Source organism: Urocitellus parryii, chromosome 3, assembly GCF_045843805.1.
Source record: "Urocitellus parryii isolate mUroPar1 chromosome 3, mUroPar1.hap1, whole genome shotgun sequence".
In the NCBI taxonomy this organism is placed as follows: Eukaryota; Metazoa; Chordata; class Mammalia; order Rodentia; family Sciuridae; genus Urocitellus; species Urocitellus parryii.
Genome location: NC_135533.1, coordinates 22,790,760 through 22,859,117, shown reverse-complemented (window position 1 = coordinate 22,859,117; position 68,358 = coordinate 22,790,760). Strand labels below are relative to the sequence as shown.

At 41.4% G+C, this 68,358-nt stretch overlaps 2 protein-coding genes across 3 annotated transcripts; both read left to right on the top strand.

The window, feature by feature from the left end:
* Positions 1 to 12,743: 12,743 nt before the first annotated feature.
* On the top strand, positions 12,744 to 32,148 carry Cpa2 (carboxypeptidase A2). Its single transcript, XM_026392802.2, has 11 exons — positions 12,744 to 12,808; positions 15,312 to 15,393; positions 16,066 to 16,200; positions 16,795 to 16,890; positions 18,406 to 18,507; positions 20,380 to 20,478; positions 21,806 to 21,916; positions 23,013 to 23,103; positions 24,673 to 24,872; positions 27,136 to 27,220; positions 31,961 to 32,148. Exons 1-11 carry the CDS (start codon positions 12,744 to 12,746, stop codon positions 32,146 to 32,148), a joined length of 1,254 nt encoding a protein of 417 aa, XP_026248587.2.
* Positions 32,149 to 34,728: 2,580 nt separating this feature from the next.
* Positions 34,729 to 55,241, top strand: Cpa4 (carboxypeptidase A4). 2 transcript variants are annotated; one of them, XM_026392809.2, is made up of 11 exons: positions 34,729 to 34,796; positions 39,547 to 39,628; positions 40,066 to 40,200; positions 41,629 to 41,727; positions 44,355 to 44,456; positions 45,733 to 45,834; positions 46,581 to 46,691; positions 47,762 to 47,852; positions 49,623 to 49,822; positions 50,836 to 50,920; positions 55,054 to 55,241. In XM_026392809.2, the coding sequence occupies exons 1-11, from the start codon at positions 34,729 to 34,731 to the stop codon at positions 55,239 to 55,241; spliced, it is 1,263 nt and encodes a 420-aa protein (XP_026248594.2). The 2 variants fall into 2 exon arrangements, with proteins under 2 accessions (XP_026248594.2, XP_026248595.2); XM_026392810.2 differs by lacking the exon at positions 41,629 to 41,727.
* Positions 55,242 to 68,358: the final 13,117 nt, after the last annotated feature.

Here is a 68,358-nt window from a genome sequence, read left to right as displayed (position 1 = left end):
TTCCTTTCTGTCATTCTAGGAGGCCCTCATTTTGTGCCATTTCCGCCCCTCTCTTACAGGTCTTAGAGTTCATTTCTTATTGCCCTAAGCCAGTCACGGTAGTACCAATTTCCCTTGTCCATGAGGAGCATGTAATTTCATTCCAGGAAAGAAAGTTTGCTGGTGGGGAAATTCTTTGAAAGGTTTCTTTAGTCTTAAAAAAGACATGCAGAGGGGTGCGTGTGAGGCACTGGGTTGGATTCCCAGAACCACATATAAATAAGCAAATAAAATAATGGTCCATCAACAAATATATATATATATTTGTTGATATATATATATATATATATTTGTTGATATATATATATATATATATATATATATATATATATATATATATATATCATGCACAGGGAAGAAACATTCTGTCTCTTTTTGCTAACTAAGTAACTCCATTTCTGCACACAATGGCTGCAACTGTGACAGCTAGCTTGTATCCTTGAGGGCATTGGTCTGAGTGTGACAGAGTGGTGCTATGAAAAAGACTAGGTCCTGTTCTGCTGAATAACAACTTCCGGAATAATTATATTTTTGAACTTCTTGTAGGCAAGATCAAGTCATTCTTCTGTTGTTGAAACATTATCTGTTGGTTTCCTTGTTACCTGCAGCTGGCGCAGGGTCTTGTGATCTTGTCCACTATGATTTCTAGAGCAGGGCTCTATAGCACCAAAGTTGTCAAGACATAAAGTGGGCATACAGTTATCTTTCTGTTTCCACAGAGGATTAGTCCCAGGATGCCTTTGGATACCAAAACCCATAGATGGATGCTCAAGGCCCTTGTATAAAATGGCATAGTCTACACACTCCACCCTTATACTTTAAATCATCTTTAGATTACTTGTAATAATTAGTATAATGTAAAAGCTACTAAATAGTTGTTATGCTGTGTTACTTAAGGAATAATGACAAGAAAAAAAGTCTGAACATGTTCACTACAGATACAGTCCCCCCCATCCCCCAGTACTTTCTGGGTTGGTTGAATCTGCAGATATGGCACCCACCAACAATTGGCTGACTGTACTCCTTTGATGGAGGCCTGGAGCTTTGACTGTGGTGGTGATGATGGTGAGTTATTCACAGCTGAGAAAGGTCTTTATAAATGTTTTGACATTTTTGTGTCGACTGTTTCATCCCTTTTTTTGTTCAGAGCCTCTTTATCCCCTCATCTTCGTGACTTGGGATCCTGCCTACTTCCACTCCACTTTACCTTGACCAGGCATTGACGGCAATAGAACTTTCTCCCAATCTCAGGCCCCTCCTGAGAATTTGGACATTGGACTAGGAAAGAGATTCGTTTCTCTTTGACTGACTGGACCTACAGTAGGTCTGGCAGAGGGGCACATTACCCTCCTCGTAGATTAGGAATCTGAGAAATCTGGTTGTAAGTAAAAGGAAACCATGAAATAGAAAAGGGCAGAGTTTTGGTGGTTTCCAAATTCCGGTTCCAGCTCCTCCCAAAGCCTGTTACCCACTCATAGATGCCATGACACTTCACTAGCATGTTCTAATAATAAATTCCCCTTTTTACTTATGCTAGCTCAATGGTTCTCTATTACTGGAAACCCAAAGAATTCTTAAAGCAGTGGTGTGCTGGTAACTGTTTAACAATCGGCTCTGATTGTTAACAGCTCTGATTTTGTAGCACTTGCTGATTTTCGTGATATAAATACTTCCACTACTGCTGATCTCAAGCTACCAAAGTGGCATCTCTGAATGTGGAGTTGGAAAGCGATGAGCCACTGGCTCTGGCGAGCTGATCTGAGCTGGCTGCAGCACACCACAGCCTGAAGAATACAACCCAAAACACACTTCTCGGTTATGTGGGAAGTTCAGGGACATACTGATGACTGCTGAGTTAGGAATTCTGGCATACAAATCTTTTAATTAGTTTCAAATGTGCAGTATCTTAGGGCTTGGGGAGTAGAGGATGTAGGATTAAGCTTTTAAATCATATTGAAAAAATGCTTTTTTGGTATAATAATGCTTTTGTGTGTATTGGGAATTGGAGGAGGTTAGAGGTTTGGGTTGAGGAAGGGAAAGAAGCTGAGAATGCCACTGGGGAGGGACAGAAGGTGACCACAGTGAATCAGGCTCCAGGCCAGGACAAAAAGAGGGTCACCTTCCAGGTAAGGAGGGGTGTTCTGGGGTATCTGGTATCCCAGGTGGCCACACCAAAAGAACTAAATAAAGGTCATTCAGCCATCTCATGTAAAATTGCCTAACCTGGCTTGCTTTGTTTCTTTCAGGAGAAAGAAGACCTTGATTGTACCATTAGAGATAAGAAGGTATAAAACACAAAACAGAGGTGGAGTAATATTTTTGTTGTGAACGAAGACAGATAATCAGTAAGCAAGAGTCAAGTGGCTGGCAGCAGATCCTTCCTGGTTTTGATGAGAGGAGGTTGGAGGGAATGGGGAAAGATGGTGCCAGAGCCCCTCCTGGTAGGGGTCCCACTGTCACGGATCCACTTCTCTGGTGGAAAGCCAGTCACCGTATCTTCAGATGAACTTCTCAAAGGTCGATGCCCCCTTCAAATTTAAGATCAACCTAAAAGTTAACCTGTAACTTTTTCTTCTCAGGTCGTTCCAAAATTACTTTATCTGAAAAGGGATACAGAACAATAGAAAAATAAGCAATTGGTTAATATCAGGTTACCTTTTTAAAAATTTTTTTATTTGTTCTACTTAGTTCTACATGACAGCAGAACACATTTCAATTCATTGTATACAAATGGAGAGCAACATTTTAATTCTCTGGTTGTGCATGGTGTAGAATGCACCATTAGTGCAATCACACATGGAACTAGGGTAATGATGTCCATTTCATTCTACCATCTTTCCTATCTTCATAACTTTTTCTGTGGCTCTCCCAAGAAAGCTGGCTTCCCACAATTCAGACTCCTGCTCTAGTACAGATCACATTTCAACGCGTCGAATGGCAATTCCTCCTTTCACATGTTTGGTGTTCAAATGGAGTTTTTGGACATTATACACTGACGCTGTGGAACTTTGAGAATTTGAATTTCTAAACTTGAGCTCATGAACAACTATTTCAAATGACTGCATTCTTTAGTTTCAACTGCACGAATATCTATGTGCATTGGGATTTGTACATCTATTTGAGTACTTAGTACTTGACATTTATACATGGAAAAATAAATGTGTTGATGTTAGTGATAAGAAGAATAGACTTATAAACTTGGTTCAGTTGAGACAAAGCTGGAAATCATTAGAGATGCTGGAAGGGTGCATTTTAGCAGCAGTCACATATTTGGACTTAAGCCTGTTGACACTATTCGTTTGTGGGAGGAAAAAGGACAAAATTCAAGAACATATTCTGAAAACTATATCTGAAAGATGATGTGCACTAATTTCTTATAAGAAAATTAATTCCAGGTGGAATAAAAGTGAGAGATAAAATAGGAAAAACATAAATATACTAGGAGAAAAAAAAAGCCCACTATTACAATGTTTCTTATCCTAACTCAAAATTAAGGAAGAGTTTTCCAAACACAATACAAATAAAATCCAGACGCCTTAGAGGAAAAGACTGATATTTAGACTGCATAAAAATATTTAAACTTCAGGAAAGAGAGAGAGAGAGAGAGAGAGAGAGAGAGAGAGAGAGAGAGAGAAAATTAGGGCAAGCCCTAATTTCTCTAACATATATTTTTTAAATATCTATTTTTTTTAAGTTGTAGTTGGACACAATACCTTTATTTCACTTATTTATTTTACATTGGTGCTGAGGATCAAACCCAGGGTCTCGCATGTGCGAGGCAAGCGCTCTACCGCAGAGCCCCAACCCCAGCCTGTCTCTAACATATTAATAGTTTTAAAAATAAGATAAAACAAAATAACAGTAGAAAAATGGTAGAATATATAAATAGAAAGTTTAGGGGCTGGAGATGTGGCTCAAGCGGTAGCACGCTCGCCTGGCATGCGTGCGGCCCGGGTTCGATCCTCAGCACCACATACAAACAAAGATGTTGTGTCTGCCAATAACTAAAACAAAAATAAATAAATATTTTTAAAAAAATAAATAAATAAATAAATAAATAGAAAGTTTAGAAGATAAATTCCAAATGACCAATAAATACATTATAAAGAGCTCAAATTCACCAAAAAAAGAAGTCCAGAAAAAACAATGAACTATTTTTCATATTTTAAATAGTTGTAGGTCCAATTTTATATGACAGCAGCATTAGGAAGATGTGGGAAGCAGGCTCTTTGAAAAGCAATGTCGATGGGAAAGAAAATTGCTATTATTTTTTTGGAAGGCAATCTGGAAAGATTAAAAATGTTCACACTCTGTGACCAGAAATTTCATTAAAAAGAATTTGTCCAACAAAAATATCCTGTCAGATGTACAAAAATATAGATACACACTTAAGGATATTCGCTACAGTATTTTCTGTGCTTAGGTTTCCAGTTTTCCAGAATTTGCTTTTCAAAATGATATTTTTATTGTGCTGTTTTCTGATTAGAAGCACCCAAGCATATTCTAAGATATTCAAATAACATTGTTATGTTAAAGTAGAAAGAAAATTCTACCACCCAAGATAATTACTACTAACAATTCCATGTGCATTATTTCCAGACCATTTTTGTGCATAAACACATGTAATAATCAGAACTCTTGCTTTCCAAATCTAGGAACCAAATACATTCAGATAAATATTTTCAGATATATTTTTCCTCATCCAAACCCTTGTTATTTGCTAGGCACTGAGCATGGGGGGAAAACCAAATACCTTTGCTACCTGAATTCACTACCCAAACTTTAACTCTTGCTTTCTCAACTTGGAAATAAATAGATAATTTTACAAATATGTTTCTTACAAAAGTTCAATTGTAACATGCTATTTTCTTTTTGTTTATAGAGATATTTTAGATATAATTCCCTATTAGTTCACACAGATCTATTTCTTTCTTTTTTTTTTTTTTTCAGTGACAGTGATTGATCCAGGGCCTCGAACATGCTAGACAAATGTTCTACTACTGAGTTATCACATCCCTGGTCCCTCATTTCTTATTAATGATTGCATAGTATTGCATCAAACAATTTGAGTGTCCTTATCCTTACATTTTGGATCCAAAGTATTTCAGATTTTGGATTTTCTTTTTCAGATTCTGGAATATTTGCATATACATAATAGGATATCTGAAACTAACAGGAAATTTATTTCTTTCGTATTCAACTTATGTACATGAACTGAAGATAATTTTTACCATATTTTAAATAATTTTGGGCAATGAAACAGTGTCATGGGGTGGAATTTTCCACTTGAGGCATCATGTTGGTGCTCAAAAAGTTTTGGAATTTAGAATATTTCAGATTTTTGATTTTTGGATAAGGGATGCTCAACCTATATAGCTATATCATAATTTATTAACTAGTTTCTTATAAACAATATTCATTGGTAAGCTATGTACACAATATTGACACGGAAAGATGTCCAAATAATATTTTAAAGTCAGAAAGTAAGTTGGATAGTATGTATGTCTGCCCAACATTTTATAAAACAAGAAAAAAAAAAAGAAAAAGAAAAGCAAAAGGTGAACTGGCTAACATATATTAAGAAAAAAAGCGCTAAAGAAAAGCACTCTATCAGCTGAGCTATGTCCCCAGCCCCCTGAATTACTTTTGTAGTATTTTAATCATTAATAAGCAGCATGAATTACTTTTGAAATTTGGATAAAGGTTGAACTTTTAAAAAAATTTTTCTTTTTGTAGCTCTTGAGAAGCTATCTCACCCTATTATAGCAGGTAACTATACTGGTCAATTTTTATGCATTAGACTTTTCTATGCATTTCCAGAAACTTATTATGTATGATGTTAAAAGACTGTTTATTTAGACATCATTTTTCCACCTCTGAACTAGGGCTGCCCAATAGAAATTTATTGCAAGACACACATGTAATTTAAAAATTTCTAGTAACTATATTAGAGAAGGTAAAAGTAATAATTAAGGTAAAAGGTGTTATTAATAATATATTTTGTTAACCCATTATGTCCCCCAAATTGTCATTTGTCCACGAAGTGGACACAAAAATTATTGAGTTATTTCACATCCTAATTTTCATACTAAGTACTTAAAATCCGGTGTGTATTTTACATGTACAGCATACTTCAATTTGAATGATAAATTTTTAACAGTTAAAATATTTGTTGCCCTCCCAAAACAATAAAGTGTGTCTAAAGGAAAGATATTTTACACTGTTTAAATTTTGAAACTTAAGTTAAAATTAGCTGCGATCAGATTTTTAAAAATTAGTTGCCTAAGGGACTGGGGTTGTGGCTCAGAGGTAGAGCTCTCACTCAGCACGTGTGAGGTGCTGGGTTGGATCCTCAGCACCACATGAAAATAAATAAATAAATAAAATGAAAGTATTGTGTACAACTACAACTAAAAATAAAAAATAAATTAGTTGCCTAATCAGACTAGTCACAGTTCAGGAGCTCAATAGCCACACATGCTGTAGTTGGTGTCTACAGCACTCACAGTGCAAATGTAGAACATGTACATTGAACAGTGCTGTTCTGGATGTTAAGCTGTAGGCAGAAAAAAAATCTGTGTTTGTCCTCTTTGGAGCCCTGGGACTCTTTCTGCCATACAGTAAGAATTCCATAAACGAGGAATCCATTCATGGATCCTGGAAAGGAGTCATCAAGAGTGATAAACTGATGATGAGAAGGGTGAAAAGACAGATCTTCACATCGGGGTAGCGGGTGGCCTTGTTTACTCCTCCTAGTGTAGAACAAATGGCTATTTGTATATAAAATGATCTGTGGAGGGAATCCATTTGTTCTTGCCAACTGACTTATTATAAAAAAGAATTTGTGAAATGGACTTCTTTCCCCATTTTATCTTTAATAATGTGGCAATAATTCAGAATATGAAAAAGTGTTCCCTTTAAAGAGGATGCCACCATGATAGCCTCATACAAGCATAATCAAAGAAAATGAGCAGACTGGATTCCAAAGGGCATGGATGGTAAGAAGGCTTCATGGCTCACAGGTTGACGCGTTTGGTTCCGGATTCTATGAAACGGAGCAGGAGACAGAAGACACATGAAATTTAAGGGACCCTGAGAGAATCTTGAAATGTTTCTTGATGGTGATTCGGTGAGTACTTGTTGTCTGGGAACAACAGAGCAGGATGGCCTGAGCTGGTCTGTGGCCCCAGAGAGTCAAATTTCTTCAGTGTATCTACCTGATTTTCTTGCTCATTGAAGTAATACTGGGGAAACATGACCACGCTTAAACCTGAGGTTCCATCTTCAACTCATTTGTCAATTTCCTTCTTGTAGTGGACTTTTCAGCTTAAGCAATGATAAAGGTCTTTAGAAGAAGGCAGGAGCCCAGTGTAAACTGGGACCTGATGGATTGACAGTGGTTGTCTGCTGGTGGCAGAAGGGGGCAGCAGAGAGCTGCCAGGGTGGTAAACTCTGGGAACCCCAAAGAATGGGTGGGTAGGAAAAAAGTCTTTGGGGGAACTCAAATTAGGAACTTGGGGGTCAAAAGGAAAGCCAGCTTAGAAAACACAATGTTAAGAGAGAAGCCTAATCAGCAATAAGATCAAGGTCTAGGAAAAGATGCTAGAGTCTGTGGTTCCCCCATATCAAATCAGTAGGGAATTTGGTCTTTTTTTTCTTTTTCTTTCTACTTAAATTATAAGAAAAATGAAGAAAATTAAAATTATTTTCACTACATAAAAGTTTTGGTAATTTGTATAGCTGAATAACTGTTAACTTTTTAGTGTATTTCTTTCTAATATAATCATCATTTTGAATACCTGTTTTGTAATGTAAGATTCTTTTAAAAAAATCTTAATATTCTGTGAACTTTTTTATGTGTCTTTATATTTTTATATACATCTTTCTTTCTTCTGGTACTGGGGATTGAATCCAAGGCCTCATACATGCTAAGCATGTGTTCTATTCTTGAGCTATGCCACCAACCCTGAAACATCTTTTTCTAAAAAAAAAAATATATATATATATATAAAATTTATTTATTTATTTATTTATTTATTTATTTATTTATTTATTTATTTATTTTTATGTGGTGCTGAGGATCAAACCCAGGGCCTTGCATGTGTTAGGCGAGTACTCTAATGCTGAGCCACAACCTAGGCCCTGTGACATCATTTTTAATGGTCATTTCATTTTCGGTTGGTATGGGTTTGCTCTATTTGATTTGTGCCAATTAGAAGACACTGGGGGTTTTCTAATTTTTCATCATTTAAATAAAAAAAAATCTAGATAAATCTTTATGTGTATCCATGATGATTTCCATAGAATAAATTCCTAAAAAGTAGAATGGTATCTGTAAGTTTTTGGATTTGAATAGCCAAATCTCATTCTTGGAAGGGCTGTAACTATGTATGATCTTCCCTCAGAGCTCATTTTCTTAACTTTCTTAACTTTCCCTGGGAGATTTTTTATCCTTACTTTAATTTTTTTTTTCTTTTTGGTATGGGGTATTGAACTCAGGGTTTTTGCACATGTTAGGTAAACACTCTACCACCAAATTACATCCCATATTTTTTTAAGAAACCAACTTACCACAGCAAAAAATTAAAAAAAAAAAAAGAAACAAACAAAACCAACAAACCCCAATAACTTTGTTGATCTGATTGGTTAAAAAAAAAAAGCATCTCATTTTCAAAAATGGGATTTGTTTGATTATTGTGGATGTTGACTGTTTTTCTTTCTTTTTTGTATGTGGTGCTGGGATGGAACCCAGGGCCTTATGCACTCCAGGCAAGCATTCTACCAATGAGAGACTCCATAGTCTTGAATTTACTTTTTTTTTTTTTTTTTTTAAAGTTTGTTTTATATCTGTGTGGGTATGTGGGTGGGTCCTGTCTATTTCTGCCATTATCCATTTTCTGCAAGGTATTTTCCTATAGAGTTAGTGAGTGCTCTTTACATGGGGATATTAACTCTTTATCCATGCTGCAATTATTTCCTCTGTACATTGTTTGCCTTTTCAATGATTTTTGCAGGTGGTTTCCCAGAAAGTTTCATCTTCTTAAATAAACTTTCTATTTGGGGATCATACTTGGAATAATTTTAGATTTACAGTAAAGTTGCCAAGATAGTGGAGTCCTGCTGTATACCCATGCACCTCACCTAGATTCTCCTGACATTAACAGCTTATGTAACCATGTTACATTTGTCAAAATTAAGAAATCCCATAAGGGTTTAAAGGTTCCTTGTTTTAAAGGTACTACATAAAGTCAAGCAACTCTGATCCAATCTTCATCTTCCTGTGATGGAAAATTTTGCTTTGGGTTTGGTTGATTAAAATTTGGAGCACACTTCATCTCAGAAACCACGATTTTGTGTATTTCCCAGTCAAAGCACCAAAGTCTATTTAATTCATAACGTTCTAAAAAAGGTCTCATTAATACTTTATTAATTGTGCTGTATAATTCATTCTACTATGAATAACCAAGTAGGCAAAGACATCCATAGTTTTGGTTTTGAAGAGCTTTGGTGTCTGGAAACTGTGCTGAAGGATTTAAATTTTGTAGTTGTGTTCCCCTCAGTCTCATACTGTATCCTTCTGGCCCTGCAGTTAGGCTCTTACCTTCTGGGGATAAAGGGCAAAAACGAAGAAGTGTGCCTAACATCATCCTCATAGGGAGTAACATGCCATTAGAGCACTTTTCCAAAGAGAGCTATCATCTTTCTCTTTCTAAATTACAGCTTCCCTAGAGATGGGTTGATAAAGAAGCATTTGGTCTAAAATGTTCTTTTCCTAGAGCCGAGTAGAATTACCTGGACTAATTGGGCACTGTAGAGTGTCAGCCGTCAGCCGTCAGAGCCAGGAACTGGGGTCTGAGAATGGAGCTCCTGGTGCCTGCTCTACCTCAGACCAGCCCTGGGGCTTTGTGAAAGCCTCTTGCCCTCTTGGGGCCTCATTTCCTCGTCTGCAAAGCAAGGGGCCTTCAGTGATCACTTTCCGGCTGGAGATTGTCTCAGTGATTTTCAAAAACATATTTTATTGGAAATGATGGATATGTGATATGTGATATTGATTGGGGTGATGGCTTCATCATGGGTGTATTACCTATGTCAAAACCTATCAAATTGCATATTTAAAATACATGCAGTTTGTTATATACCACGTATGGTTCAATACAGTTGTTTGAAAAACAGATTTTACCCCATGTCTAGAATGATGAGGAGGTAAAGAGGACAATGCCCTATTGTGATACGGATCCGTTTATGTTGTCAGAAACAACTGTGCTTTCTGGAGAGTTCCCTATAACCTCTTCCTAGGCTATGCTTGTTCCGCTGCCAACTTCTTCTATTTATTTCTTAAATTACTGTTTTCATCTATTCTAGGGAATATTCATTTTCCTCACTCATGCATTACCCCCAGTGCTCTCTCCCCTTTGGACTCAGGAGTGAAGTGGGAGGAGTAAGGCTTACAGGACTAGGTCTGTCCCCACTCTCTCTTCCAGAAAGAAAAGAGAGCTATCATGTCTCTGATACTTTTGAATTCATGTAGCAGGTTGAATTCATTGGGTTGCACGTGTCAGCAACACCAGTAGGAAAAATAATCATAACAAATTCTTATAGTGGAAACTCACACTGTGTAATAGGAAGATATTGGCTGGGGGGGGGGACAACTGAAGAGGGGGCTATCAGCCCCTCCTTTAGCACTCTCTGGAAAGTATCCTTTCCCTGACTTCTCCTATACTTAGCCAGGTACCAGTTACTCACCACGGGCTCAAAATTGTTTATTAAAAATCCTTTCTGAGCCCATCTTATCCAGCCCCATTGCTACCACTCATTCCAGACACATCATCTTAAATCTGGATTTCTCTAGGAGACTCCTTCTTGGCTCCCTGCTTAGAGAATCTCTGTACTGCCACTTGGACTGCAAGAGTCAACATTCTCAGTGCTACTCCCATCAATCACTTACCTCTCAGAGCCCTTCCAAGGCTCTCCATTTCTTCATTTCATCAGGTGCAAACTGCCCTGCTTGGATTGTGAGACCCTCCACCACTTGGCTCCACCCTCTTGTGTTTTACCCTCTCCAACATCCCCAGTTCCATCCAGTCTATCAAGTTTCTTCTTTAACCCAGTGAAGTGCTTGTGTTTTCCCAGTTCTCCTTCTAATTTGCTTTTCCTTATCACCAGACACCCAGCCCTTCTCACACTTACCTTGGAAAATCCTATCTGCTCTAAGACCCAGCTTGTTCTCCATCTCTTAAGATTTGGCTCGTTTTCCAAGTATTTTCATGTCAATTTATTGAGTTACTATTTATTTGATAGTTGCTGGGGGCATAAGAATGAATATGGCCTTTGCCTCTTGGCTTTTGTCTTCTCTTTGATTCTTTTTTTTTAATATGTTTTAGTTGTCAATGGACCTTTATTTTATATATTTAAATGCGGTGCTGAGATCGAACACAGTGCTTCACACATGGTAGACAAGAGCTCTACCACTGAGTCACCACCCCAGCTCCTTCTATTTGATTCTTAAGAGAAAGAAAACCCAAGTTAATTCAGTGATTTCTTCAATCAGAAACATGATATACAGTCCTTTCTCTTTTAGTAGGTACTTTGAGAATTCAAACACAGAGAAAAAGTTTGTGCAGCTGAAGAACTTGACACACAGAGGACAGACGAAAATTTCTTTGCAGCTGTTTGTTTTTGCAAAACTGAATAGAATGCGTGTCAACAACTCAAATGCAAGAAATGGTTGTTTCTAAAAGAAAATAGATGTATTTTCTTCTTATGCAGTGAGAAACAAAGTTGGATTATTGGAGATCTATATTTATGGACAAGAAAGGAAAGATCACTTTTGTTTAAAATAAACTTTTATTTAAAAAACAGTGTACGTGATACAGTCTAATCTTTAAGAAAAAAAAAAAACCTCTAAAACATCTAAATAAATTTGGAAAGATAGACACCAAATGGTTTTCTTTGGGTGGAAGAATTATGGGTGATTAAACAAAATGTTTCCTTTTAATCAAAACTTTCTATAACAGGCAATCTCATTGTCATAATCAGAAAGACATTTTCATTTTGGGAAAAAGCACAGAAATAGGGATATCAATTTGGTGCAAATGTAGATGGATCACTTTAGAGACAGGGCAAAATTGAATATTAAAAGGCATTCTGTTTTGCTTTAATATAGAGTGAGGACTGGAATGGGCCACATCTACAGGGACCTTCAGCAGATGTGGACGGAGTGATTGCAGTGTTTCAGGGTAAACGTTGTAAAAATAAACAAATGAGCAAACTAATGGAATGTGATAGACAGGATGCCTGAGTAATTACTATAAATGCTCTGCCCTTTTTTTTTTTCTTTTGTCAGAGACCCAGAAAGGACTTTAACCTCTAGGTCTATTAATCTGGCTTCTATCACTGGGCAGAGCAAATGGCACTTTATGTTCTAAATCATAAATGTATGATTTGCCCTTGATATGCTCTGGCCAATTTTGTTTTCTTTCCATCGAAGTTTGTTATCTCATGCCAGGAATGGAAAAATGTGCAGATTGGTGATATCACACTGGTGGGTGTCTACAACCTTGGAGATTTCACATGCAGGTGGGAATTTTACCATGTGGGAATTCACTTGGGTTCTCAGAGGGCCAACAGATCAGCCTCAGCTGTGCTCCCTATAAATAAAGTTCAGGAAGGACTCTGAATTCTGGACTCTGGGAAAAGGCTTGACCATGAGGTTGATCCTGTTATTTGGTGCCCTTTTTGGGCACATCTACTGTCAAGAAACATTTGTAGGGTAAGTTTTGTTTTCTGGTGCTTATTTGAATTATATTACCTGATTCATGGAGTCTCTCATTGGATGATTACAGAATAATGGGTGTCTATATGCAGTGTTTCCAGAGTTCTCTTAGATCAGGGTGGGAGGATAAGTGGGAAATATAGGAGAGGGTGATCAAAAATAGATGAAAGACATGAAAAGAAAAAAAAGTGAAAACTATCAAAGTCAAACAAAAATTATAGAGATGGATCTCCAATAAACGAAATTTCATTTGGGAATAAAGAATAGCATTGCAATCCAGAATGTGCATGCACAGCCCAGGGTGGTAGGTGTGTCTGGAGAACAAAGGAAAGGTCTAGGGATTTATCACGATGGAGAAACCTATGCAAGTGATTTTGAATGAAAGTTCATTGGTACTCTTGGTGCTTGTGTGAGCAGGGAAGTTCTGATTGGCAAGTTGGGGGAGTTAATATGTAAGGTTAGTCTTCTGGTCATAGTTGGCAGTTCTTTCATAACTGGCTAAGTAAAAGTAGGACAGGCCGTTTCATTGGATTGGTTCTGTGAGAGACATTTGGAGCACATGTCTGAGGCCTGTTTCCCTTTCTTTCCAGTGCCCCCAACTCTGTTTTATGAGGTCATTTTATGTGACAGGGATGACGCCATTTTGCATAATAATAGTTCACAAAACAGAACACAAATAACCCTATTTCTCTCTGTCCTTACTCCTTTTCCCTGCCAATGATCAGAAGGTGGAGATGACGGACAGCAGGAGAGATCAGACCATGTGGCCCATTTGTCTCGGAGTCACAATATGTGTCAAGACTACTCTCCTCCTTCCTTCCACCTCTCAGAGCTTCATTCTCTATGTCAGCTCTGGTCTTCTCTGATCTTCAGATTTAGAGTCTGGGGGGGTGGAACCTCAGGAAGTGGGAAGGCAAGGCCTGTTGATTTCAGACAGACTTCTCTCTTAGCTGTAGGACTCACCCTTGCTCTGAAGTGCTTTGGTTCCACAATTCAATGAAGGACTTTGGGCAGAATTTCTTTTTCTTTTTTTTTAATATCTTTATTTTGTTTTTATGTGGTGCTGAGAATCGAACCCAGTGCCTCATGCCTGCTAGGCGAGCGTGCTACCACTTGAGCCACATCCCCAGCCCGTGGGCAGAATTTTTGGACAGTGTTTCAGGGAACTAATGAAGCAGTCAAATAAATTTGATCCAAGAAAGTAGATGGTCAAATACATTTGGGAATCAGAGGGTTAAACAAAGTATAAAATTCCTAGGAACCGGTGACTAAATTAGTGTGTATTATAAATCTTTAAGAGGGAATCAAGGTTGCAGCATGGACCCCAATGTTTAAAAAAATCATCAATCTCCTCCCCACCCTTTTTTTTTTTTTTTTTCCCTGAGCAACTCAAAGGACTACTGTTCCTTAGAACACACACCAGGAAATGTTAGCCAAATGTATTACTTTTCCAAGCTCCTTCTCATATGAACGGAGGACTCCTGGGAGTCCATGCATTAACCCAAAGTAATGAGACTCAAATGGGAGAATTTTCAGACCATTTGTGGCAGATGGATACTTGGAGGCAGAAAAGCCTTAAAGAGCAAGCATTCTGTTGCTCATGTATTCCACTGGCATTCATTGGAAATTGTGTGGGGTTTGGTTTCAGAACTGGATTCTGGCCCCTTTCTGTGGCTCATTGTACCTGTCTGAATCTTCCCCACAGGATAGAAAGTCAGCCAGCCTGAAGAAAGAGTTAAAGGAGGAAAAGACTTTGTCCCCAGAGAAAACCTATAAGAATCCAGCTCCTTTACCCAAACTCTTCTCTAAGAAGATGCTTTCTTGTTTTGGGGTTTCTCTTTTCTGCCACAATGTCCCTGATATCCTTTATTTGCCATTATAAGTGCTAGGTAAGTGGGTAAACAGAGACACTGTGATTTGTCTGGGTTCCAGTTTTCCCTAGCAATTTCCGGGTTTGGACCACGTAAATCTGGTTTGGAGATGGAACCCTGATACTTTTTCCATTGCAAAAACTAAAACAAACAAACAAAAAACCCCACCCCAAACCCAGAAAACATTAGTTTTACACAGATGTGAATCTGATTCCTCTCTGAAGCACTAAATTAATTATCCCAGGTTTTGTTTTGTTTTTAAACTTTTTTTCTAAGAAAACAGGAACACACAAAGATTAAAAGCCAATGCTATAAAGCAGTAGGTGTTATTTGACAAATACTCATTATCTAAAGGAAAGATAACGTTAATAGCAAGCTTCGTGGTAGGAGCAGGTACCCCTTTTAATTATTATTTAGATAACGGTTCCTTGGAGGAAATAAAGCCATTCTATCACCTCCTTATTCTGGGGATGTGAGTCACTATCCTATTTATTAGTTTCTGGGTTGGTAGAGTGATTATCGACTGCTGCATTCATCTCTTACGTGAAGAGGCTGACAGGAGCTAAAAGCAACAGGAAGCAGTGTCTAGGTTTTGCTTTAAAGTTTATGTCTATGTTAATACTCTTTAGAGACCAAGTTCTGGAGATTATCCCACGCAATGAAGAACAAATTAAAAATCTGGTGCAACTGGAGGCTGAAGAACATCTCCAGGTATTTGTTCCAGTGAGGGCTTTTGCTTATCAATATTAATACTCTACAGTCAGATACAATGATTGACACCTATTTTTGGACTGTATTTTGACTCCTCTGACATAATGTGGGATGCCAACTCATGGAGCTGGGATTCCAAAAACCTGGGCACTAATACCAACTACATGGCACTAGATAAGTCCACCTACCTTTCCTGTGACTCATTTTGCCATTAAGAAAAATGGGGATAAACATACCATTCTTCTATCCCACAGGTATAAGAATGAAAAAATAAAATAAAATGTGATAGTAAAAACTTTGGAAAAGTCTATTAAACACTTTTAATGCATTAGTTCTCTTCTAAAATGATTTATAGTATCATGAAATGAATTGGATCACTTGAATGCCAGGTTGTTAAAAAAAAAAAAAAAACCTGCCATAGTTTTAAATAATCTTTTCCTTTGCCAGTTTTATTATCTAGCCATTCAGGGGAGGAGGGCAATATAACACATTTGCTGATGCTTGGATATCTAAAAACTCTTGTTGCCTTCACTCAGTGATTACACAATGATTTGGATTTTGTGGGCTCAAGATAAACTAGGCAAACACATTGAAATCTATCAATGTGAAACTATCCATTTCCCCCTAGAATAACCCACTCATTTATTTGGCTTGTCCTTTTATCCCTTCTAGCTTGATTTTTGGAAATCACCCACCACCCCAGGAGAGACAGCCCATGTTCGGGTTCCCTTTGTCAGTGTACCTGCAGTCAAAGTTTTCTTGGAGTCCCAGGGAATTACTTATTCCATCATGATCGAAGATGTTCAGGTAATTATGCTATAGACCAGATTTCTAGAGGCTTCCTGGTCATGAACTGAAGGCTCCCCTTCTTTTATCCTGGAGCCCTCTTGGCCAGGGAAGGCACCTGTGGGTATCATTAGGATTTTCCAGCCCTATGGGCTACCCCTGCAGGTTGGGTAGGGAGGCACTGTTTCTTTCCTTTTTGCGTCTGGCACAAGTGGAATATGGCAACAAAGAATTGAAGGGAAAGAGCCAAAGAGAGACTAAGCATAAACATGAAGGTGTTAATAAAATAGGGAAAATCAAGCTGCTATTCAATTAGCTTGTCATTAGAGGTTGACTCAGAAAGGTAGGATGAGCCTTAAGACTCTAACTGTATGTCCTCCACATACCCTCATCCTTTATGGGCAGGGTCAGGCTGACCACTGCCTCATTAATGTCCCATCCCTTCTCAGAGTGCTGCCAGAATAGGGAAAGGGATGAACCAGAGACGTCATGTTGTGTAGAGCACAGGAAGAGGAAAGCCTGGCACTGGGAACTGAGTGTCATCATTTCCTTTACAATTATAAACTGAAATGCACTGCTACTAACTAAATCATAGGTAGAACTGGTTTATCTTAGGTTCTGTTGGACCAAGAGAATGAAGAAATGCTGCTTAATCGGAGAAGAGAACGAAATGGTAACTTCAACTTTGGGGCCTACCACACCTTGGAAGAGGTAGGTGTTTCAAAATGTTTTCATCCAAGTAATGGGCCACTCTCTTCTCTGATGACAAGGCCACTAGTTCCCTGTAGTGATAAAATGACCTAGAAATTATTCTATTATTTTCCATCTTTTCCAAGTTTCCTTAGGATTGTATCAGTGTCAGTGGTTTAATGCAGGATCTGAATTCCACCTGCCCATACCAACAACCACATAGTTATTTTGGAAGTGTTCAGAGTGTTTTAAGTGAGCTCATGAATAGCTCTTTCATGATCTTCCCCACCTAGACACTTTTGAATTCCAGACAAAGGTGGGGTGGGGGGGGGCGGCTCTCACGGTGCTCAGGGCTCCAAGGCTACATAGTAGTGACTTCTATGTAGTCTCTGAGGTCTTTCTTGAGTTTTGTTAGTCCGTTTCTCCATTTGGGTCACATGCTGGGTACCTGGGCAAGCTGCACTTATCTCTGGGACACAGAGTTCTTCTTGGGGCCCACAGGGATTTATCTGCACTGACTTACTTGGGAGTAGATGGGGGTAGAGAAGATTGCAGTTGCAGGGTTAAAGAGTGAGGTGGAGAGTAGAAAAGATCCCGTGGAGGAAGTCTGAATCTCTAAATTAATTTTAAAATGCAAACAACTCTGGAAAAAAAAATCCCCTAATTTATTTCGTGGTAAAACTGCTCTGACCTAAACTTACTTGGGGGTGAAATGTGACCTGAACTCACTTGCTTTGTTTCAGTGACAGAATTATTAATGCACTTTAATATGGTAGCGACCTCACAAGTGTAATACAATATATGCTTGTTATTACCTTTCTAATGTTCTCACCCTGCCCCAAGAAAAAAATATACATAGATATAGATAAATATCTTAGTTTGATGCGAAGAAGAAAAGGAGTGGAAGTAACAAGATGCCTCTCTCCCCCTTTCCGGTGCGGCAAACAACAGCTGGAAGGACTGTTTTCATCCTAGTAACTTCTGGATGCACAGGTCTCAGTCCCAGCAATGAGAGCAGGCCGGCTGCTGGAGAATGCACAGAATTTTAATGAGCCTGGAAAACAGGGGCTGGAGTGGTCGGTGTGTTGAGTCTGTCTGCAGTCCACGCGTCCCATTGTCCCCGGGCCTGAACTAGCCCCGCTGCCTTTTGTAGCACCAGCCTCCACATTCATCCTTATGGATGCCACTATCATTTGTGTTCTTCTGCTAGTAGGACGAGAAGCCTCCCGGCTGTAAAAGTTCTACCTGAGACGTGAGTGGAGGAAAGCCACAGGCAAACCAGACAAGTGCCATTTTGTTTTGCACAAAACTGGAAAGAGCCGGTTCTGCTGCGGCAAAATGGCTTCTCTTTTTCTAGAATGACTCATCATCCCTGAGCTAGGATTCAAACGCCCCCGACCCCCCAGTGCAGTCGGCTGTGCTACCCTCTCCACTGTGCCCCCAGGGGATGGGCAGAGAGGGGCGAGAAAAGCCTCTAACAGATCCATCCAAGTATTCATTTACAAGTGTTTTATTTATTCATTTGAAACATTTCAGATATCCCAAGAAATGGATAACCTCGTGGCTGAGCACCCTGGTCTAGTGAGCAAAGTGAATATTGGCTCTTCTTTTGAAAACCGGCCCATGAACGTGCTCAAGGTACGGGGGCAGCGGCGATTTTTGCTCCAGATGCTTCTAGAATCACGCCCCTCCCACATCAGCCTGCAGAGCAGGTCTCTCTCTTTTTTTTTTCTCCTAACCGGTCCTTGCTGGTTTTGAGCATCCACCCCCCACCCTCCTCAGCCCCCCTTTCTTTCTTTTTTCCTGCGCAAGCTGACGCAGGTCTGCAGGAGAGAATTAATGCTCGTGTCGGGTTAGATGCGCTCGCGGGGAAGCGGGCGGCGCGCGCCAATAGGAACCGAGGAGGGGGAGGTGGCGGCGCGGGGGCAGGGAGGGGGCTGGGGAGCATTCTGTAATTAATCAAGGTGGGAGTTCTTTGCCCTTTTCTCTTTTCCTTTTCCTTTTCTTATTTAAGCCATTTTTTTCTTTTTTAAACACGAGCAATTGCCTGAACCGCTTAAAAACAAAAACACACAAAAAAACCAAAACGGCGGTTCCGCAGTATGCAAAAAGATGACATAATTAAATCTCAAAGGCGAAAGCCCTGAAAGAGTTTTTTTTGTTGTTGTTGTTGTTGATGAGAGCTGAAAAATGTTCAGGTTTTACTGCAACTTGTTACTCCTGAAAGTCTTCGTAATGATGGTTTGAAGCTTTTGCACCTTGCCCTGAAAAAGAGTGAAAATTATTTCCCCAGACTTCCTAGAAAGAGTTGGTTGGGTGGAAGGGGCTAAATGTCACAACTCCCTGCTAAATTTGGAAACGTTATGGCTGGGAACCAACTGACTAACTGGGACAGATGGATTTCCCCAGAGCGGTTTTCCCGAAGCAGGCCTGGGAGGAGTGGTTTGCCTACTTACGACGCGGGGTACTATTGCTAAAGTTTACTACCCTCCCTTTTTCGTTTTTCTACCCTGTGTCTCCAACTGGGTCAGGAAACCCCAGATTTCTCATCCGCCTTGGATATTCTTGGTCTTTCCTTTTCCAGGTGGTCCTGTTCAGCCTTTTTCAAAGTTCCCTGCCTTTTACACTTGAGCTCTTTGAAGGAAAAGTCACAGAACACTTTCAGCTAAAACTCCTGAAACCTGTGAAATGTAATTTTTGTAGTAAGGATTTGCATTTTTCATTTACCTTATCTGCTATGTTTAGGATGCTGCACAGAGATAGAAGTTGATGGTGCAAAAATAATCTTTTCCTTCCCATTTACTGATCCAATTGGCAAAGCCACTGTTCCAAATAAAACTAAGTCACTTAGATCATAAAATTTAAACTCTGGAAAGCACCTACAGAACCTGCCTGTCCTGATTTTATGAAGGACTCAAAAGGTTATCGTGAGCATTTTCATAATACAATCCTTGCATAAATTTGGAAAAAAAAAACAAAAGGAAAACAAAAATCCTTGTAATTCTACTTTCACAACTATGGTATAATAGCTATAAACATTTTTTTTTCTATTTCTTTCTCTCTTTCCTCTTTTCTCTCCCTCTTCCCTCCTTTTTTTCTCATACGCATGTGTATGAACACCCATATTTATACTAATTAGTCTTTTTAAAAATAAAATTATATACTATTCTGTAACCTGCTTTTTCCCCAATTTGAAACCTATGAATACATTTTCATGTCATTACATTATCTGCAACTACGTTTTTACAAACATCAAGGGAGGAAGTCTAGACCCATCTTGTATTTAAGCTTATGTCAAAAGAAAGCTACCAAAAAACTAAAACCAAACCCAAACAAAAAACCTTAAATGAGAAGAGTTAATCCTCAGCACACTGTTTGCATCTCCTTCTCCTCTCTTAAGCACATCAATAACAGAAAGGGGACAAGAGAAGAAGGAGGTTGCAGGGGGAGCAGAGGGGACGAGGTGCTCATAGCGGCAGAGCCATTCACGTTGTCACTTGTGTTTTGCAGTTCAGCACCGGAGGAGACAAGCCAGCCATCTGGCTAGACGCTGGGATCCATGCTCGAGAGTGGGTTACACAAGCTACTGCACTGTGGATAGCAAATAAGGTCATTTTGCCTAAAATTCCTCACTTATTTTGATTTTCTGGGCTCAGGCCCACAAGCCAGTACACAATAGTCCCTGTGGTCCCTGCTTGAGTTATCCGCCAAGCCCTTCTCTTGCCACATGGACAGGAAACATACCCATCCAATCTTTTTTGATATTGCCCCATCCAGGGCCATGGCTTTGTGCCCCTGGGTCTGTTTTACCCTCCTTAAAAGATACAGCAAACCCGAGGGGATCCAAGGAGTGGGCAAGTAAGGGCCGGAGTCAGGTTTCAGCAAAAGAACAGATTAGAGAAAAATACTTTGCTGCTTCTTAAGGCTGAGGCTTGATGTGCTGGAGATATCTAAAATCGTGAAGGGGGCTCAGACAGAAAATAGAAACAGGTGTAAAATGAGTTGACTTTGACCTAGAGATCCAAATTGAAATTAGTTAAGGGTGTTTGGGTTTGTTCTGAAAATTTCCCAAATCTGATTTTGAAGCCAGGATGTAGCAATATCTCTCTTCCACATGTTTGTTGGCATGAGAGTCAGGACACGGGGCTGGGTGTGACCTAGTCTGGTATTTCTTAAGTAATTCAAAAATGACATGCTATAAATCAGAATGTTAATTCATGAGCAAAGGAAATCAATCCACATCAGATCATTCAAGCATGTGCAACCACGTGCATACCAATTGATACATTTTTCCCTTCAATTAAAATGCGGTTACCTTTAGGGTATTATGAAATGGATATTTAACAGTTGAATAATAATGCCTTAGGATGGCTGAGCACAGGAAATGAATAAATTTTAATCCCGCAGAAACTTCAACTCTACTGCAATTGATTGCAAGTAAAAATGTAATTCCCCAAATGAAATTTAACCGGTTCTCTGGATCTTTAACAAAGTTGCCACATATTTAAGTAATTTGATGTTGGTCCTGAGTTCTTTTGGAATGCTATAGTGTGTGAGGACTAAGGAATATTTAAATTTTTTTCTTTGGTTCATACCCACATAAGCCACATATACCATTGCTCACTGTTGCAACGTGCATCACCAGAATTCATGGGAAGAATGCTGCTGCTTTTGAGGGAGAATGAGCACATGATAACTGATTTTTACTTAATTCAAGTAAATTATTTTGACCAGAAATGAAAATATAGACATGGGCATATTAAAACATATTAACACCACAGGAAACTGGGCTGCAGTAGACTTGGGAAAATTCTCATTGGTCAACAATGGTCCTTAGGTCACATTTGTGAAAAACATTGCCTTAATATTCTGTCCTGAGTCTCCTGGTCAAAAGAGAGGGACTGTGAGGTTGACATGGCACTTGTTCTCTGCTCAGATTGCCTCTGATTATGGAAATGATCCATCCATCACCTCCATTTTGGACACCATGGACATCTTCCTGCTGCCAGTCACAAACCCCGATGGATATGTGTTCTCTCAAACCCAAGTAAGCCTGAACTTTTTTTCTTCTTCCACAAAGACTTTAAGGAGATGTGTAGGAACTTCAAAAACCAAATAAAAGTAATCTTTCTGTTCTTGACTTACTCTAAACAGAATGCCTAATCTCTCAGTAGTGGCCCTGAAAGGAGGCACAGAGAAGTGTTTATAATCACTTCTTATTCCAACACATGATGTCTTCACTTGTCGCCTCAGCCAGAGCCCATTTCAGCCGTTAGTCTGGGCTATTAGAGCTCAGTGTTCACCAGTGAGTCACCTAGGAGATTTGTTCCAATTATCTCTGCGTTTTTTCTTTCTTTCTTTCTTTCTTTCTTTTTTTTTGTGTGTGGTGGGATTGATAGAAAAGAGAAGGCGGATGTTACCTGCTGACAATTAGATTGCCATAAGATTTAGGTAGCAGTACAATGCATCCCAGCATTTTTACCATCTGTGGCAGAAATCCTCTGTAATATCACTAAAAGGAGTTTTGTAGATTTTTCCCCCCTTGAAAATCTCATTACAAAACACCATTGTGGCAGTCGTGACCCCAGATACGTCCGAGATGAATCAGAGCCTCCAGTTTATTCTTGTAGCGAGCTGATGACGATGGTAGCGCTTTCAAAGAAACTCGTCCTAGCAACTGGTCCTCATCCCTTGAGATATCGCAAGAATAAAGGGTTCCGTGGGCTCGTCTAGGAAATGCCGCCCACTCTATCCTTTTGAGTGGTACATATACAACATGAAAAAGCATTGAAAATCCTTAAAAGTACTGAAGTAAATTCACCAGTTTAGCCCCATCTTTCCCCCAAATATTTGACCACAGAACTCTCTTTCCCTTGCTTTTTGTTGTGGTGGTGATTAGCATTGAATAAAACTAGTGTTTTATGGAACGTGGTTTGGCAGATGTTTATTTGAGGAGATGGGGGGGTTATTCCGAGCGGAACTATTCCAACACCTCCCCGGGGCAAGAGAAGTGAGTGCGACTGCAGAGAGACCCTCCCGGGAGGGCGCAGTAGGGATGAACTGCATTCTGAAGGGACCTTCTCATCAGGATGAATGACCGGTTTTTCTTTTTTCTGTGATTCTTTTTGGGTCGGATTTTAAAGAATCGGATGTGGCGAAAGACCCGGTCCAAGGTCTCTGGAAGCCTGTGTGTCGGTGTAGACCCTAACCGAAACTGGGATGCAGGTTTTGGAGGTGAGCGCAGGGACTTGCCCCCACGGATGGGTTAGATTGCTGTCTGGCTAACTAGCTGGTTTGCAGAGCTCTGCAGTGCGTCAGCCTGCTAAGCCCATTTAGGATTCAAGCCATTTAAAAACCTCTTCGAAAAACACTTTACTAAATTCCCTTCACAGGAGCGCAGTGCTGTCACAGTGCTCTGAGCAGCATTTAATATATTTTGTCTCACATCTTGGTTTTCCCACAAGCTGTAGCCCGGTTCAGCTTCCGAGCTGCCAGAGCAAGCAAGACTTTGCACAATGGCGGGAGCTCAGGAAGCCCTGAACCAGCCACTAGAGGGGGTTAGGATCTATTCCGAGGAGAAGCATTACATCATCTATAGATGCTTCGAGAAGGAAAACTTAAAAAGAAGTACAAATAGGATTAAGACATTGATTTTCGAAATAGATTCAAAGTAAAATATTAGCTTGTTGCTGGCTTGCAGCTCTTATGTTTTGGAGTTCAGTGGCAGGCTGTTTGGGGCTCCTTTATGCTTTCAGGTAACGGTTAAACCTCCTTATGCTTTTGTAATCACATAACTGAAATTTGTTTGGTTTCTCCTCAGGAGCTCACAATAACAGTGCAGTTAGGAGCTCTGTCTTTTTCTCAGTAGTATTCCTAACACCTAGAACAGAATTTGCCACATGGAAGGCAATCGTTAAATATTTGTAAAACAAATGAATTAATGAGAGTCATGGAATAGAGACAGGACCCGCTAGGGGATTGTGACAGCATATGGATGAGTTGCAACTTCATTCATCGCTTTTGCAATTTATTTATTCATTTTTTTTTTGCATAGGGGGAAAATAATCAAAGCAGACCCAAAATATTGAACAGTTCCCAGCATTTCAATGCCAGTGTTTTTCCTCCCTAAAATGTTATTCTTATGAAATAATTTAAACTCAAGATGACAGAGGCTTGTTTACATTTCACCCATGTCACTTAGTCTGGGGAATCTCAACCCTTACCTGCTCTCTAAGAGATTCTTTAGCGCTCAGAGCCCCTGCCGTGCCTGCCATAACCCCACTTCAGTGTTCTTGAGCAACTCTGGTTGCTGAGGGAGTCAAGGCCAAAGGTGGCCTTGTGGTCAAGTGTAGTTGTGATTTCCTCATGGCAGAAAGGGTGTCAGAGGCTTTTTTGCCTTTGTGGCTTTGTGACTTGGAAGTACAGATGCATAGAATCTTTTGCTCTTGGATTCTACAAATTGGAAAAGATCCCAGAAAAAGAACTTGCTAAAACTCCCACCCAATGCAGGAATTCCATCTATAATATTAAATCGAGCTTTTCTTCCAACAACTCCCACAGAGAGGAGATGATCTAATTTGATAGCTCTTTCTGCCATATAGAGGAACCATATTTTTTAAAGAAGAGATGTGTGCAGAATCTCCTCAGTTGGGCTTCCTGTCTATGCCCTTAGGAAACGTCTTGATCAAACATAATGATTCTGGTTTCCAGAGGAGAAACTTAGTGATGTGCATGGTCCCTTCCTTCCTGTGGTGTTTTCATAAAGCTTATTGTCCTCACTGGGCTTCTCCTGCATCCCACCAGGACCTGGAGCCAGTAGCAGTCCTTGCTCCGATTCATACCATGGACCCAGGGCCAACTCTGAAGTTGAAGTGAAATCCATAGTGGACTTCATCAAGAGTCATGGGGAATTCAAAGCCTTCATTACCCTCCATAGCTATTCGCAGCTGCTCATGTACCCTTATGGGTATAAATGTACCAAGTCAGATAACTTTGATGAACTGGTGAGTTTTTTTCAACTTCATTTTAGTTCAGCTACAACATCAGTTATATGGACAAATAAGTGTCAATCATGAAGTTAGGCACTGAGGTGGAGGTATACTAATGACAGGTTACGGAGATGATAGATGTTAAGTCCAGGAAATAAGAAGATTGTGATCAACCAAAGGTTTAGTTTCCTAAACTAAGTTTCCTTGGAAAATAGAATTCATGAAAATGTTGTTGCCTTAATCCAGATGAGCAGGATCCTCATTTGACCGTGGATTATAAGGATGTGCTTTCTGTTGCCTACGGACAAAAAACACTTGGAGTTATTATTTATTTATTTATTTTAGTACTGGACATTGAACCCAGGGGTGCTTTACCACTGAGCTACATCCCCAGTCCTTTTTATTTTATTTTATTTTTTTAAATCTTGAAACAGGGTCTCATAAGTTGCTAAAGGTCTTGCTAAGTTGCTAGGCTGGTTTTGAACTTGTGATCCTCCTGCCTCAGGCTCCTGAGTTAAACCTGGCCAAAACCCACTTGAATTTAGATCTGAGGCTCTTGAAGTGGCGAACAGATGCTCTACGCTAAGCAACCTTGCTCCCCAAAACTCTCCTAATACTTTTCTGGGACCTTTGACTTTATGACCTGTTATGATGATGCACTGAGTTTAAAACATTCATTCCCTAATTTGATTCCTTCTGTCATATTTCCTGTTTCAGGAATAAGCAAATTGGCGGCAGCCTTAGGTCAGATGGCGACATCTCAGGAGACTGTTTGCAATTGAGCAACAGCTATCCCATGCTGAAGAGAATGTGCAGATATTTCCAATTTGGCTTTCAGACTTGGTTTTTGAAACCCATATGTTAGGGATAAGTCCAGAATTGAGACCTTTTGGACAAATTACCTTCAAATAGATTATTGTCAGCAGCCCCAGACAGAAATGGGATAGATTATTTCAATTTAGATATATCTCATTATATTCATCAGATATATCTCATATATTTCATCTCATTAGCTGGATTTTGGCTCTGTCAGGGTTTTGATGGTGACTCTTACCATTCAAAGTCAAATCAGGAAAAAAGAGTGTCAAGGTTGGAAGGAATCTAGGATGAACTTTTAATCGACCTAGATAACCTTAAATTATCCAAACCTGGTCCTCAAATGTCTACCAGATAGTCATCTAGTCTACACTTAGATGACTTCCTGCCTCTAAGGGGACTGATTCCATGTTGCAAGCAGGTTTGATAGTTAAAGTTCTTCCTCGTAGGGAAGGAAAACCTTCTTCCTCTGTTTTCCCCCTACCAGCCCTGGTTTATCATTTGGCTTTATTGAGCAAGTTTATTTCCCTTTGGAATGTGAATCCATTAATTACTTCAAGACCACTGACCTTCTTCTCTTAGGTCTTTAAGATAGGGATAACCTCCAAAATAATATCAGTTCCATTAAGCACTCACAATATGGGCCCAGGTTCTCTCACCATTCTTATTACAGTTTTCTTAACATACTTTGGTTTGTCTGTGTTCTTCAAGGGTAGCTCCTAGAAATGAATGTGAACTCATGTTGCAGGTTAACCAGTGCAGAGCAGAGCATGGCCGGAACTGCCGTCATCTGGACCGTGCACTCTGCTAATGCAGTTGAGGGTCACATTAGTTTTTTGGCAGTAACACCGTGCAGTTGACTCATGTTGGGCTCATTGACAGCTGAAACCCCCAGGCTCTCCCAGGCTTCAGCTGAGCCAGGTTTCCCCCATCTGGTAATTGTACAGTTGTTTTCCTGGACCCAAGTTCAAGACCTTACATTTATCCTTAGCAAGGACAGTAAAGCCTCAATCAGTCAAAATTGGAACCCTCAAGTAACGGAAAATATTTTGCTGAGCTCTACTTCTTGGAAAAAGAGACAATCACAGGGAAATAAGCCAATGTAGAGATCCAGTAAGAAAAAAAAAAAACAACTTTCTGGGTACATTCTGGGGTCAGTATATACATTTTATTTAGTCCCCTTACATGTACCCTGTTTCCATCCACACTTCTGAACAGGGTGAATAGTGGCAAAATAATGAACCCTGGAATATTGCAAAAACCTAGATGACCAAGTAAACAATGAAGGTCTTCATGTTGTATTTCAAAGCCAATAGAAGTATGCTTGTGCTCACTTCTCAATGAAAAATGGTTGAAACAAAAAAGAACTCCCTGGTCTATATTCTGCTATGCTATTGGGCAACCAATTTCCAACGTTGCAAGTGTTATCCAGTCACCTTTATTTGGTTTTATCAATATACAGGATGAACTGGCCCAAAAGGCTGCCCAGTCTGTGAAAAGCCTGCATGGCACCAAGTATAAAGTGGGACCAATATGCTCAGTCATCTGTAAGTATCTGTTGTGCTGGAAGTTAGTATAAATGACCCACTAAGATGGCAGACACCACGTGAGCATGGGTCAAAGCTCTTAAATGCCATGATGTGAAAGGGATAGGACTTCATGCATAGAACCCAACCTTACCCAGTTTCCTTCAGTAAGTCTGGTCTCCTCCATGAGATACTTACTATGTAATATCTAGAATGAATAACTTTCTAAGCATCTGAGTTTTTTGCACCCTCCTACACTGTCCAGTTCCTTACAGCTCACTCTCATGCAGAATGAGGCAGAACACAGCAGCAATGTAGAGACCAGAGTTATGGTGAACAGGAAGTAGGGACATCTGCCCCAGGGGAACAGGAAGAATTCCCAAACTAGAGCCATTCTACTGAGGATGGACAGGATTTGGGAAGTAAAGCAACTCTTTGTTGCTTATTGGATGTGGAGGGTTTCTCACTAAAGGTCATTGAATGGCACCCAAGAGGGTAAAAGGGGGTGGGGTGGGGTGGGGCTAGAAAGATTACATTATTCAATTGTCGACATGTCGAGCTTGCATAGTTATAGGGGATTCAGGTGGAACAATCCTGGATAACATGGCCCTGTGATTCTTGAGAGAGAGAGAGAGAGAGAGAGAGAGAGAGAGAGAGAGAGAGAGAGAGAGGTGTGGATATTTGGGAAGGGTCGGCATAGAAAGCATGGTTAGAAGAGGAAAACAGAGATAGTTGGAGTGGAAAGAGAGCTGAGAGGAGAGGGGGAGCAAGGTTTGAGGCAGCAGGAAGACCAGGCGGAGAGGCTGAGAATCCTAGATTTCAGAAACCAGGGAAGGAGCAAGCAGAGGAAGCAGTGGTTAAAATGAAAAAGGCCATGAAAAGGTCAATTTAGATGAGGACAGAACATTTTCCATTGAATTTTCATCACTAGTTTATTGGTGACCTTAACCAGAACAGTCTCCGAAGAATGGATGAGAAGGGGGGCGGGGAGAGAGAGAGAGAGAGAGAGAGAGAGAGAGAGAGAGAGAGAGAGAGAGAGAAGAATGGAAGGCTTTGGAAGGCTTTTTTTTTTTTTTTCCCCTCAGACAAGAAATATATTTATTGACTGTGGGGAAAGAACCAATAGAGAAGGAAAGGTAGAAGACACAGGAGGGAGAAGAAATGACTTATGCAGAATGATTGCAGAGGAGGGGTAAAAGATGGGGTGGGGATCTGCAGGAAGGCTCACTTGCTACTTGTGAGTTTTAAATTTTTTTTCAACACTGGAAATACATCTTTAGTCTAATCATGGTGCTTTCAGTGGGAGTTTTGGAGAGCAAAAGAGTGATATTTACTATATTCAGAGCCCTTCATGGAAATGCAGAAACTAATGATCTGATAGTATTACATGCCATGAAAGCTTCTCTCTTTTTTGGTTCTAGGGATGGAATCCAGCAGTGGTTTACCACTGAACTATATGCCCAGCCCTTTATATGATTTATTTTGAGACAGGGTCTTGCTAAGTTGCTTAGGATCTTGCTAAGTTGTCGAGGCTGGCTTTGAATTTTCAATCTTCTTACTTTAGTCTACTGAGTCCCTGGGATTACAGGCATGTGCCACCATGCCCGGTGAAAGCTTCTCTTTTTCGAGTATTTTGAAATTTTTTCTTTGTGATTTATGATACATTTAAGAAACTTTAATGATTTTTTTGTCAATCAAATGTTTTTATCTAGTTAGAATCCATATCTGCTGTATTTTGTGTTCAGCTATTTAAAGTTAGTATCATTTCCTATAGAATTTTATGTATTTCCATTCTAGATATTTCTTATTCCACTATATGGCTAAATCCTGGCTACTGGGCCCTTGAGTTGTTTTAATATTTTGTCAAATAGTGTTACCATGAACCTGGTTTTTTTTTTTTTTTTTTTTTTAGTTCCTTTTGTTATTAGATGATCTTTTGGGGACATTCCTGAAGCAAGATTATCAAATCAAACAGAATGAAAAGCTTTGGAGCATGTGTGTGTGTGTGTGTGTGTGTGTGTGTGTGTGTGTGTGAGTATTAGGCTGTGTTCTGTGAAGACTGATTTGCAAAAGTTGCTGATACCTTTTTATGGAGACAGGATCTCATTACGTTGTGCTGACTGATCTCTATCTTCTGGCTCAGTGACCCTTCTGCCTCAGCCTTCCAAGTAGCTAAGACTACAGCCGCATACCACCATGCCTGACTTGCTGAGACCTCTTTTAACCATGTGGGCTTGTCCCTTTATCAGGACCATCTCCAAGGAGGAGAGCCCTCTGAGTTGTGGCAGTGGGCACAGAGAAGTGGACCTAGCTTGAGATGATGATGACAGCTTAAGGCTGAGGAGCATATACCTTTGTCTGGTTGGCAGCCTCTGAATGAATGAAGGCTGGAGTTTGGAATGTCAGCAGAAGGACATTGTGTACCCCTGAAACCTCTTCCTGAATCTTAGCCATTTTATTATAAGGAATATACTTTGTTTGGAAGTATTTACAAATAATGTAGAATTTGGAAGGCTGAGGTTTAGTGTACTTTCTTTCTTGGTGAGGACACAGATATTGAAGACATTTCTGATAAGCAAATATCAGACAAATGTAGGTTTGCTGTGTGATCTTTGGAGACTGGATCATCATTAATGGAAGTTCTAGCTGCAAATTTGTCCAGAGCTGACTGTATTATCCTGCTTCTTCACACCTTGGACAAGCCCTGCCTCTAAGAACCAGTCCCAGTCAGGTTCTTCTTGCCTCCTGCCTAGGTTCACTTCTGACCTGAAACATCTGCTTCTCTCCATCTAGGAGGGGACTTCATGTCTGTTCTGGGTGAGAAAGTTCCTGGGTAGCTTCCCACCTGGAAAGGGCTTTGAAGAGTTGTGCTGTGATGAGTGCTTGGTCCAGGAGAAGGTATCCTTGAGTTATTTCCCAGGGAGGTGTAGGGGGAAAAGCACAGCCAGGAGAAGCCTGGATCTGAGTTAAAACTGCCACTTTGGAACCAAGTCACCTTGGGCTAGTCACTCACCCTCCCTTGGCTTTTTAATCTGTGAAATGGATTGTCAAGAGACTCAAAAGATAATATATAGAATTAAGTGTTCACCAACTCTAAAGCAGCCACCTACTATCCTCCAGATGCCTTTGATCCTTAATGTGGTCTAAGTTGACAAGATCCTAGTCATTTATTGATAATGCTTGTTATGACTGACATTTATTGGATGCCTATTCTACCTACATTATAACTCATCTGAACCTCAGTTTCCTCATCTGTACAATAGGTACAATGCTAGTAACTACTTCAGGACTAAGGTATAGATTAAATAAGACAATTTAACACCCTAACACATTTAGTGAGCACTCAGTGTTGAAATCATAGCCATTACATTATTACATTTAATTCTTACTGCCCTGTGAAATACATAGTATATCATCCTTATTTGACAGATGAAGCATCTTGGCCTTAGGTCACCAGCTAATCATTGAGGGTTAGTAATCAATCTGAAACTAATACTCTATCCTCTATGGACCCCTTATGGGATGACTGTATCATATAGCCACATCAGAGGTATATGTTAGTAATTTTGGTACCCTGGGAAGAGTCAGCCCAAGCCAGCAACCATTAAGTATTTGTTATTCATCAGGCGCTATACTAGCTGTTGTGGCTGACAAGTGTACAAGAATTTCTCAGAATTACAGGTTGAACATCCCTAATCTGAAAATCCAAAATCTGGAATGTCCCAAAATCAAAAACTTTTTGAACATTAACCTGATGCCACAAGTGGAAAATTCCACACCTGACCTCATGTGACAGATCCTAGTCAAAAGGCAGGTGCACTAAAAATATTATATAAAATGACCGTTAAGTTACATGTGTGAGATATATATGCAACAAGTGAATTTTGTGTTTAGACCTGGGCCTCATCTCCAAGATAACCTCATTACATATATGAAATATTCCAAAATCCAAAATCTAAAACACTTCTGATCCCAAGCATTTTGGATAAGGGATGTTCAACTTGGCAATTCACAATATTAACCTCTAGTCCTACTCTTTCCTGGTACAATTTCCCTGATGTTCCCAGTCCTGTTTTAGGGCTGGGTGGCTTCCTTCATCTCTGCCACAACCATGTCCTCCATTTGTCCTCTACTTGCCCTCCCTGGGCGGGGCCTCAGGACCAGCCCATTGCTCAGTTCTACCGAGTCTGATTGCCTTGAATCTTCCTAGGCTCATGCCATCCGCCTTCATCATCTGTCACGTCAGTGGCCACACATGTCTCAGGTGCACATGACTGTACTGACTTAGCCCATCTGCAGGGAGGCTGCACATATGATTTCACACTGGAGCAGAGCCTGCTCCCTCCTTATGCTGAGAGTCTCATAAGGACAGGGACCAGATCTCTTACTCCATAACTCCTGCTCTACCACTACAGGAAACAATGCCTGTACCTTCTAGAGAAGGAAGTGGTGTGGCCTCCCTAACCTGGGGAAGATGCCAATTAGGGCATCAGGCAAGATTCCAAATGGGTGGGTGAAGCCAGAGGCTCCTAAGAACACCAGAGGAAGACTAAGTACAGTGTTCATTGGAATAACACCTTTTGCTTTTCAAAGTATTCTTGTGTATTCTGTAGGCATGAGCCTCTGCTGAACTATGCCTGCTCCTGTAACCCATGCATATGGGGTCTGATTTACCTTTGATCATGGTGGAACTGAATATAGAGGTTATGTAGAGGTCAGTGGGAATAGCATAACCAGTCCTTATTCTTATTTGCCCTTTAGACCAAGCCAGTGGCGGAAGCATTGACTGGTCCTATGACTCTGGCATCAAATACTCATTTGCCTTTGAACTGAGAGACACTGGCCGCTATGGTTTCCTCCTGCCGGCCAAGCAGATCTTGCCCACAGCTGAAGAGACCTGGCTTGGCTTGAAGACAATCATGGAGCACGTGCGAGACCACCCATATTAGGGAATTGTGGAATAGACAAACACCATTAAAATCTCTTTGGTTTAAAGCAAAATTGGGTTGTGACCATTTCTTTTTCGAATACTAATGTAGGTGCTTCATTTCTTCAATTTCTTTCTTTCTTTTTTCTTTTCTTTTTTGCAGGCCTGGGGGTCAAACCCAGGGCCTTGCACATGCTAGGCAAGTGCTATACCAGTGGCCACATCCTCAGCACCCATTTCTTCAGTTTTCTCTGCCCTAAAACACAGCAATCCACTACACTGTAAGCACCTTGCCTTTGTTTTTTTCTTTAATTTATCCTAAGAGAAATCTTCCAAACATCCTTTAAGTTTTTTTTATTAGTTATATATAACATAAAATTTAGTTATTATTATTATTATTTAAATGTTTTTATTAGTTATTGATGGACCTTTATTTAGTTCTTTGTTTTATGTGGTGCTGAAAATCGAACCCAGTGCCTCACACATGCTAGGCAAGCGCTCTACCACTGAGCCACAACCCCAGCCCCTGATTATTATTTTTTTAAAATATTTTTTTAGTTGTAGGTGGACACAGTACCTTTTTATTTTATTTATGTGGTACTGAGAATCGAACCCAGGGCTTCACACATGCAAGACAAGTGCTCTACCGCTGAGCCCCAGCCCCAAGTACCCAAGGGTACAATTCTGTGGCACTAAGTACATTTACAATATTATTCCACTGTCACTGCCATCCATCTCCAGAAATTTTTTATTATCCCAGACGGAAGCTCTGTTTTCCTTAAACAGTGGCTCCCCGTTAGCCTCTCTCTTCAGCCCCTCATGACCATTATTTTACTTTCTGTCTTTATAAATTTGTCTATTCTAGGAATCTCCTCACATTCAGTTTGTAAGGACAAATCACAGTATTTTTCCTCATGTGTCTGTCTTATTTCACTAAGTTTTTAAGGTTCATCTGTGTCTTAGCATGTATCAACCCCTCATTTCAGAGGCTAGCAGCAGACTTTAGAGCTCAGTTTTTCAACAAATACTAATTAAGCAACTACAAAACGCCAGGCATCGTGCTAGGTGCCTGTACATTCCCATTTCTGGCATGCTGTTTTATAAAAACCGATGGGTTTTTATGTGGTGCTGAGGATTGAACTCAGTGCCTCACATGTGCTAGACAAGCACTTTACCACTGAACCCCACCCCAACTCTTGATGTTCTCTTTTTTCACTAGGTTTGTTCTTGAGCCGTGTCAGAGCCAGTCTTAGCAAAGACCTTGCTAAGTCATCCCCTGACTTTGATATCTGATCAAGTTCTTCATCCCGCACTATTGATGTATAAGTCTATGGCCTGCCTTTAGCATGACTCTTGTTAGGCCACTTTCGAAAGAATCCCCCTGACTTGATGTTTCCTCTTAGCGATTTTCCATCTGCTGATCCCTTCATTCTGCTGTCTTTGGACTTAAGCAGAGTTAGCCTTTCCTATTGCAGTATTCATGATCTCTACAGCAAAAATCTTGAATAAAGCTTTCTTTACCTTCTTTAAAAGGGTCAGAATAATTTCCCAACCATCACCCTTGGTTATATCCACTACCTTTGGGCAGATGCAGAAAGAATCTAGCCCATGAGGATGGTGGGATTGGGAAGACTTTGGGAAATTAGGAATGTAGGTCAGACCCAAAGGCCCTGGAGCCCATGAAGAAGTCGTTCAGATGATGAGTGCCTTCTGTTTATTCCATTGAGACTTGAAAGAAAGGATACAAGAGTCAAAGACTAGCAAAACCTAAGAAAGTTTTATTATTTTTTGAGAGAGAGAGCGAGAGAGCGAGAGAGAGAGAATTTTTTAATATTTTATTTTTTTTTAGTTTTAAGTGGACACAACATCTTTTTATTTTATTTTTATGTGGTGCTGAGGATAGAACCCAGTGCTGCACATGCCAGGCAAGCGTGCTACTGCTTGAGCCACATCCCCAGCCCAAGAAAGTTTTATTATTAATAATTTTATCAAACCTTACCTGTTGTTCAGATCCCAAGGGAAAATGATAATTTATTCAGATTAATACTTCCTTTCTATAGCATCGACCACATATCTTTCTATTTTCTCAGGGGACTCACAAGAATTCAGCCTCAGGTCTATAAAAGAGGCCATGAACTCTTCTCATTATGACATTCTCTGGTGAACATTTTCTGAAAGGACTTGTCAAGTGTGGTCTCAGAACTGGCCTGGGTCACTTGATTTTCTTCACTTTTTAACTCTAGAGGCAATTCCATCCAGGTTGACATCTGGACTCTCCTGTCAGTATAAATTCTAACCACTTCCGTGGGACTTTTCTATTTACTCAAAAATGCTCTTTAGATGCCAAGCGATGAGCAATATGGCACCCTTGGCCCAGACTTTTCCAGCCCGTGGAGCAAGTTTCTGACCTTGTAAATGAAGAGGCTCTGCCCTTTATCACTCGAAAGGAATGGAGGAGGCATTGGTAGGAACCCGCCTGCCACACAGTCAGAGTTGCAGGGGTGCTTGGGAATCACATTAGCATTTTTGAGGATGTGAGTCTGCCCTGGGCTCCTTATAAATACAGCCTGACTCAACTACTATGTGACTGTCACTTTGGGACATGAGGTGGATACTGTTCTTTGTGACCCTTATTGGGTCAAGCATCTGTGGCAGAGAAAAATTTTTTGGGTAAGTTCCTTTTGGACTTCTTATTATATATATATTTTTTCAGCAATATGAGGGCCAAATGGAATTGAAAAGGAATAGCTTGTCATTTACTTCAAAAGGCTGGGGATTGGGGCAATCTGAGGCCAGAACTACTGGGCTCCACAGTCCCTCTCCAGCTCCCTAATCTGCTAATTCCTTTTCTTTCTGCTTCTTATTTGTAAGGTCAGTTTCAGGCATCCCCTATTTTCTTATTCCTACACCATTATTGTTATTGTTATTAGTATTATTATCATTCTGGAATAGGAACTGAACCAGAGGGGCTTAACCACTGAGCAACATCCCCAGCCCTTTTATTTTTTTATTTTGAGGCAGGGTCTGGCTAAGTTCTTTAGCCAGGAACTAAGTTGCTGAGGCTAGTTTTGAACTCACAATCCTCCTGCTTCAGCCTCCTGAGCCATTGGATTACAGGTGTGAGCCACCGTACCCAGCATTCCTACACTATTAATTACAAAGAATGACCAGAAATTGTTTGTTTCTGATTTCCACCACACTTAAAGAGAAAACCTGGGTCTTAGTCTTTTTGGTCTCACTTCTCTGTTTACAGTGAAGAAAGAAGAGCCGGTGCTTCTGGCACAGCTAAGGAAATTGACATGCAGGGACCCACACCTGTACGATGTGTGTGAGTTTTTGTGTGCACATATGCTCAACATGCTCCACACACAATGCTTGGAGGTTTGCAGAGAGGAGATCTGGGAGGTAGGAGAGATGAAAGAGATGCCGTGGGGCCCTGCTAGAAGATTGCCTTATAATAACTCATTACTGCATAAAGCTTTGCCATTTCCAAAGAGCTTTCATGTACATTATCTTTTGGATCATGCAACAACTCTGTCAGGCAGGGGTGTTATTTTCCTCCATTTAAACATGAAAAACCTCAGCCTTAGAAAGGTTAAGGAACCCGCCCAAGGCCACTTAGCTGGTAAGCAGGGGAGCTGGAACTCGGCATGCAAAACCCATACCCTTTTTCCTATAACATAAGTTAATCTCCAAATAGAATCCTCTATCTCTCTGGTCTATCTATAACTATTAGTTTACTTTCTATTATACTACCTGGTTAAAGAGACTTTGGGGTTGTTTATTGAAGCAATTACTTATATGAGATTGAGTAATTTTTATGACTCTGTTGATACCTGTGTCTCTACTGCTAAATAGCTTGAGGGTTAGGCGTAGCAGGTGGCCAGGGAAGGAGATTTTTCCACAGGCAGCTCAGCAGTAGATGTGTCATTACTACACCTGCTGCTGTGTGGGCTGACGCATGGAGCTGTCAGGTTCCCACTGCAGCTATTCGTGTGGCTGGAAAATCTCTATTTCTCCGGATATGTTCCTTCTTATGGTGCAGTGGGCACCCGTGCTAAGACAGCGGGGCCTAGACTGCTCACAGCAGGAGTTTTGCCCAGAGAGAGCTATGTACCTGAGCTGATTGCAGATGGTTTTAACCAATAGCTGATTGCAGATGGTTTTAACTATTGTGTTATCTATTGGTTAAAACGCCAAAGTCTCACTCCATAGTAAGTAATCCAGAAAAGGAGCAGCAATCCTTCCTAGGGTCCATTGACACGTCCTGGTCATCCAGCTCAATGAACATTTAGAGCACAGGCAAGCTGGTCTTCAAGCATTTGTAATTAGAAGGCATGACGGAGATTGCCTGCTAGGGATGAGGATGATGGTTTCTCCCCACCACCCATCTTCTTCCCTTTCACTTGGTTCTCCTACCCACCAGTCTCTCTTGCACTGCTGGTACCTTCTGTCCTGGTCTTTGGTCATCTTAAGTTTGGGACAATGGCCAGATTGCTGGGAGGTATGGGCAGGGACAGAACAGGAAGTAGTTGCAGAACTGGTTGTAGTTTCAGCAGTAGCTCGCGGTCCTCTTGAGAGTTTTGGGAAATCATCTTTGTATTGTTGATGGTGGCTGCTAAGCCTGGCTAGGGACATTGATGAGAGATACACAAAGAATAAGCCACTCGACTGCCTGTATTGACTGTCCTGAACTTGGGACAAGTGTGAGAGTAAGTGGCAGGGCATCCTCAGTCTGGTATTGGAAGCAGCTGGATGGTCCTGGGTATTGTAAGAGGGATCAGAGCACCGGTATGGAGGAGGAGTGGACACAGCAACCTGCAAACTCCAACATGTCCCCTCTCCCAGGCAAATCTTCCATCTCCAGAAAGAGCTCGCAGTCAAGGTTGAATGAACGTCCAGGTAATAGAGGATTCAACCATCTGCATTCTCATGACCTGGAGTGAACATTATCTTTGTCCATAGACAAGGATAATGAGAGCAAGAATGACTGTCCTTTGTACGGCACACACTCTGATTTTAGGTATCGATGCACTGATGTTCATAAAGATAATGTTAAATCCTAATATTACTGCCAATTTTTAGCACTATCTGAAGTCTGTACCTAATTTTGCCTCCTCTGGTTAGGGAAAGCTTCATGGATAATATGAGCTGGTCTTAAAGACTAGGCAGGAGATTGCCAGAAAGATAGGAAACGGACTGTGATTGTGGGCAGAGGAGTAATGTGTGCAAAGGCATACTAGGGCGAGAGTGACAGGTGGAGGAGAGGATGACGAAATGGGCTATGGACTTGGTTCTTGTTCTTACGTCTCTCTCTGTTTTCTCTTCTCATTCCTTCTCTGTCCCCTCCTTCTTTGTGATTGCTCTAGCCAGTGTTGTTTTATAAATGCCTAGATTTTTGTCAATGTACAGGCTCTTTCTAGAATACTCACTTTTAAGACACCACTTTTTCTGGAGTGTTGGAGGTAGGTTATGAAAGAATATGAGTTCAGCAGATTAATCTTAGTCCCTTCTGATTTAAACCTGTTTCCCCTTTTCCCCGTCAAAGCTTCTTGCCTGTGTCAGAGAAATGCTGATCTGACTCTCCATCTTTCCAGGGCTGTAGTCCAACTCTTAGCAAACCTGATGGGTTCTGTATTAGTCCATTTTCTGTTGCTATAACAAAATACTCAAAGCTGGGTAACGGATAAAGAAAAGAGGTTTATTTAGCTCACAGTGTTGGAGGCCGAACATCCCAGATTGGGTGACTTTATTCGTTCAGTCTCTGGTAGGGTCCCCCTGTCTGCATCATAGCATGGTGGATGGCATCATAGTTGGAGCATGTGTGAGAGGGAGGTCACATGAAGAAGCCAGAGTTAGAGGACAGGCTCACTCATTGTATAGTAATTTACTGTCTTAGGGACTAACTCTGTAAGATCAGCATTAATCCCTTTGGGGTATCCAGTAAGCCCCACCTCTTAAAGCTAGCTCCTGCTACCTGACGACAGGACTGTAATTGGGACCAGTTTTTGAGCACTTGCACCCTTGAACCATATCCAAGCCATAGCAGCTTCAGACACAGCTGCCCAGCCAGGGCTTCTCTACCAGGGCCCTCAGCAGCCAGTTAGCTGCCCCCCTCCAGGACCCTGTGGGGACTGGCTAGGTTGGGAGAGAAAACAAAAAAGCCCCGGGCACTGACATCTTCTCCAAACTAGCTACCTGCAGTGGGCCTTGACTCCTTGGGGCTGGCCAAGACCCCCGTGAAGAGCCCCCCCCCCCCGAACTTTCTAGAACCATGCAAAACTCTGAGGGTCCATCTGGACTGAACTGGTTTTCTGGTAAGGGGTGGCCACGTGAGGCTGGCTGCACGTTTAGCTCCCGGTGACAGAGCCATTTACTCTGTCAACAGGTCCTTCAGCCCACAGCCCTCTCCAGCCGCTCTTCCCGCATTCACTAGTGTCAAAGGGATGACGCATGTGACAGCATCGAGTGTGGATTCATTGGGTCCGTCACCTAGCAACGGCCTAATGGCTCCCCTGGCTCCCTGGAGCAGGCGGAGAACACAAAGGCAGCTTTTCAGCCCCAGCCTTCTCCCTCCCACGCAGGACTTTGGGGCCTCTTCTCCCGCCCTGCTGCTGCGGAAGCTAAATAACCTGTACGAAATAAGTGCAGGACAAATGACAAAGGGGGCTGTGACTGGCAGGCCCTTTTAGACCCTCTCCGACCCTGTGGGCGGCAGCAGTCCCAAGTTCAGCCTCACACCTGGGGCTGTATTCAGTTCCATTGTGAAGCATGTGTGTGGGGGACTCTGGGATGGAGGGGATGGCCCAGCACCCAGCCTCTCTCCCCTCTTCTCTAAGAGGACTGCAGCCCAGCCTCCCAGGATGGAGGTTCTGCTCCCTCGTCCAGCTCTTCCCAGTCTGAAGGTTCCACCAGGGTTTCAGCCCTCACCCTGACAGTGAAGAAGTGCTTCTTTATGTCTTGAGTTAGCTTTGCATTGTAACTCAGGAACATTCCTTTCTGTAAAAATATATATGTTTTTCATTATAAAGTAATATGACCACATTACAGAAAACAGATACAAGGGAAAAAAAAGTAAGTCATCCATAATCCCACGACCCGAACTTGAGCGCTGTCAGCATTTGGGATATTTCCGTTGTCTGTTTTTCTTCCAGTGCATCTGCTTTTTCCATACTTGTAATCATGGCATACATACAATTTTGTGTCCTGCTCTTTCACTTAATATTTCCCTTCAAGTTATACCATAAGCACTTTTTTATATCTGCCACGTAGTCTTATTTTTAATGGCTATACATTATAACCAAAGACTAGACCATTTCCTCTCATTCAGCCCAGTTCTGTCTGGGATAGTGGGCTGGGGTTTATTTGCCAGTTGAAAGCTCCCCATTATCTTTGGCTTCCCCCCCCCCTCTTTCTCCAGGGACCAAGTTTTTAGGATTAATGTCAGAAATGGAGACGAGGTCAGCAAACTGACTCGACTAGTGAATTCGGACAACTTTAAGGTATGTGCTGCTTCTTAGTCCCCCTGAGTGAGTGTTTTAACTTTGGTGGGAGAGGAATCTTGTACTACTGGCAATGTTATTTTTATTCTGGAAGATTCTCCGCGTATAACCTTGTATTAGTAGACAGGCCATTTAGACAATCAAGAGAGTTGAAAGGTAAGACGAGCTATAGGTGAGAGCAGGGTGGTCCCGGAAAATAGGAGGCCTGAGTCGTGGGCTCCCTCCTCCTCGCCGCCATTGACTTACCATCTCTTGGACTCTGCCAGGTCCTGTTCGCTGGGTGGTCTGATTTGATACAGTTGTGATGTGGGTGATGTTTGCCCTTGGGCAGAACTCTGCCCCTCGGGGATTACCTTCCACGGGTTCTAGAAGAATGAACTTATTGTGTGTTTTACTTGAACTGTCCTTGAATCTGGTTTTATTTCTGTTCTCTTCAGCTCAACTTTTGGAGTTCTCCCTCTGCCTTGGGCCGGCCTGTGGATGTCCTGGTTCCGTCTATCAGTCTGCAGCCAGTCAAATCCTTCCTGAAGTCCCAAGGCTTGGAGTACTCAGTGACAATTGATGACCTGCAGGTGGGTAGGCCATGGCCTCTCACTGGTCTTGCATAGGACCAAACGGCCAGTCCAGAATGGATCTGAGAGATTTCAAGGTCTTGTGTCATCCTTTATCATTTCAAAGATGATGAAACTGAGATAAATGGAAGTAAATTGCAGTGACCTGTTAGAGGAACAGCATTGTGGTAGACAGGGAAACAGAGAGATCTGGCCCCAGATTCCAATTTTGATAGTGCTGTGTCTTTGAACAAGTGTTTATGCTCTCAAGCCTCCATTTCCTCATCAGTAAAATGGTAATAATGACGCTTAACTTCATGAAGTTTATTGGAAAGATTCTTTAGTTAAATGTATGCAAAGTGTCTGACAGTATCTGGCACATCACAGTAAGTAATAAGCCCCTCTCCCTTTTCTTATTTGAAGTTAGGAGCCAAGGTGGGGTGTGGGGGATATTGGAGACCAGTCATAAGAAGTGCCCTTGTGAGAAAGCAAGAATGTCCCCAGTAGTCCCCAGTGGAGGGAACATCACCATGCAGCCCCACGACCTGTGTTGAACAGCAGGACTGTGTCTGGCTCCTGCTCTCTCCTTCACCGAGGTGGGTTATGGACTAATTGGTGATTTGGCCCGGGAGTTTCCTGATGGCGTGAGCAGCTGTGAGCTTATTAATCATCCTCACATGTCACAGACATCTGCCAGGAACCTTCAAAGTATGAGTGGTTATAAGAATTTCTTTGTTTCTGAATGGTTTCCCAAGCTGTGCATTTCAGAGGCACTGGATACCAGATGCAGGCTGATGTCTAGAGATTTCATACTAGAGAATAACCCAGTAGCACATATGTTGCTTCCAGGGAGTAAGTGGGTTTTCAATGGGGTGACTTAAATTGGACACCGAGAAGTAAAGTTTTATAGATATTTGAAAGAAATCTGACCCCCCCCAACTTTTTTTTTACTTTTGGTTAAAGGGCATGATAGTTCATTTTTCAAAATCTTACCACACTCATCACGATGACCAGTGTACGTACACACGCTGATGGCTTTTCTCCTGGCATTGATGTTGTGGTATTTTTGTATATTGAAATGTTTCAAGTGAACCAAGGACATTAGAGAATGAAGATCTTAGGTGAAAATGAGCACTGGTCATTCTGTTGTCCTTCCTACTTTCTCAGAATTTATTTAAACTCCTTAGAAATTTGGCATTACCACGTTATGTAGTGATGAGGAATGCAAGTTCTTTAAGAAGTAGGCAGCTTGAACTTACACTTCCCTGTGCTTTAATCCTTACTTTGTATAATTTAAGCTATGCGATCCCTATTTAAACCTTGACATTTGTGCTGCTTGATGTGTGGAAGGAGCCATCATCTTGGCCAGCCTCTGTACCAAGATATGGCAGGAAAAACACGATCTGCCTCCCGTGGATGACTTCACCATTTTGCTGTGTCTGTTTTCAGGCCCTTTTAGATAATGAAGATGAAGAAATGCAATATAACGAAGGGCAAGAGCGGAGCAATAATGCCTTCAACTATGGGGCTTACCATACTCTGGAAGCTGTAAGTATTTCAGAGCAGGTTTAAGGCCAAGATCTTCTGTTGCCTGAATTTTGTAACTTTTCTAATTTCCAGTAGGTATTAGTCTTCATCACAATATCACTTCATGGAGGGGCTTTCATTTCCAGTCCTTGTATACTTTAATTCCTTTCCAATCTTTGGGCTGTTTAACTCCTACCAACACTGAAGAACCTGGTGAAATACAAAGTGGACCTTATTTTCCACATACATCCTTCTTTTCTTAAGCAACCACTTATAGAAAACTATGAAATAATTGCAATCATTTCCAGTCCTTGTAATTCAACCTCCTACTCCCCCACCATAATCCCTCACCCAGAATAAAATGTTACTTATTCCAGTCAAGTAGACAAGTGGTTATTTCCAAGGTTAACCAAATATTTCCACTCATTCATCATGACTACTTATAATGTATATTTGTTCCATAATGCATTTTGGTGCTGTGTTTAGTTAGAAACCACTTTATATAGATGTCTGACTTTCAAGGTAAGCCAAACTTTCAAATGAAAAACTTGGAGCAGGATAATTTCATATGATATTGGAACTTGAGAAATCAAGAGGGACTATGGAATGGAACTGAACAAATGGTGTAGTTCTTTTATGTCCCCCGGTATCTCCTTCATTAGTCTGCAAACTCTGCTAGGAACACACCCCAAATCTAAACCGGTATTCTCCCTCATCCACCCTAATAAGGGTCATTCTTTACGTGCAAACCTGGTGTTCCTGCATGCTTTCCATGAGACAAATACTTTAAGTTGTTTTTTTTCTAGATGAGGGATTATTTCAAAGGTTGACCAACTATTTCCACTTCTTTCCCATGATTGTCAGTAGCTTTGTTTATTGTGTATATTCCAACCACACTGCCCCTTGATCCCTCTTGTGACCAATGACATACATCTGCAAAACAGCTGGATAAAGTTAGGAGTTCAGTCTCAGGCCATGGACAAAAGTGGAGCTCAGGGCCCACACAGGGATCAAACCCATGACGTTAGCCTCATTAACGTGGGGCCCTCTCTAGCCCCGTTAACCAGTTGCAAATGTCATCCAGGGATCCAGAGGGGCCATCCCCTCACTTGCTGGAGGCCTAGGCTCCACTTTCTCAAACCACTTTGCCTCTGGTTTCTCTAGCTTTAGGTGCCCTGCAGTCTGACTTTAAGCTATTGCTCGCTCCCTGGGAGGCCTTTTGCTGCGGATAGGTTTGCCATAGCCTTCCTGTTTCAATTCTTTCAAAAAACATCTTTGCAAAGCTCACATCCTACAACCACTTAGGCTTTCTTAGGTCTCTGGTGGAATTTCACTTTTGTCTCTGCCAGGCTTTCTGGTTCCAGATCCTGTGTGTATGTCGTGGCAGTGGCTGGCTGCATGAATTTGGACCCCACATCTGGACACATCTTATTATCGTAACTTTTCTTGGGTAAATCTCTTTCCTCTCATGCCTAGGGCTGCCACCCTGCTTTTCTTCTGCTCTCTGGGGGAAGAGTTTCCAAGCCCTTTAGGTGATCAGATATGCCAATCTCCAGCTTGAAGTCCTAGCTTCTTGCCCCATGCTGGGTCCTAAACCCTCTGCTTCTCTTCCTTGTTGGCTGTGACCCCCCAGCACCTGAAGCCTCCTCTCCTCTCCTCCACCTTGGTAGTTAATTCCCTCTTCATTTCTGGCATGTACAATTTCACCTTTGTGAGCGTTTCAACTGGCTGTGAATCACCTTCACTGTACTTTCTGGCTTGCCTGTGTGTTTGGAGGGCGGTTTCTTGCTTCTGCACAATTTGCTATATTGACTACCACTCCATAAACCCTGTAAGCTTGTTTTGATTCAATGTCGATTGAACATTTTCCTCCTATGTATATCTCCTTCTTCCAATCTTATTGACTAAACACATTTGTATATTTCCTTCTTTTGGCCTTCAAATGATTCAAGAAACTAAAATGGATCAACTCTATTTAAAACAAATATTTTTTTTTCTCCCCTGAAAGTATATGGGAGTATTCTTAGCCACTATTTACAGCTTTCTATCACTTGCTCTGGTGAAATCTTTAGAAAAATCATCTCCAAAGTGGGGTGCCTATACCACAGGGTATAGTAAGCAAGATGGCCTATTGGGATGAAGGAGAAATTATTACAACCTCTGTGACTTTAAAAAAAAAATAATGAATGTAATGTATTTCTATGCTGGTACATATATGGAAACGGTGCATGCTAAATTGCTTTTTTTGTTGTTGTTGTTGTTGTTGTTGGTAGAGAAAGTGATCGCGTGTTTGGGGAGGTCTGCTGTGAACAACTTTGACCAGGCAGGGCTGCTCTGATGTTCCAGACCAAGATGGCACAGAGTGCCACACTTTGCAGCAAGAGCTATTAATATAAGCCTCTCCACTCTAGTTGGGTGGACTATAATTTCATGGACAAATGAAATGTGTTATTCTCTAGAAAACTGTAGAAAGCGACTCTTTGGGCAGTTCTCTCTATAAGCATTCCCGGTGGATACTATGGTCAACCCTAAGGTTAGGAGCTCAGAAAAAATCATGAAGACTGATAAGATAAAGTTGACAGATTTGTTCTCTGACAGCTAAACAAATTCTAAAAAATGCCCTTGGGTGCACTTTTTCTACACTGCAGATTTACCAAGAGATGGACAACATTGCCACAGATTTCCCTGACGTGGCAAGCAGGGTGAAGATTGGACAGTCATTTGAAAACCGGCCGATGTATGTCCTGAAGGTGAGGCCCCTGTGCCCTTCAAAGGGTCCCGGCTGGCTCCTCATGTCCTCCTCGGAGAGAGGCAGCTCTTTAGACCTTGATTTCAGGGAGGACAGTGAGGCTGGGAGCCTGCTCTGGCTAGAATTTGATCTGACAGAGTCATGTTTTTGTCTAATGTGGGGCAGGTAGAAAGAGCACATCCAGTGTTTTAAGCCTGGATGTGGAGGTCATAGCTTCCCTACTCCTTCGATGGGGGCTCAAGTGCCAAGTTTTGACTGAAAGAGTCAAAGGGGAGAGGTTAGCATTCCAGAAAGCTCCCAGAAGGGCCACAGCTTTGCCTTCAACCCCACCTTCTGTAAACAGCAAGATAAGTTGGTTTGGACCTACGAGTTCTAGTCTGCTTTTAGGGCTACTTATTGGAAAAGCAACCTAGGAAGCTAATTTTAGGGTGGGTATAATTTTAAGCCCAGACTCTGATCCTTGGCTGCACGAAGCCTAGTTTCCAGATATTTCTAACAGATACAGGTCTGCATTGGCAAAGGAGGTAGAGCACTATGACAATGACATAAATTACAGAAATAATCCAATTGAATGAATAAAAAGGAATTTGGGCATATAAACCATGGAACAACTGATGGTGCTCAGAATTTGCCAAACCCTTAGCTTCATATAAGCCCAAAGAACCCAGGTTTTTAGCAAGCTATCTATCAGTGGGAAGGGAGACCTGCCACTGAGCTGGTTTCTTTAAGATAATTACAATTAGATTATTTGCCTGGTCTGATGGAGACCCTGGCTTCGTTAGCACCAAGCTCCAACCCACAGGGCCCCAACACTATGGAAAAGGCAGGAGCCAGAATTCATTACTGTCATTTACAAAGAGCCATAGTGAAGCCCTCTTCTTCCTAATTTAAAACCGAATTCATTTATTGCATCAGCAAAACAGCCTGGTTCATGCACCCTTGTGTCTCTCTCTGTTGGGATACCATTTGAGGTCTTTCAAGAGACATACTATTATCTCTAATCGCACCAGCATTCTAATCCACAATAACAATTGTTTCTCTTTTCCATTTGCTCCCAACACTGGAGAGGTTCAGGTTGCCCGGAGCTGCAGCCAACCAATTAAGCTCCCTGGTCACGGATAAGCCCAATAAATAGACGGTGCCCTCAGGAACATTTGGTCTCTGAATTATCTTAAATGAATTAAATGAATAGGAGCGAGCTGGGGAGAGGAGAGGTGAGTGGAGACGCGGAGACGCGGGCAGGCGGGTCATTTTCTGGCCTCTTTTCCCTTCTGCAGTTCAGCACAGGAGGCGAGCAGCGGCCGGCCATTTGGCTCAATGCAGGCATCCATTCCCGCGAGTGGATCTCACAGGCCACTGCCATCTGGACGGCGAGGAAGGTCATGTCGCCTGGTATTAGCCAAGGATTCTGGTGGGCCCCAGGGGCCCCTGCAGCATCTCACATAGCTGGGCCCTGGGGATGAGATAGGAAGGTGCTCTGTACACCCCAGTAGGCTGGGGACTTTTCAGATTGGAGAAGTAAATGGTTAAAACCACTTTATCGGCCCAGTTTGGCTAAGTGACAAAATGGTGGGGAGCAAGTCGATAAGCCACGAGTGTGCCTGGGATTCTGATCCTCTGTAGCCCTGCGAGGGGAGCACAGAAACACTCAGCACTAGTCAAATGAACTCTGCCTTCGGCCCCTCCAAGTCGCACAGCCCTTAGGAGGGACTTCAAGCTGCCTCCAGATCCATCCAGGAAGTCTGTTTTAAGCTTGTGTGGGTAGGGAACAGTGTTTTAAGCCTGGATGTGAAGGTCATATCTTCCCTACTCCTTCGATGGGGGCTCAAATTCTTAAGATATGGTGTGACCCCCCCTCACTCTCGGAGGGAATGAACAAAGCGAGCACCCCAGGATTCACTGCAGTTGATGTGGTCATGCAGCCATGTCCCCAGGTCTTGAGGAGCTCGGAGGGCTTTTACAGACAGCCATGCCCATGGAGGCACCAAAGAAGCCTTGAGGGTGGACACTGTTCTAGAAGCATCCATTCTTGGTGGGGCACTGGGCCTCTAAGGAACATAACCTATTGGACCTTAGTAATCCAGCCTGCTGAGGTATAGCTGACAAACACCTTGTCTCTGCTTAGATTGTGTCTGATTATGGGAGGGACCCAGCTGTGACCTCCATCTTGGAGAAAGCGGATATTTTCTTGTTGCCTGTGGCCAATCCTGATGGATATGTATATACACACACTCGAGTGAGTAACCCCGAATGGGCTGAACTTGGAGTGAAACTTAGTGAAATGAGTTCCTAGCTTTGCCAATACTCTTAGAGAGCACTTCTACTAATGCGCGTATTATGAGCTTCCTTGGGAATTCATCTTCTAGTCATTCTCGGAGCCGAGAATCACCAGGGAATATATATTTTTTAAAGAGAGAATAGTTTAAGGAACTCCCTATTATGAGCCTTGATCTATTATCAACATTTTCTCAATCTTTTATTCATCTTTTTTTCTCCCTTACAATTTTTTTCTTGATGTAATTTGAAGCAAATCCCAGATATCATGTTATTTTACCCAAAACTACTTTAGTGTGCATCTCTAGATGATGATGATAATAATAATAAAAGCCCCAAACCCACTACACCACTGTCACCTTTAAAAAATTAATGGAAGTTCTTTAATATCATCTAACACCCCCAATTATCTTTAAAGTGTCTCTTAGGAGTCAATTTGTTGAAGTCAGGATCCAACAAGGTCTGCACGTTGCATCTACATGTCGCTGCAGTTCCCATTATACTATATCAGCACCCTCACTCATCCTTTTAAAATGTCATTCATTTGTTGGAGAAACCAAGTAATTTCCTGTATAATGTCTCACATTCTGAATTTGGCTGATGGCTTCTTTGTTGTGCCATTTAATTTACTCCCTTATTCCCCAACCCAGAGCTTGACTAGATTCAGGTGGATTCTTAAAGCAAAAATAAAATAGGCATAGGTGATCATCAAGGCACGTAATGGCCGTGCATCCCATGTCTACTGAAGCCAATAATTATTCAGGGCACTCAGATGGCATCAACTTGGTTCTTGCATATAAAATTCTTATCAGGGGATTTTGAGGAGCATTCCTTTCTTAAAGCCAGAAGTACAAACTCCTCCTGTCGGAGGGGATGAGAGCAAACTGCCCCATAGCGAGGACTGGAGCTCCCCCAGGTCCAGCTGCAAGCAGCTCATCCCATCTGCTGTGGTCATCTCCATATTAGTCTCCCAGAAGCCTTTCACTGCTTCTGTAGATTGACCTACCTCTGGGTGTTGGGTGGCTTTTTCAGAACCGATTATGGAGGAAGACGCGGTCCCTGAATCCTGGAAGCCGCTGTGTTGGCACTGATCCAAATCGAAACTGGAATGTGAGTTTTGCAGGTAGGTGGGGGAACAGTTTCAGATCCCACGGCCACGGGACGAGCCTGTTCACGGGGATTCTGAGCTGGTGTTGAGGGAGCCTATTCCACTCTGGTTCCATCGTTCCATTCACTGACAGACTTAACAGCCTCTTTGAGGGTCTCTAGGTGGATATATTCTATTTGTTTTGTTTTAAAGATTTTATTGTAATTTTGAAAAGGAATGATTGAATACATTTTGTCTTCCTGGGAGGACAGTGGGACAGAGTATCTTTGCATTGTTATTATAATTATGCTAATTTTTTTATTTTTAAATTTTTTCGTGTGCTGGGGATGAACCCAGGGCCTGTGTATGGTAAGCAGTGCTTTACCACCAGCTACAGCTCCAGGCCCTACACTGACATTCTGATATTTAAAAACTACTCTCATATTAGATGTATGAATCCAAGGGAGCAATTAGCACTGTTACTCTAATAGGCAAGATCATGTTGTGAAAATTAAATTCCAGCAGTTATTCTTAACATGTAATATGAACCTCAGCAGCATGCTATTGAGAGAGAGTATGGGAATTAGGTAACCTGGGTTCTGAGTTCCAGATTTTTAAAAACCATCCTCTACAAAATATCAAATATGTGCCAAGTACTCTCACATATATCTTGTTTTTAACTTAGTGGGTAGACTTTATTATCTGAAATAAGACAATGGAAGCTCAGAGATAATCTCAAGATTCTATGGCTGATAAAAATTAGGATCTTAGGGCTGTAACTCAGTGGCAGAGCGCTTACCTAGCATGTGTGAGGCACTGCGTCCGATCTTTAGCACCACATAACAAAATAAAGGCATTATGTCCATGAACAACTTCAAAAACAAAAAATTAGGATCTAAGCTCACCTTCCAATTCCAAATCCAATTAGTTATCTTATACTATTTCACAGCTACACCGATTTTTAAAAATATTTTTTAGTTGTAGATGGATACAATATCTTTATTTTACTTTTTAAATTTTTATGTGGTACTGAGGATCAAACCCAGTGCCTCATACATGCTAGGCAAGTGCTCTACCACTGAGGTACAACTCCAGTCCTGATGTTGTGTTTTTAATGGACTTCATTTACTTGCACAGAAATAACCACAAAAATCACTAGGGAAAAGTGAAAGGAGCTGATACCAATCCGGGAACTGAAGGCATCAAAGTGAAGCCAGATATTCCCATAACTGGGGTGGTTACACACACACACACACGCTCATACACGCACGCACGCACAATCACCAGATACCTCAGGGAGCTATGTTGGGAAGCAATACAGAAGGCAATATTTCTAAGTACCTGTCAAATAACCAAGAGATTTTAGCCACAACAATAGATTATTTTTGGCAGCAGTTGGCTATTAAGATCTGAAGCAAGAGAATAAGTTGACACTAGAATAAATGGAGTCATTTTCATTATTTATTGGTATTCATATTAATTATCTAGAATACTTATTAATTACCACTCATTCTCAAGCATGATATTAATTATTTATGACAACTGCTATTGGCGCAATATAAGGTCAACTGTATCCATTTAAAGAAGTCCCAACAATTTTCCTCAGCCGTGGGAGATCTAATACCCACCACTGCCCTCCCTGGCCTCCCCCTTGGCAGTCTGCACATACTATGGACTGGTTCTTTAGGGCATCTGGCAATGGCCTGCCCATTGCCAATACCTCCCACCCCTCCTTGGGGTTTAGTGCCCTCATTTCTATTTTCGTGGCCTATGGATTACTATTTCTGGTTGGCTGTCCCCCAACAGGAGAGGGAGCCAGTGATAACCCTTGCTCTGAAGTGTACCACGGCCCCCATGCCAATTCTGAAGTGGAGGTGAAATCGGTGGTAGATTTCATTCAAAAGCATGGAAATTTCAAATGCTTCATCGACCTGCACAGCTACTCACAGCTGCTGATGTATCCCTATGGATACACTGTCAAGAAGGCCCCAGATGCTGAGGAGCTGGTGAGTGACAGCGGCTTTCCACCCAGCCCTGGGCCTGCTTGACCCTTTGGGTGCTGCCAAGGTGACTGATCTACAGCTTCAGAGGAAAGTCCAGGAGCCTGGGTGGTTTCATTAAGAGCTTAGACTTCTCTCCTGCCCTGTGGGGTGTACCATCAGACCTACTGGGGACAGGAGAACGTGCCTCTTACTTCTAGGCCTGCTGTGAGCTCCAAGAACTGCGCTGGAGTCTGCCTTACCTTCTTGCTTGTTTTTCTGACTGGAGGGTGTCATACCCAGTGCCTGCCATGCACTGTGGTTGCCATTATGGTGTGCAAGGGGGAGAGGCCCCTCACTGTAGTCAATGAAGAAGTGAAGGAGGGTGTAGATCACAGCTAGTGGTGCTCTGTGCCCCCCAGTGATTCACCCTAGAATGGGGGAGGACATTTTGGGATGGAGTGGAGGAGCAGGGCCACACAGCCTTTGGTCTGGTCTGATTGAGCACACCCCTCTGCCCAGGTCACTAGCCTCCAGGCTGAGGACCCAGGCTCATGGTCAGGCATGAATTATCCCAGGTCCTCTTTATATATGGCAGCCCTTTCTCCACTTCCACTCTAGAGCATCCAGTTCTTCAGGGATTTTCTCTTGAAACGCGCTTGGCATTCTTGTTCCTCAGTACCTTTACTGGGTTCTCACCAGGGGCTGAGCAGCTTGCCAGGCCTCTGGAGAGCCTGAATGCAGCTTTCCAGTTTTCCACGCTTTTAGAGTTATTATTGATCTTCTTCCACCTCCATCTTTCTTTACCTCCTTTCCCAGACTGGATGGAAGAACTGGGGATGTGGTGGAGAAAGATTGGGGGAATCCAGTCTCTTCCCTCAGTTGACAGTCCAATCTTGGGTCTATTTAAGTAACAAAGAAAAGACCGGAAGGGGAGATTGGGGGAGGGCCGAGACTCTCCCAGACCATCCAGTGCAGGACAGCTGGGCAATCGTGGGCCTCAGGATTCACTCTTCTTCACTTTGCTATTCCTTTCCCAGGACGACGTGGCGAGGCATGCCGCTGCAGCTCTGGCTTCCCTTTCGGGCACTAAGTACCAAGTGGGCCCAACCTGCACCACCGTGTGTGAGTACTGGCTGTGTGGATGCATTATTCCGAAAGTGCTCTGAGAAGAACTGGGAATGGAGTGGCGGGAGCTGCCAGTGGGCCTGCCTTGTGTGGCCGACTGTTTTTGTGGTTAGAGATAGAATGGCTTTCTGTCAAGCCCGTGTGATGGTGGTTGTGGGCAGCTGCCTTCAACATGCTCAGCTATTTATCATGTGCCCTTGATGAGTTAGGTCCTGTTGGCTGATAGAATCTGCATTCCTCATCTTCACACTGTTGGCCAAAAATTCTTCAAGTCCATCCGTCCATTTTCAAATGAAACCCACCTTTACGTGGGCAGACGGATGGTGGTCCTGATAGTGTTGTGGGGGAGACCCCCTCACCTTATTAGAAATGATCTATAGGTGGTCCTCCCAACAATGCTTATCATCTAGCCAAAACAAACAAATAAACAACAACAACAACAGAAAAACCTATTGAGGCCCCAAACCTGGTGTTGAGGTTCATTATCTATAGCCTCATTTTGAAGAAATACCCTTGTCTGGTTTCTGTTAAAATGTTTCCTGTGGGCAATACATTCAACAACTCCTGTGGAGAATCTATCTTTTCCCTTTTTCTGTGAGTCTGTTTTCAAATGTTCCTGTTGAAAAAAAATCATAGTCCAAGATCCCAGCTGCAAATGGAAAACATAAATGTGAACATAAATAGGGGAAGCACAACTCGAATCCCTTTGAAGGTAGTGTCCCCTTTGTCCCCTCTAGTGCCTTCTCTGTATATAGTGTTCTAACCGTTGGTGCCCTTCAGAGCGCCCAAACCCTTGCTGGTATATTTGTTTTCCTCTTTGGGTGTGGAACTCGCTGTCCTACCTTACCCAATCCACTCTCCTGGCTTCCCTTCAGAACTCCTTTTCTGCGAAGTGCTCCATCCTTCCCCCAGGCCCTCCTCTGGACTGCCATCTAAGCACCCTAGTCTCTATTTCATATGCCACAAGCAGCATGAAGCAGTTAGCAGGAGGCTGGTATTTATGTTGCTAATTGCAGCAACAATCCATTAATTATTCATGGTTTATTGTTATTAGTGTTGTTAAATGGGAACTCTTCAGAGTACACATCTGGGAGACTTTCTTCACCCTCTGCTTAATTAGTCAGAACTGAGCCAGGGACTAAAGAGACTTACAGGAGATTTGCTAGCAGCCTGATGAAGAGGTCTTCTCAAAAGAGCTTTGTAGGTCAACAGGGTTCTGGTTTTTGAGTCAGACACCGTTTTAAATTATGGCCTTGTCCTCCCACATCAAACACATACTTTTCCCCAGCTTGAGCAGTTCCCCGGGCCTAGGGAGATTTACCAGATGCCTCCAACAGAAGAGGAGGAAGGTTCTCCTGAGCATCTCCAGGGGCCGTAACATTTCCTACCTCTTTCAAGAGCCCATCTTCTGTGTTCTTCGTGGGCTTTCTCTGCCCTCCTTGCTTTCCAAAAAGCAATCAATTTTTGTATAATAACACTCTAACCCCAAGGGTTCTAGCATGTACTACATAAACAGTTGGTGTTAATTTCTTCAAGTGCCAGACCTTTTCTTAGATCAACCATTTTTAAATAAAAATAATTCTAAAATCGACTTCATACTTTCTTGCCTACTTAAACTAAGCATGTGGAAGTGAGACCTAAGCCCCTTTCTTCATGATTGAATGGTTTCCTGAACATTAGTTCTTACGATCTGTAGATCTACTGTGCCATATTGGGATGTAGAATCCCTCGATAGTTTGCCCCTGCCTGTTTGGCTTGCCTAATTCTTTCTTTTTTTCATAGTTGTAGATGGACAGCCTGCCTTTATTTGTTTAGTTTTTCATGTGGTGCTAAGGATCGAACCTAGTGCCTCACACATGCTAGGAAAGCGCTCTGCCTCTGAGCTCCAGCCCCAGCCTGGCTTGTCGTCTAATTCTTGCATGTGCTTTTTAGAGTTTTTAGTCTCCTTCCTCCTCTCTGGCTTGCACTGCTTTCTGGCCAACTGCCTCCAACAGTCTTTTTCTTCACTTCTTCTGATCTACTAAGGGCTTAAAAGCAAGTTCTTTGGGCTCATCTGATTCATGGGAAATTCATAGATGTTAAGGATGTTTATGACAGCATTACTTACCATCACAAATTGCTAGTAAACATCTCAAATGTCCATCAGGAGCATGTTGGATTAAAAACACATTTGGTATATCCATATGATGAAATACTATGCTGCCTTAAATGAAAGACGTGGCTCTATGTGTGTTATTAGGGAATAATCTTTAATTATTAATTGAAAACTGCAATGTTAGTAGTAGGTTCCCGTGTGTGTCAGGAAAAAATGAGAGAGTAGCTGAATGTTGAGCAGGGAATAAAGTGAAGCTCGTGAATTTGATCACTTTGACCTCTGAGCAGATGCTTTTCTGCCTCCTTCCAAAGTCTTAAATGTGCTATGAAATACTTGAGCTTTCCATATAAAGAACCCTTAGAAGCTTCTGGTACCATCATCTATTTTTGCTGAAGCATTTTCTCAGGGTAGAAAATCCATGGGAAACACGGAAGGATTTCTGAGAGCAGAGCGGAGCCTGTTCATACCCTTAGGGAACGTGTCTTGTCAGTGCGGGCAGTGTCTCTAGAAACATTGCACATACCATACCACCATGAGAAACAACTCACAGAAATAACAGGAAGGTAAAAGAACCATATTTTCTTTCTGTTTCTTTCTTTTTTTTTTTTTTTCTGGTACTAGGGATTGAACTCAGGGGCACTTGACCCCTGAGCCACATCCCCACCCCTTTTTTGTATTTTATTTAGATACAGGGTATCACTAAGTTGTTTAGTACCTTGCTTTTGCTGAGGCTGTCTCTGAAGTTGTGATTCTCCTGCCTCAGCCTCCAAAGCTGCTAGGATTACAGGTGTGCGCCACCAAGCCCAGCCCATATTTTCATTTATCAGACGTGTTAATAAAGCAGATGAACCTCAAGTAGGTTGAAGAAAGCATGGGTTTTATCATCAGATGGACCTGGGCTTAAATTCCAGAGCTGCCATTTTGCATCTGTACTTTCTTAGATGAATTACCCTGTCTGAGTCTGGATTCCCTCATCTGTAAAACAAGGACAGTAATACCTACCTCACTGGTTTTGGAAGATTGCAAGATCATAACTGTCAAGTTTCCAACATAATGACTGGCTCATGCTGAAGAGATAATAGCTGCTATTGACATCATTATTTTATTATTCAAGATAATTTCTCTTTTGGACTTTTAGCTGATTTCTGCTTTGGTACAGTCTGGGAAGAAGCAGAAAAACAGGCCTCCTGTATCTCTCAAGCTTTTTGGCAAAGGGAAACCCTAAGGAATGTGCTTCCTCTTTGCATATCAGTTATCTCTCGCTGTATTAAAAGAACCATAAAACTTAGCAGCTTAACACAATAAACATTTATTTTCTTACACTGTTTCTATGGGTCAGGAATTCAAGAATAGCTTAGCTGGGTGGTTCTGGATCAGGGTCTTAGATGGGTCAAGATATCTTCCAGGGCAGCAGTTAACTAGTCTTGATAAGGCCGGAGGATCTGCTTATAGGGTGACTCACTTGGGTGCCTGGTGAGTTAGTGCTGAGTATTGCTAGGAGTTTGCAGTTCTTTACCACTTTAAGCTCTTGATCAGGCTTGTTACATTATAGCTCTGGCTTCCCCCAGAGAAAGGGACCCAAGAGAGGACAAGGACAAGCTGCAGTATCTTTCATGGCAGCTTTGTTTTTGCAATATACTGTTAGTGACACAAGTGAAGCCAGCCCTATTCTGTGTAAGAGAGAGGACACAATTCCAGGAGACCAGGGTTGTTAGGGCTCCCTTGGATGCTGCTGACTCCACCCATCTCTGTAAAGACTGGTTTTGAGTGACCTGCAGTGCTGGACACAGTGAGTTAGTGACAGGGTGGGTGTAAGGATTTCCTATCTCTTGATTTGAGATTATTGTAGAACCTCACGATACAGGACATCCTAAGATCTATGGATGGAGTCAGAGTTTATGTGTCAGAGGCCTGATGACTTGCAGAAAGAACTCTGGGTCCCTAAAGAACTCTAGGCAGGCAGAACTTCTGGCCCTCTCCTCTGGAATCCTGAAGGAAACTGGGTTTCACTAGTGTTTGTTCTTTGGACTTACAGATCCAGCTAGTGGGAGCAGCATCGACTGGGCATATGACAATGGCATCAAGTATGCATTCACATTTGAGTTGAGAGATACAGGACATTATGGCTTCCTTCTTCCAGCCAACCAGATCATCCCCACCGCAGAGGAGACCTGGCTGGGGCTGAAGACCATCATGGAGCACGTGCGGGACAACCTCTACTAGACAAGGAGCCCCCTCTGTCTACATTTATTTGTCCCCATAAGCACATCAACTGAGGCCACTCTTAAAGAGCTCATTCCTTCATGTGTGAGTCAGAGCGCTTTGGCTTGGTAGAAAACATAGGCCAGCCCTCTGCAGCCCCGCTCTCTGGAATTCACGCATCCTGGTGGTGCACCTGTGAGAAGCACTTCCACAAACCTGCTGTGCATGGGCCTGCTGTTTGGTTGAGCCTTTGGTGTACCTTCCTTCCACACTGCAGATTGATCAGGCCACACACAGGGTAGCATATCTCTACCTCATTTTTAGAGCCAAAGAGCATCCCTAAACCAGGGGACCTGACTCTGGTGGGTGTCCCACAGGAGTGCTGCAGGAAATAATGCTTGTTTACATAGAGCTTCCTTGAATTTCTCTCACTCCTTCTAGAACATTCTTTTCTTCTTCTTTATTTTTGAGATAAAGTTTTGCTGTGTTGCTTAGGCTGGCCTTAAGCTTCTAGGCACAAATGATTGTCCTGCCTTAGCCTCATGAGTAACTGGGACTCACCACCAAGCCCAGCTTAGGAACATATCTTTCTTTGAGCAACAAATCCTGTGGGTTTGACCCCTCCCCCTTATTTGGCCAGAATACAAAGCAGAGACTCTCTTCCCGTCACTAGGCTAAGAATTTCCAGATACTGCAGTTCTTATCACTTTCTTCCCTTTATTACTCAGTTTAACTGGGATCCCAGAAGGGGATCAGTGTCACTGTAGGTGCCACTCACCCAGGATCATGGATGAAGTGGCAGACTAAATTGCAGGATTGCTCAATTATCCCCATCTGTCCTAACGGACTCATCTCCACTTTGCCTTTTGAACTTACTTCAAAGATCTTGCCCTCAGCCCTCACGTCCTAAATCATTCCTCTGGCCTGGATCATCTCACGGCCTCAGTGCATTCCTGTTTGTGCTCTGGTGTACCCTGTGTTTCTTTCTCCTGTTTTCTTTTACTTTGGGGCTTTAAAGTTGCCTTCTTCTGTTGTGGATGCTAGACCACAAGTACCTATGTGGAACAAGAATTTATCAGTCAGATGCCTCTTGTTCCATCTCCTCAGCACGTACCATCTGTCCTTTTTTTTGTTTTGTTTTGTTTATGTTTTTGCTATTTTCAAACATGTCTGTAAATCTCAACCTTCTGCCTAGGATTTGTGCAGCATCTGGTGTGTGCTCATAAGCCAATAAATATTCAATATGAGTCTCATGATCATCCCCTATTCTTTGCCTTCACCTGAATGGAACCGAGCCACAGTTTTGAATATGCAGCCCTTTATAATGTCAAACGTCAATTTTAATCCCTGTCCGTATCGCATGACATGTAGGAAAGCCTCCTTCATCAGGCCGAGGGGCCTCCAGGGCAATGTTACCTTGGTGATTTCACTCAGGTCTGGGGCTAGTTCTTAGTTTTTCAGCCCAGAAGCTTGATATTCTCAGTGTCTGTGTTGATTAGACCCGGGGATGCTGACTCACGCCTTCGGAGCCCAGATGAGGCAGATGATAAAATCAGAATACGAATTTATTAATTTACATCATGGCATGTAACTGTTTAATGGATTGGATCCTCACGTCGGCCTGAACAGTACATTCTCAGTACATTCTCTCCCTGTAGGCAAGATACATGGGAAGCCAAATGATAATCAGAAGGTTGCTTAGTGAGCGGGCGTCAGAGCAAGGAAAGTTAATTACAGTCTATGATTAGAATTTTTAATGGCATCCAGCTCTAATAGCATGATATATCTAATTCTATAACCAGAACACACCTGCCAGCCAGCCAGCTGGTCACTTGTGCTTGCTAGTCAGGGCTCTTTCAAATGGGACGGTGTCTTGGGAGGCATGACAGTGCTTGCTTCTGTAATCTGCCTGGAACCCGGTTCCATTTGTGACCCTCCGCCCTCAGATTGAGATTGTCCTTCAGAATATTTAAAGGAAATATTTCTTAAATAAGACATAAAAAGCCATAAAAAGAAAAGAAATAATATGTGTGACTATAATGTAATCAAGATGAGTAAAAGACACGGAACCCAAGGTGAAAATACAAGTTAAAATGTGCGAGAAGATATCCACAATTTTCATAATACACACAGCAAAGAGTGAATGACAAACTAAAAAAATCAATAAGGAAAGCACAAATAACCCAATAGAAAAGGAGGGTAAAATAGGGCTGGGGATGTGGCTCAAGCGGTAGCGCGCTCGCCTGGCATGCGTGCCGCTCGGGTTCGATCCTCAGCACCACATACGTTTTTTTAGTTTTGTCCGCCGAAAACTAAAATAAATAAGTAAATATCAAAAAAATTATCTCGCAGATGCATGTGATGAACATAGGAATGTATGATTAGCGGTTGAAGACATGAAGAATTTAAGACTACAGTGAGATGCCATTTTATACTCATTTAATGTATAAGAATTAAAAAGTTGGAAAGGACATAGATGGCAGAGTCTCATGTATTATCAGTGGGCATGTGAATTAGTATAACACCATCTTCTAAAGTTTGTACCTTATGATCTGGCTATTTCCACCACAGAAATAAACCCAAGAAATTTTTGCACTTACCCAACAGGAAACATATATAAGAATAGTCACAGCAACACATAGTGAAGACCTAGAAATAATTCAGAAGACCATCCATGGGAGAATGGGTGAATAAAGTGTGGTATATTCACCTATTAAATATTATATGTCAGTCAAAACAAAATGTAATGGATTTCCTTTCTAGAAAGTTCCAAACAATTGAACACACACATAAACACACACACATACACACACACACACACAGTTTTAAGACTAAATACATATTTTGGTTAAACTATATAAAAGGGTGGGCAAGACAACATGGACATGCCCAGACTGCCTCTTCCTGGTCCAGTGCACTGATTCCCAGGTACTGTGAGTTGGCTGCCAACCGACCAAGGCTGCATCCCTTTCTACAGAACTGCTCTTGGCCAAATGGGGGCTGCCCCACTCAGAAGGCTACGTACCTGTTTTCCCATATCCTACCTCCCCAATGTTAGCCTTTGACTAGCTGACTCAAGGGTTCAGATGGCTAGTTTTTTGCCCTGAGATGGGGTCAGCACTTGGGTACCAGTGGCTTCAGAGCTCCTGAGGGCCACACTGAGACCTGTCTCCAGCTGATCCAGGCAAATTGTCTGTGCTTTACATTTTCTTCCTGTCTCACCCTGTTTCTCTGGCTCCCCTCTCCTGAGACCACCCTCTTAGCATATCACTTGCACAAGTGTCTCACTTGAGGCTCTACTTCTGGGGAGAAGACTAAAGACAACAGGGAACAAAGCACCTAGAATTCCCAAGATACAGGGCCCTATGGTCCAATGAAGGACCCTAGATTTTGTTTTAGGTTCTATGTTTTCAGATGTTTATTATATAATTTTTGAAAAAAACTAAGTAGTAGGTAAATAATTATAAGAGGGCCATATATGAATCAAAGATGAGTGTGCCACAAAACAAAGGTTATGATTAATCATTTTTTTTTGAACTTGAATCCAATTTTCAAAATTTAGATAAAGATATATAATGTAACACAAAAGTTTTACTATTCAACACGAATTTATTGAGTACCCACTATGCGCTGGGGACAGTTTGAGATGCTGGCATTGCAATGGCAAAAGGACAAAAATTGCTGGGTGTGGTGGCACATCCCTGTGATCTTTGTGAGTCAGGTAGACCGAGGCAGGAGGATTGTCAGTTCAAAGCCAGCCTCAGCAATTTGGAAAGCACTTAGCAACTCAGCGAGTTTTTATTTAAATAAAATATTTAAAAGGGCTGAGGATGTGTCTCAGTGGTTAAGCATCCCTAAGTTCAATCCCCAGTACCCCTCCCCACAAAAAAAGACAAAAATCCTTTCTTGTACAGAATCTCATTGTAGTTGGAGAGACAGGAAACCCTCAAATAAACAACCAAGTGAAAAAAGTCAATTTGGGTAAATGAGAGCTGCTATAAAAATAAGAGAAGATAGGCTACTGTAAGGAGATCGAGGTGGGTGCTGGGTCTTTTTAGACTGAAAAAACTAGAGGAGATGGCATTTGCCAATGTATTATAAATTATTCTCAACTTTATTCTTTGTATTCTTTGTATAATTCCCCAAACCATATGAACAAGGTGGGATAGCTTTTATTATCCACATTTTATGGATGGAAAAATCTCTAGAGCAACATGATTTTTTCCCCTCAAATGAATAATTAATATGCTGTATTCTATACACGAAGACCCCACTGACAAAGAGAAAATCTGAGCTATAAACCTTCATAGACACAACTTCAACTTCTGAAACATATTTAAGTCTGAAATGCTTCTCCGTATCTGAACAAATCAGTCTCCATGGGATTTTCCACCAATGAGAATGGAAAAGGGATAATTCATCAATAATAGGATTTTTTTTTTTTTTTGTAGCACTAGGGAAGAGGTTCTCTAAGCCAATTCTTATTCCTGGTCTTGTTGGAGACCAAAAGAAGTCCTTTGTGAAGACTCTGACAGGGAGAGGAAACAGACTGTGGTGTGGATGGGATTAGCTGCCATTCATGCAATGCCTACTTGAAATCAGAGGCATTTACTGAACTGCAGCCACCAAGGCACTAACAAGCAGACCCACTCAATTTCCTTGGGTACACCCACTTCTGTCCTCAGGGTTACAGATGGTGGGGCATAGCAAAATGACTCAATCCTTTCATTTAGCTTGTGCCATGATGTTATCTTCAGGAGCCTCAGTTTCCCCTCTGTGTGTGTGTGTGTATGTGTGTGTATGTGTGTGTGTGTGTGTATGTGTGTGTTTGTGTGTGTGGTTCTAGGAATGGAATTCAAGGCCAAGCGCTCTACCCCTGAGTTATAACCCCAGCCTTTCCTATGTTTGCAATGAGAATAATACTGTCATGATTTATCAAGAGAATTAAGTGAGCTACTATATAAAAGTACTCAGTACCACTTCTGGCAATAGAAGTGCTGAGGGGGTTGTGGTTATGGTTTAGTGATAGAGCACTGGTCTAGCACCTGTGAGGCACTGGGTTTGATCCTCAGCACCACATATAAATGAATGAATAAAATAAATATATTGTGTCCATTTACAACTAAAAAAATATTTTTTAAAAAGAAAGTGCTGAGGATGTTAGACTTTTTCTTCTCTCTGAGTGGTGGGTATTCATTTATGAATCAGATCACTGTAATTTTTCTAAGTGGGAGACTTATAAAAAAGATCTCAATAGTTTATCCAAACACTCAGATTGGAAGTTAAGTTCTTTTTACTGTGATTTGCATTTTGAAACATTAGGTTCTTTGGAGGCTTTCCTATGTTACATGCCCATATTAGAGTAAAACAAAGGACACTGCCTGAAACCTTCATAGGTCCTTCCAAGCAGAGCCTGTCAAGCATATGGGGTCATCTCTGAATTTCACAGGTCCTGGGAAGGCCTTGCTATAAATCTATTTTGGATTAAGTTGGGGGTATATTCCAACTCTGGAATGTCATATGTAGATTGCACTTCTTTTATGTTCTATATAACGGCCAACTATGCAGAATCACTTTTATCATTATCATCATCATCCTTATCTTTCTGTTTGATGAATTCTGGAATTTTGCCAAACCAGGCAGCTTGTAAAATAAATTCTTTCTGCTATTTGTATTGAGCCTTAAATCATGAACACCAGCTGTTTCTTGTATTTGAAGTAAAGCTCCAGGTGTATTGGGGGCATCTAGGGAGCACAGGCTGTTTTTCCCTCCTTTAGAATATATAGGCAGTGTGGTGCAGCTGGGCAATTTGCTCTTTTAATGCAGAAAGTGAATCTTATGTTTTTTTTTTTTTTATCTCCTACAAGGCCAAGCTCAACAGCTAGTAAATATTTGTAGATTTGATTTGCCTTAGGCAGCCAGTTAACAATCACGTAAGCCATACTTTCAACAAGTTAGGGCAACAGGAAAAGAGTACTTTTTCCAGCAAATATGATAAGTGGAAGTCTGGAAAATGGATTGGAATGCATGTCCCTGAGTTCTAAGAGAGCAGAGCATAAATTAAACATTCAGAGATAAGGAAGGCTTGATATTGGTTAAGTGGCTTTCAATTTTGTCATGATTTATAGTTTTAAAATGCTTTATAGATATTGGATAATTAAATTATCACAACCACCTGGTGCTCTATGCAAGCTGGGCATTATTATGCCTATTTTAACTGTTGAGGCGATGAAGTCTTAAAGAGGCATCGTGATGTGCCCTACTTACGTGGATGAGAAGAATGAAACCCTTTCTTTAGACCAATTCCATATTATTGCTGACAAAGCAAAGAGGAAGGCAGTATGTCCTTGGCTTTGTTTTTGAATTTGAATACCTTTAAAATGAACATTGTTCCTGCAGTCTCTCTGATCTCACAGCCCTATATCATTAGCTTGGCTCTTGAAACCTTTGGATTTTCAGTTTTTAAAATATTTTATTTTTCATTATTTTTAGTTGTAGATGAACACAACACCTTTATTTTATTTATCTGTTTTTATGTGGTGTTGAGGATGGAACCCAGTGCCTCACATGTACTAGGTAAGCATTCTACACTGAGCTACAACCCCAGCCCTCAGTGCTGTAATCTTGAGAAGGAATTTTGGGAGGAAACAGGAGTCAGGCCTCCCTTGCTGGCTTCCATGGCTAGCTGAAGAAGTACCACTGATCAATGGGTATCATCTTGTTCCTTTAGGTCCTTCACCTACCTTGGGCCATGGTTCAGGATTGCCGTTCAGGGAGAATTATGGGTAATATTTTAATATGAAACATCTGTGATAGGCTCATGACTCTTCCCATGCTTTATGGGTATTACGTCTTTCCATAGAGATTGGACAGCCTATAGAACCACTTACCCCCGCATCTTTAACTATTAGCCTCTCCCAACCTTGGACAACAAAATGGCCACTTCTCTCAAAAGCAAATACATGTATTCTGTTTAAATATTTAAACAATTTGGCGTAGACTTAGAAAACCATTAACCCAGGTTTGGGGCTTATAAGCCCTCCATGACAGAGCCAAGGCTTTATTTGATTTGGATTTCCAGCACCTAAGCACATAATGGCACATCACAAAGATGGATTGAAGGAACACCTGCAGCAGGGTCCGTTCCGCATGGGATGCAAAAGAGGCCCAGGATCTTCTCTGCACCTAGCTAACTGGCTGTGGCAACCTTCCTTCCTCAGCTCTGAGGACCTCACCATGGCATTGATCTTTTCTGATGGATGTGAGAAAAACAGAGGTCAGGGAAAGCAAAGACCTTATGTCTCAATTTCAGCTTACCTTTATTAGAAAACTCAGAGAAACCAGGCTTGTTGGGAAATGATGACCTATCTCACCATTGTGAAGTGTTATTTCTAAAATGCTCCCAGAGGCAACTGATGGGTGGACGGGTATTAACTTGGTTAAGGAGGCTTGTCAGAGAAGAAGGCACCACATCTTCTTCCCTCCCTCCCGCCCCAGGGACATTGACAGGATCAATATTTAACAGGCGTGTCTCTGAATGTCCTTGGGGCTCCCTGGCACCTGGCCCCTGTCTAGGAGTCTTTGGTTTACTCCGGAAAACAAATGAAGGACTTGTGTAGCCAGAAAGATGTTTGTTCAAACTGGAATGGGGACAGATTGTTAGGGAGAGGCTGGTAATGAGCCGCACGGGTCCTGGAAATGGGTGTTTCTGCCCGACTCACAGCTTCAGTCGAAGGGTCAGGTGCCCACTCTGCTCTCATGGAGACCAGTGGTATCATGACCTCTGGAAATTAAACCTGGAGATTGGGTGAAGGAGTTTCAGAGATGTTTTCCCCTAGTCCCAATAGGAGAAATAAAAACAAGTTGATCAATATTCTTTTGAGGGGCTGTTCGTGCCTCATGGAGCTTTGACTTCAGCAATACCAAGATTTTCCTTTTTATATCTTTGACACTTGGATCCAAATTTGTAGATCCTTCTCCAGGTGCTACCATCAATATTGAAGCAATGTAAGGTTCAGAAAAGTGGTTGCTTGGGACTTAATGGCCCTGTGTTCCAAATCTTCGTTTTCCAACATTCTGAAGTATATTTCAAATTTCTCATATCTCAACATGCAGAGTATTTCTGTGGTCCTGGCAAAGGATAAGCCTCACTTTTATTGCAAGAACCATCTTCTAATCAGATTACCTTCTCCTCTCATACCCAATAAATTTGTAAGCATGTATATAAAGTAAAAAACAAGGAAGTCTAGAAGTAGACACACAGATTATAACGAGAGGCATTCCCAGTGAGCCCAAACCTGTGCTCAGAGTCGACTCACATCATCAAGCAACACCAGGAAGCTTGTCAGAAACAGAAACTCTGGCTCCATTTCAGACCCATGGAATCAAAATCTGTCCTTCATAATTCCCAGGTAATTTAAATGCAATGATAAAGCAGGGCACAGTGGCATATGTCTGTATTCCCAGAGCCTCAGGAGGCTGAGGCAGGAGGATCCAGAGTTCAAAGCCAGCCCTGAGCAACTTAGAGAGACCTGTCTCAGAATAAAATATTAAAAGGGCTAGGAATGTTGCTCGGTGGTTAAGTGCCCTGGGGTTCAGTCCCTGGTACAAAAAAAAAAAAAAAAAAAAAAAAAAAAAAAAGCATAGTTAAGTTTTGGAAGCACTGAGCTAAAAAAAATAATTATTGCTAATTTTATTTCATCTCCTTATATTTTAGACAGGTGGTCTCCATTTAGGCTTTACATTAGAGTCACCTGGGTGTTTTTCGAACTACTGATGCTTGGGGCTTTATCTACCCCATGCAAACAGAACCTCTGGACGTTAGTTATGTAAATATCTGTCCAGGTGATGCTGCTGGACAGCCAAGGTAGAGCACTACTGCTTTAAGTCCAATTTCCAGTGCAGTTTCCCCAACATCTTATACATCAGTTGAGAGACAGTTCTCCATGGGTTTTTTACATTTCTGCACATCAGATTGTCTTTTCAAGGATGTTACAACAATAAACAGCCTTGGAAGATGTAGATAATGTTTCCCTCTGGAGTGAAAGGCAGATTTATTTACTGTCCAGTATAATAAAAATTATGTCTCCTCGGGAGCAGAGGGCGGTTAGGTTCACTGCCTATTATAAAAGTTCAGGGACTTCTGGTTTCAGCTCTGACATGTAAAGGGCTTAGAAACTCTTGGAAACTTGTCACTCCTGCTTTTTCAACAAGCAAAAAGCTGAACCAACTGAAAATCAATGACTTTCCTTGGACCTACCAGAAAATTGAGGTCACAGGGCAAACTGGTGCCCTGAAATCGAGAGAGACAGCAAATACAGAGCGTCACAGCAGTGATCTATTTACCTGGGGCAGAAGCTGCTGGAGCCAGAGCAGATAGGAAGACTTACATAGGGATTTTGATGAAATTGGAGACTGAGTATGGACTTGTAGGAGGTGAGAGATTCCAGGGGCCCTACAGTTTTAGTCCTCTCCCTCCTACTTTTGTGAGTCCTTACTTCTAGGAATTCCACCTGATTTTTCTGGTGAAGAACTAAGAAAATTCTCCAGTGTCTCTGCTAGAAAGAGGAGAAAAGTAACCATTTTGAAATATGCCCAGTGTTCTCCACAACAAAGGCCTACTCTGTAGAAGAGGATTTTGAATGCCTCCAACACAAAGAAATGATAAATGTTTGAGGTGATGGATATGCTAATTCCAGATTTGATCATTGCATATTATATAAATATACCAAAATATCCAACTCTATGTTATGAATGAATACAGTGATTGTGTGTCAGTTTTTTTTTTTTTTAAGGCCTACTCTGCTGGGAGAAGAATATCAGAGCCATATCTGACTTGAGGGAAGGAAATTTATCCAAATCCAACTCCTTTTAGTCTTTCGCTCTCCCTCTAAGGAAGGGGATCAAGCTAAGAAACACTTGTGAAATTTACAGTCCAGGGAACCATCAGCAGACTGATATGTAGTCATTGTATTTTCCCCATCCCTTACCACTACACCAACAAGACTAGGATGATCGTTGTGGATTAAAACTGAAAGAGCTGCAAGATCCTGACTTTTTCAAGAGGATGATACTTAGGAAAGCTCTAAAGACAACAGGGAAGATCAAAGCAAGGTCAGTTGAGGAATTTGAAGCCTCTGGCACCCATACTTACAATAAACATTAAACAACCCAGTTCCTGGCAAGATTAATATAAAACCTCATACCAAAGCCCTATTTACTTCAGTTCCTACTACTCAATACATCGCGTCCATCTTTCAACAAAAAACTGCAAGGCATGCTGAAAGGAAAGAAACACACTGAAGAGACAAAGTGAGCATCAGCACCAAAATGAGATATAATGTAGATTTGGCAATTATCACACAAGGACTTAATTTTTATTGATTTTATTCGTTGCTTTTAGATATACATGACAGTAGAGTGTATTTTTTGACATATTATACATACACAGAGCATAACTTATTGTAATTGGGATCCCATTCGTGGGGTTGTACATGATGTGGAGTTACACTGGTCATGTAACACACAAGGAATTTAGAATAACAATTATAGTATGTTAAGGGCTCTGACGGAAAAATTAGGCAACATGCAAGAGCAGATGGGTGAGAGAATGTAAGTAAGAGGAAGATGGAAACTAAGAAAGAAACAAAAGGAAGTGCTAGGAACCAGAAAAAATAAAAATGCCTTCGTTGGGCTCATTATTAATGATCTGGACATGACCAGGGAAAGAATTAGTGAGATTGAAGTTATGTTCAATAGAAAATACTCCAAGTGAAAAAGGAATGTAGGGAAAAAAAACGTAATAGAACACCCAAGAACTGTGGGACAATTTCAAAAGGTCTAATATACCCACACGTAACTGAACTAACAAAAGGAGAAGAAAGAACAAAACAGAAGGAATATTGGAAATAATATTACTCAGATTTTTCCAAAATAAATTGACACAGAACTACATCTCTAGGAATCTCAGAAAACACTAAGCAGAATAGATGCCAAAAAATTATACCTAGACATATCATAATCAGACCACAGAAAAACAAAGTCTTGAAAGAAGGCTTCCCTATACACCTTACCTATACAGAAGCAAGAATAAGAATTACCGAGGACTTCTTGTCAGAAACTATGCAAGCAAGAAGAGAGTGTAGTGAAATATTTATGGTGTTAGAAGAAAAATCCACCACCTGGAATTCTATATTCAGTGATATTATCCCTTAAGAGTAAAGGTCAAGTGGCACATGCCTGTAGTCTCAGTGGCTTGCGAGGCTGAGGTAGGAGGAGTGCTAGTTTAAAGCCAGCCTGGGCAACTTAGCGAGGCCCTAAGCAACTCAGTGTGACCCTGTCTCTTAATAAAATACAACATAGGGCTGGGGATGTGGCTCAGTGGTTGAGTGCCCCTGAGTTTAATCCCTGGTACAAAAAAAAAAAAAGTAAAAGTTAACTTTCTCAGATGAGCAAAAACTGAAACAGGAGATTGCCCTGGAAGCTGTATTAAAACAGGTTCTTCAGGGAGCAGAAAAATGATATAAGTTACAAATTCAGAAAGGGAAAGAGAAAGGAATAAAATATCTTATTTTTCTTATTCTTAATTGATCTGAAAGATAACTATTTGTTTATAGTAATAATAGTGGCAATGTGGTAGAATGGTTATAGTGTATGAATAAGTGAAATAAATTTCAGCAATGTCATAAGGGACAGAAAAGAGGAATTAAGACTACTCTAGCAACCTGGACTACATGTGGAGTAGTATAGTGATACTTGAAGATGGACTTAGATTAGTTAAAAGTGTCTTTCAAACTCTATTGCAACTATGAGGTTAAGAGTACCATGGTACAGGAGGCAAAAAACTTGATAGAACTGTAAGGAGGAAAAAACAAATCCATTATTATAGTTGGAGACTTCAAAACTCTTCCTTCAGTAATTTATAGGTGAAGCAGGCGGAAAATCAGTAATATAGTTGACCTGAAGAGCACCATCAATCAGCTTTATCTAATTGACATTTATGGAATAATCCATCCAACCACATAGGATACACACATTCCTCTCAGGCTCCTGTGGAACACTCACTTGAGATGGACTGCATTCTGCACCATGAAAATATTAGCAAATTTAAAAGAATAGAAATCACGAAAGATTTTAGTTCTCTAAGTTCAAGATCCCTCTCCTATAATTCAACCCACTGCATTTGCGGATGTCAGCTGATCCTCTTTGTATTCTGTGAAAAATGGAGCTCAGAGAACAGGCACAAATGCTGATATTGCCATGAATGATAAAGTTCTTTGTCTCTGATCCGGGATTTGTGTGTCTTTTCCTGGCATCCATGAAACTGGCAGACGAACTCGGTAGCTTATAAGGTAGGGTAAAATCTGCAAACCCTTCACAGTTCTTGGCTACGTTTTTAATACTTTATTTTCCCTATCCAAATCAATACCCAGATACCTAGGTTAATACAATGAATGTCCAAGTAATGTTAATAAGTTGCTTCTAGTATGCTTATTTCTATCTTTATCTCAGTTTCTCTCAACTCATCACTAGCACTAATAATTTCAGTTTTTCCATTCTCCAATCTTTTTTACAAACCAGGTACAGACACTGCTGATTAGATAAAGATAAGGAAGATAAGGAGCTGAACAGGCAGGCTGCTCTTTGGGTTCCATTTGTTGTCCTTCTATCTCTGCGCCAAAGTGGCTTTGTACAATAGACTGAATTCAGCATTTACAGGAAGTTTTGCAATGTAATTTATGAAAGTCAAGCCCAGCCTGAAGTCAACATGGCCCCAGCAGTAGCTTCAAAATTATTGATCCCAAAGGCCTGACTTGGGGGAAGATGGCTCTGATTTTATGTGACAACAAAGAATAGCAAAGATTCAGAACAAGATATCAGGTCCCAAAGGTAAACCCTTGCGTAGAGCAGTGCTCTGTAATGTTTAAAAATTTTTTATTGGAGCATTATAATTATATGTAACAGTGAGATTCATAATGCCATATTTATAATTTGCACATAACTTGATCAATCTCATTATAATGTTTTTTAAATACATTGACTTCAAGGACCGTGAAATTCTCCAATATATATCAACATTTATTTAAATAAACTTTGGCTAAAAAAAATCAGATATTGCCACCCAAACTGCTATGTGAGA

Coding starts and splice junctions, on each gene's coding strand:
- Cpa2 (XM_026392802.2), top strand. CDS start 12,744: ATGAGGTTGATCCTGTTATTTGGTGCCCTTTTTGGGCACATCTACTGT. Junction 12,809..15,311: donor TGTCAAGAAACATTTGTAGG/GTAAGTTTTGTT, acceptor AATACTCTTTAG/AGACCAAGTTCTGGAGATTA. Junction 23,104..24,672: donor CTGGGATGCAGGTTTTGGAG/GTGAGCGCAGGG, acceptor GCATCCCACCAG/GACCTGGAGCCAGTAGCAGT.
- Cpa4 (XM_026392809.2), top strand. CDS start 34,729: ATGAGGTGGATACTGTTCTTTGTGACCCTTATTGGGTCAAGCATCTGT. Junction 34,797..39,546: donor GGCAGAGAAAAATTTTTTGG/GTAAGTTCCTTT, acceptor CTCTTTCTCCAG/GGACCAAGTTTTTAGGATTA. Junction 41,728..44,354: donor CTTACCATACTCTGGAAGCT/GTAAGTATTTCA, acceptor TCTACACTGCAG/ATTTACCAAGAGATGGACAA.